Here is a 72,089-nt window from a genome sequence, read left to right on the forward strand (position 1 = left end):
TGAAATTGGGATGATGGTAGGCCAGCACTGCTATATCTAACTAGTGAACATAAGACAAAAACTTTCTGAGAATGGGAAATGCTGTGAAATTTGAAAAGAATGTCAAAATCATAAGATAAGCAAATTCCACAAGAGTGTGTTTGAGCATCAGAATAAAATTAAGCCTGAATCCAGTCTCTCCTGAATTTTTTAGTTATGTGAACCATGTTTTCCACCATCTAAGTTAGCTTTTGCTGGGTTTTCTGCCATTTACCATGAATAAGTAATGATTCTTATCAGTTCCCTACCACACAAATATGATTTATTTTTCTTTAGTGTCTTCTTTCTACATGTTAGACTTAAGAACGTCCAATATTTGTGAGAGTTAATTCTCACTATTGATTTTTAGCTTATTTAGCAAATAGCTTTGAAGGGGAAGTTTGGATCATTAGGAACAAAATTCAAAACTGTTTCTTTAATATTTGAACCTTTCTTCTGGTGATGGTAAGATGTTTTTTTAGAATTCACCACAGATTTACCAGCAGTCCACTTAGCACTGTTTTTTGCACTCGTGTTACATAAAAAGAAATTAGTAAAATAAAAGATGATAATAATGTTTTACATAACATTTTATTAACTCTTTATATGTTAATGTGTTAATAATGAGAAAACTGGATTCTTTAGATTTTTATGTTTCATCATTATAGAAAAAGAGATATTTCCTTCCCACTAAATTCTTACCAACATTTTTTTTTAATGATAATGTACTTCAATAGCAGTACCATGACTTCAGTATATTCAACAAATTTCTCCTATGTTTTTTTCTTAGTAATGGCTACCACCAACTGGATTGGCATATTTAACTCATATTTCTGATTTATGTATGCATAAAATCAGAAAATATATATAGGGACTTCCCTGGCAGTCCAGTGGTTAAGACAGCATTTCCACTGCAGAAGGTTCAGGGTCAATCCCTGGTCAGAAACTAAGCTCCCACATGCAGAACAGTGTGGCCAGAAAACCTATTTTTTTGTTGTTGTTGTTTTAAGTTAAAACAAACGGAAGAAAAAAAGAAAGCATATAATTTAATGGTGTGCATTTTTTTTTTCCATTTCTTTAAAGCAAGAAAGTGAGATAAATTAGCTAAAGTACTTTTTCTCAACCATGTGTATTTTGCTAAAATTGTCTTTAGTTTTCTTAAGAATGAGAGTAATTAGACTATTTGATGATAGAATGAGAAATATATTCTAGTTGGAAATATCAAAAAAAATGATACATTATTAATACTCTATTGCCAACAAAGTGAAAGTCACTCATCTGTGTCTGACTCTTTGGGACCCTGTGGACTATACAGTCCATGGAATTCTCTAGGCCAGAATACTAGAGTGGGTAGCCTTTCCCTTCTCCAGGGGATCTTCCTAACAATGGGATCAAGGCCAGATCTCCCACACTGCAGGAGGATTCTTTTCCAGCTGAGCCACAAGGGAGCCCAAGAATACTGGAGTAGGTAGCCTATCCCTTCTACAGAGGATCTTCCCAACCCAGGAATTGAACCAGGATCTCCTGTATTACAGGCGGATTCTTTACCAACTGAGCTATCAGGGAAGCCCTCTATTACCAACAAAGGCCCTATTTATATATTTTTCTACTTTTCTGTTAATTCATATGTCAGTTAGTCATACATATTTTTAAGGAATCATTTTTGTGAACAGTGCTGCCAAATGTTAAATTCAGCTTTATATATATCAACCCCTCCCTATAAACTGAGTGGAGCTATCTACTGGTTAAAAATGATAACAATCAAATGATGTCCTGATACAATTAAATGATGTCTTGATACAGAAAAATAACAACTGATTAATTATATACAATGAAATCATGCTATGCCAATAATGAGAAAGAGGGGTAATGAAGAAAGATATGGGATTAAAAGAGCTTATTTCTAATTGACTTTACACTTCCATTTTGAATCACCCAATGTGGTCTGATCATAGTCACTAATGTACATCAGCTAATAGAATATTCATTACCTAGATCATGACCAACAGCTAAGCATGGGGAAAGAGATTACTACAATGTAACATATGTAGTTAAGACACTTCCATCCAGAACACATTGGCCACACTATTGCTATTCAGCCCTTTGCAACTACTAGGGACTAAAGAATATTTTGCAAGCAGTACAAATGAGCACTTCATAATTTGAAGAAAATTTACAGGTCCTGGTAACTTTTAAAGAATCTAACTTTTTAAAACAAAAAAGTTAGATTTTAAAAAGTGTGAATAAATAAGTTGAGCTCATTTTTCATAGAAATATATGTTTTTCTTATTAAATATTAATTTTAAAATGCAATATTTTTAATATTATATTGTAGTATCATAGCAAAATGTTGGTCTCCTTGCAACCCAGTTAACAGAAATTACGTATTCCTGATGTGACCTCATCAAAGACCATAAAGTGGGAAAAATAAAGAATAATCAAATGCAGTGCAACTCTTAAACAAAAGGGCCTCTGATTTTATTTAGAAAGAGTCTGTATATGGCAAACAAAGATTAAGTTGTTTAAAAACATATGGGGTCCAAGCCTGGGGATCTGGAACTTGGTGCTGGGGAGGCTGCTCTGTATCCTTCAACATTCCTGCTCATGAGCAACATCTTCAGCCCCCAGGAATTCTCCTCCACTTGTGTTCAACCTCCTCTGGCAGGTGAGTGCTGATTGAAGCCAGGATAAGCATGCGCCCATGTGTCTGATGACACTGCTTCTGAATACAAGGAAGATTTGAGTGGTGGAAATTCTTTGAAAAGAAAAAAGACAAATGATCTTTTCTTTATGTTTTAATTTCTGGTTCCAGAAATACAATTTATTTCAATATTTAAGGCAGTTGCACATAGAATATGAGGAGCATTTTGTAGAGTCAAACAATTCTGTAGAGTCAAACAATTCAGTCTTTAATTTGAATGTGTGTATGTGTTGGCAAACCATACATGAAGCCTAATACCCTTTCTTTTATTACTATATGGACCCATGTATTATTTTTAAGACAGTGAAAATTGTGATGCAAATGGTAAGTTTTGTGTGATGAAATTAAATTATTGGGTTGGCCATAATATCTTACAGAAAAACACAAATTAACTTTTTGGCCAACCCAATATTTGAGATATTTACAGACTCCTTTCCAATGTTTGCCCAGTCTCTAAGTCTTCTCCAACTTTTTTATGACCTTATGGACTGTAACCTGCCAGGTTCCTCTGTCCATGGGATTTCCCAGAAAAAAATACTGGAGTGGGTTGCCATTTCTTTCTCCATTCCAATGTTTGAAGACAATAAATAACACATTGCTTACAATACTTTCTAATTTACAAGTTCATTATTTTCCTCAGAGAGCAGATTATCCACAATGATTCATAACGGTCATAGTGCCACACTGTGCTTAGCCGCTCAGTAGTGTCTGACTCTTGTGACCCCATGGACTGTAGCCCACCAGGTTCCTCTGCCCATGGGGATTCCCAGGCAAGGATACTGGAGTGGGTTGCCAAGCCCTCCTCCAAGGGGATCTTCGCAACCCAGGAATTGAAACCAGGTCTCCCACATTGCAGCTGGGTTCTTTACCATTGAGCCACCAGGGAAGCCCAAGAATACTGGAGTGGGTAACCTATCCCTTCTCCAGGGGAATTTCCCAAACCAAGAATCAAACCAAGGTCTCCTGAATAGAAGGTGGATTTTTTTTACCAGCTAAGCTACCCGGGAAGACCAAAGGTCATAGTACTTGCCATTATTTTCAATAAACCATATCTAAAGTATTGGTTATAACATTTGAAATTTTGCTAAAAAGAATGTAAAGAAGCCAATTTATATGATAGCAGAATGTACTAGTTTTCTTATATTTTTACTTAACTCATAGCTCAGTTGGTAAAGAATCCACCTGGAATGCAGGAGACTCCAGTTTGATTCCTGGGTCGGGAAAATCCGCTGGAGAATTAGGCTACCCACTCCAGTGTTCTTGGACTTCCCTTATGGCTCAGCTGGTAAAAATACACCTGCAATGTGGAAGATCTGGGTTTGATCTCTGGGTTTGGAAGATTCCCCTGGAGAAGGGAAAGGCTACCCACCCCAGTGTTCTGGCCTGGAGAATTCCATGGACTGTATAGTCCATGACGTCGCAAAGAGTCGGACACAACTGAGAAACTTTCACTTTATTAGGTTACTAATCCAAACTTTAACAGTATTCAGGATAAACACATACAGATATATTCAAAAAGACTTAAAAATAATTAAATGTTTTGTCTTTGAGATTTGCTTATTTTACTCATAAAACTAAAGCTTTACACGCATTTTTCAATTGTGCCAATGTGAAAATAGTTTTGAAATAGGACACCAGAATATAGTACATTTAATGATTTCTGAGCTAAATTTATGTCTTTAAACATTTAGATTTACGATGTAAATTCAGATGTACATCTTCATGTATTCCTTCCTGGACTCCACAACGTTTAATGACAGGCCTAAAGGAAGTGTAATATTCTATTATGTTAATTTTTTAAGAAAGGAGAAATTATTATATATCAAGATGAGAGTTGTGCAAAGGAAATGTGATTCAAATGGGATTTAGACAATAGTTTAGAAGACAGAGATAACTTAGGAAAAAGAAATAACAAAATCATGGAATTAGAAGCAACCAGAAATATCCACAGGATTTAAAGAAGTCACCTAGCTTAGGAATTCCTTGTTGATGAACAGTGGAACAGAAAGGTACAACCTTTCAAAGGAGTTTTTAAAAGACAGGCAGTGGAGTTTAGAATTGAGGTAGTGGTATTATGTGCAGAAATACAAATATTAACTTGGAACCTTGAAAGCATGGATTTCTATACACATCCTATTATAAGATGTTTTTGCAAAGACTGGTTTCACTCTTTTTCTTCCCCAAAAAAACTGGAAAAAAAAAATAATCCACCTTATCTACTATCTTTTAAACTCCTTTGAAATCAAGGATGTTTGCCTTACTCAGATTTTATCCTCTAGTTTGTTTCTCAGTGCTCTCCATTTGGTAATTACTAAATGAATTGTCATTAAATAATAATCATAGGGACTTCTCAGGTGGTGCTAGTGGTAAAGAATCTGCCTCCGATGAGGGAAACATAAGACAGGCAAGTTCAATCCCTTGATTGGGAAGATCCCCTGGAGTAGGAAGTAATCACTCCAGTATTCTTGCCTGGAAAATTCTGTGGACAGAGGAGCCTGGTGGCTTACAGTCCATGGGGCTGCAAAAGTTGACACAATTGAACATGCACACACACATGATAATCATAGTTGTTGAAAGACAATTTTAATATTAATCCTGCCTGGGATTTCTTAGAAGTGAAGAGCAATTCTTTCAGTATGCAGAGCAGATTTATTCAATCTCCAATTGAAGAAAATTTGAGTTGTTCCCAATTTTGAATGATTATAAATAGAACTTTCATATGTTGAATAGTGTCCTCCAAAAATTCATGTTCACTGAGAAACTGTAAATGTGACCTTATTTGGAAAGAGGGCCTTTGTATTATGTAATCAAGATAAATGAGGTCATGCTGGATTATGGTAGAGTTCTACATCTAATGAATGGTTTCTATGTCGGGGTGGGGGATTTATGTATGCAGAGACACAAAAGACTGAAGGGACACAAGGTCATGTGACAACAGATACAAAAGTTAGAGTGACACAGCTACAAGCCAAGGAAAGCAAAGGACTGTTGGCAACCAGCAGAAGCTAGGAGACAGGAAGGATTCTTTCCTAGAACCTACAAAGAAGGACTTCTAGTCTATTGAACAATGAGAAAGCACATTTCTGCTGTTTTAATCCACCTAGTTTATAGTAATTTATTACAGGAACCCTAGAAATCTGCAACATAGCTTCTGCCTTAGGTCATATAATTATGTATTTAACTTTTGTAGAAATTGTCAAATCACTTCTTATTTAGCATTTGCACACACACACACACACAAAAATTGAAAGTTTTTCTTTATCCTGTGCAACTCTTAGTTTCATCAGCTTTTCAATTTTAGCAATTGTTATGGATATGTCAATGCCTATAATTGTGGTCTCAATTTTGCAGTTCCTTAATGACTAATGAGTCAGGTGGCACTGGTGGTAGAGAACACACATGCCAATGCAGGAGACTTAAGAGACAGGAGTTCAATCCCTGGGTTGGGAAGGTCCCCTGGAGAAGGAAATGACACTCATTCCAGTATTTTTGTCTGAAGAATTCCATGGGCAGAGGAGCCTGGTGGGCCACAGTCCATGAGGTTGCAAAGAGTCAGACACAACTGAAGCGACTTAGCATGCAATAACTAATGATGTTGAGCATTTTTTATGCTAATCATTTTTAATATTGTTATCTAAACCTCTGGGTTATATCTTTTTATTCTTATTTTTCTTTTCCCCATTTCCTAAATTGTATTTTTCTTGTCCCCTCCTCTTCACTTAGTGAATTTATGTCATTTAATGCTTTTTAATATTGTGATAATGGAGTTTTGGGAAAGGCTTCATTTTTATTAAAAAAGTTTAAAAAATAAAAATGCATTCTCTTTGAAATTAGCTTTCTGTCTTTATAACAATATAGAAAATGCATATATATTGACTGCATACCCATGACATATCATTAATCATATGATATATCATATGATATCATGACAGTAAGGTATAAACTTACATGTAAGTATGAATAAAATTTCATTCCCCGAGTCATGATAGATTTCATCATTCTCAGTCATTGTTCTTGAAATACTTAACCTCTGTGATGATTTTGAAACACATCTAAATTTTTTTCACACTCCTTTTTCAAGAGATGGGGGTAAACTTTTATTCCTTTGGGTACAGAGTATACTGAATGACTTGTTATTAATGAAAATATTGAGCATCCTTTAGCTTCTCTTTCTAGCCAGCAAAAAGATGTTGTGATTCAGCACTCACTACTATACTTACTTCATACAGGGTCTTGTCTATCCAAGGGAAATGCAGAGTAAACCAAGAAAACAAAATAAACTCCATTGTCTAGTTTCCCTACTTAATTTTCCCTTATCCTGTTCAAAATAATCTGGATTTTTAAAAACTTTATCTTGAGGTTTTGTCCACTGAATTATAATAATGATAATGATAGAGTCCTCTGGTCTGCCATTTGACCTATGAAAGGGAAAAACAGAGAATTCATATAATTTTTTATCTCTCAATAAAGCCTTGTGAAAACTGAAACCAACATATTTTCCTATCCCTGAGACTAGGCAACCTTTCCTGTCTCTATGCTAAACAGCACAGAAGATTAAAAAAAAAAAAAAAGGTTGCCACAGTTAAGTAAGTTTAACACTTGCTCCTGAAAGATAAGAATATGAAGTATCTAAATTCCTGATGTGCTAAGATGAACAGCTTAATAATCCACAAGCTTCAAGACATTAGCCGCCCTGGGCTCACAATCCAAAAGTATTGTTTTACAAATTCCCCTCTATCCTAACTTAAACTCTAATAATACCCTCTCCTGATTTTCTCCTTCTAGGAAGAATTCTACTAATTCTCTACTAAGGGATTTTTCTCCTGTACTGCAGTAAGGCTTAACAGCTTAACTTTGTTTGATCAATAGATTCTCTCCTTCTCTTTTGAGGATCAACCTTCGTTATCAAGATAGTTGTCTTTCTAGGAACAGGTATTTTAAAAATATCAAATGCTTTGACATCTACAGCTAAGTTATGCTTTGATTCTAACTTGTATGTGTCCTTCTATATCTTTAATAAATTGGGAAATATGAGGAGAAAATAAAGGATTTACAGGATGTAAAAATAAAGCTGAAATACTCTAAAATTATACTGGAATCATCTCAGTTTATCACTAAAATCAAATTATTTCTGAAGGGTTCAGGCACTTTATTTTCCTATTAAGTATCTTAAATAAAATGTATATAATGAGTAATACTTGAAACAACAGTAAGAAGTAATCAGAAATTCTACACAGGTTGGCATTATTTAGCTCTTTTTTGTTTATATTTCTGTGCAAATTAATTTCAGATTCTCTATTGAGAGTATAATCTGACAATTCCAGTAGTGCTATGTGGAATAGGGAAGGTAGAATGCCAAGGAATTTATGCTTTTGAACTGTGATGCTGGAGTAGACTCCTGAATTTCCTTGGACAGCAAGGATATCAAACCTGTCAATGTTAAGGGAGATCAACCCTGAATATTCACTGGAAGGACTGATGCTTAAGTGAAGCTCCAGTATTTTGGTCATCTGATGTTAACAGATGACACATTGGAAAAGTCCCTGATATTGGGAACCATCGAGGGCAGAAGGAGGAGAGGGCATTAGAGGATGAGATGGCTGGACAGCATGGCCTTTCAAAGGCATCAATTCCTTGGCGTTCTGCCACCCTATTCCACATAGTACTACTGGAATTGTCAGATTATACTCTCAGTAGAGAATCTGAAATTAATTTGCACTGAAATATAAATAAAAAAGAGCTAAAGAATGCCCTTAATATTTCCTTTTTTTGTTGTTGCTGTTTGTTTGTTTCTTTTAAAGCAGCTTTTGTGGTGCTAAACTCTTTTATCTTTTGCCTGTCAAAATTTTTGATCTTTTCAACAATTCTGAATGAAAGCCTCATCAGGTAGAGAACTCTTGCTTGTAGGTTATATTTTCTTTCATCATTTTAAATATACCATGTCACTCCCTTTTGGTCTGCAAAGTTTCTGCTGAAAAGTCAGCTGATAGCCTTAAGGAAATCCCCTTGTACGTGTTGTGTTTTTCCCTTGCTGCTTTTAATAGTCTATCTTTATCTTTATTTTTTGTCATGTTAACTAGAATATGTCTTGGTGTTTTTTGTTTTTGTTTTTTCTTTAAGATGATACAATTTAGACTCTGTGCTTCTTCCCAGGTTAGGGAGGTTTCAAGCTATTATATATTCAAATATTCTTTCTCTCTTCTCTTTGTGGGACTCATAAAGCAATGGTTAGTATTGATGTTGTCTTCAGTTCAGTTCAGTTCAGTTTAGTCGTGCAGTCGTGTCTGACTCTTTGAGACTCAATGAATCGCAGCATGCCAGGCCTTCCTGTCCATCACCATCTCCCAGAATTCACTCAGACTCACTTCCATTGAGTCAGTGATGCCATCCAGCCATCTCATCCTCTGTCGTCCCCTTCTCCTCCTGCCCTCAATCCCTCCCAGCATCAGAGTCTTTTCCAATGAGTCAACTCTTCGCATGAGGTGGCCAAAGTACTGGAGTTTCAGCTTTACCATCATTCCTTCCAAAGAAATCCCAGGGCTGATCTCCTTCAGAATGGACTGGTTGGATCTCCTTGCAGTCCAAGGGACTCTCAAGAGTCTTCTCCAGCCCCACAGTTCAAAAGCATCAATTCTTTGGCACTCAGGTTTCTTCACAGTCCAACTCTCACATCCATACATAACCACTGGAAAAACCATAACCCTGACTAGATGGACCTTTGTTGGCAAAGTAATGTCTCTGCTTTTCAATATACTATCTAGGTTGGTCATAACTTTTCTTCCAAGGAGTAAGCGTCTTTTAATTTCATGGCTGCAGTCACCATCTGCAGTGATTTTGGAGCCCCCAAAAATAAAGTCTGACACTGTTTCCACTGTTTCCCCATCTATTTCCCATGAAGTGATGGGACCAGATGCCATGATCTTCATTTTCTGAATGTTGAGCTTTAAGCCAACTTGTTTATTCTCCTCTTTCACTTTCATCAAGAGGCTCTTTAGTTCCTCTTCACTTTCTGCCATAAGGGTGGTGTCATCTGCATATCTGAGGTGATCGGTATTTCTCCCTGCAACCTTGATTCCAGCTTGTGCTTCTTCCAGCCCAGGGTTTCTCACGATGTACTCTGCATGTAAGTTAAATAAGCAGGGTGATAATATACAGCCTTGACATACTCCTTTTTCTATTTGGAACCAGTCTATTGTTCCATGTCCAGTTCTAACTGTTGCTTCCTGACCTGCATATAGGTTTCTCAAGAGGCAGGTCAGGTGTTCTGGTATTCCCATCTCTTTCAGAATTTTCCACAGTTTATTGTGATGTTGTCTTAGAGGTCTCTTAAACTGCCCTCATCGTATTCTTTTTCATTTTAGTGAACTACTTTAGTGAACTACTAAATTACTACTCTGTCTTCCTGTTCACTGCTCTGGTCCTCTCTATCTGTTAATTTGCTGTTATTTTTTCTAACATATTTTTAATTTTGGTAATTGTATTCTTCAGTTCTATTTGGTTGTTCTTTATATTTTCTGTTTGTTAAAAACTTTCATCTTCTCATTCTGTTTATCCATAATTTTCCTAAGTTTTTAAAGCATCTTTAGGATAATTACCTTAAAAGTTGTTATTGGGTGGATTGCCTATCTCTAGTTCACTTAGTTCTTCTTCTGGAGCCTTATTTATTCTTTCTTTTGGAATGTGTATTCCTCTGTCACCTCGATTGGCCTATATACTGTTTTCATTTGGAAAATTGTTAATTTCCTGACCCTGCAGAAAGACTCTTCTGTAGGAAATGTCCGATGGGGCCCAATAACACACTCCTTTTTTGTTACAAGGTTATATTCCTGCTTTAGAGGCTGCATGTTTGTTTTGGTGGGCTGACTACTATGGGTATACTAACAGATGTAACTGGGCCCTGGTCTGGTTGATTGCCAGAGATTGTGCAGCAAATGCAGACCACTGATGGGTAAGGCACCTTCTGTAGTTGGCTGTACTTCCAGGGGAGTCCTGATCCTGATGCCAGTCCACAGGTGAACACTGTCAGGTCACAAGGCAACTGGCTATGAAGGCTGAAGTTCCCAGAGCTAGTGTCAGCCTGCTGTTGTGTGGGATCCTGTCCTGAGGATCCCAGGCCTTAAACCAACTTTTTGCTAGATAGAGCCAATTCTTGACAAGGTTGGCTATGGTGTCTGGCATCACCTACAGCTGGTTATGGCTTCCAGTAGGCAGGGCCAAATTCTGACAAGACTAACAAACCCAAACTGTATTTTTCCTGTTGTTGAGCAGACTGGGATCCAGGGTACCTGCTAGGTTGCTTCTGGCCAGTGGTTGACCAGGGCTTGACATGGCTGGTCATAGGACTGAGTTTGAGGCTGGTGGCAGTCTACTGGCAGGCATGGTCAGAATCCAGGAAGTGCCAGGGTAGTGTACACACAGTAGTAGGTGAAGCTGAGTCCTGGGACTAGTGTCAGCTCACTGATGGGGTGCGCTGTGCCTAAGTTCTTTGGCTATAGAGAAGGCTAGAGGGTCTTGGAGCTAATGTCTACCTATTGGTAGGCAGTGCTGAGGCCTAGAAGGACTCAGGGCTAGTGTTGGTACAGAGCGAGGCCCAGGATATTTTACTGTAGGGCCCTGGGGTTCCTGGAGTCAGTGCTGGTCTGCAGATAGGTGAGGCCAGGGCCCAGCAACTCACAGCCCCTGGTGTATGAAGCCAGTGATTGGGCTAGTGCCAGCCTGCTGGTGGGCTGGATTGCGTCTGATGTCCAGCTTCAGGAGGTCTGGGGGTCTCAGGGTTACTGACTGCCCTCTGGTGTGTGGACATGAATTTCCCAACAGTTGGGAATTCAGGGGTACCCAGGCGAGATGGTCTGCTGGTAGGTGGTGCTATTTGCCTAACCAGCTAATTGTCTAGCCTGGGGTATTCCAGGACTGGTGCTGACTGACTTATGATTGGGCCAGGACCTGGCACTGATAAGTTGGGAATAAAATGCTAAAATGGCACTCACCAGCAACAATGTACTCACATGGGATGAGCTGTCCCAAAAGGATATTGTCAGCATCTGTGTTCTGCAGGGTGAGGCTCAGGTGTCTCTGGCTTCTCCCTGAGATTCTCAAAGGTCAGCAGGTGAGGATGGGACTCTTCCAGAGTCCATTCTAGTAACTATTTCCGCCCTGGGTCTTGGAACATGTGAGATTTTGTCTGTACCTTTAAAACTGAAGTCACTATTTCCCCCAGCCATCTGACTCTCCCAAGATTAAATCAGTTGACTTTCCAAGCTAAACATTCTGGGGGCTCATCTTCCTGATGTAGGACCTGTGGGATGGGAAGCCCGATGTGGGGCCTGGAACCCTTGCTCCTTGGGGAGAACCTCTGCCCTTGAAATTACCCTCTCATTTGTGGATCTTTACTGCATTCGTCTCTGACCCTCTCACTCATCTAATCATGATTGCTTCTTTATATCTGGCTGCAGAAAATATTTTTGCTACTCTCTAGGTTGCTCTTGTAAATGTTATCCTGTAAATAGTTGTAATTTTTGTGTGTCCCTGGGAGGAGATAAGCTCAAGGTCTTCTTGGCCACTCTCTTTGTCTTTTCCCTTTTGAATTGGTCAGGTTTCCTGGTTGTTGGTACACTAAGTAAATTTGAATTGTATACTAGATAACATATTATCTAGCTTTGAAACTATGTTTTGATTTTTCATTTTGTAATAATTAATCTGGAGAATCTTGAATTCTTTTGTTTATTTTAACAAGGAATCAGACCTAACTTCAAACAGTCACTTGTGTCTCATCTACTATGGGTGATGGATTACAATGTCAGTTCAGTTTCCAAATCTTTTGCTATGATCTTTGCAGTTGTCCCTCTTATGTGTCACTTCTGTGTTCATTCTTAAATTTGAATAGCTGTTTAAATTCTATTATCAGAGGCTTTAGGAAACTCTTTTATGTATATAATGCTAAGGAAAAGCTTAAATAAATTGTGTTTTTCGCATATACTGTTTAGGGATTGATTTCTCAAGTGGCTTCCTTTCTGTTTCCACAGTACCTTTTCCTGAGTCATCTAGCTACAGTTATGAGGTTCTTTCAGTTTTAACCATGAACAGACTGTATACTGAATAGCTCTCAGGTTAATGGTGCTAAAATAAAGAAATAAATATAGGCATTTTCCTGGCATTCATCATATGACTTTCTTTCTTCCTTTCCCCCCGCCCCCCAATCCACATATATATGTTTTCTCTTAGATTTTTAAGTGTCTTTCTCACTATGACAGCAATGTTTTTATGTTTTGTGTAACTGGGGCAGGAACATGAGAAAAAAAAACTAAAAAACAAACAAACAAAAAGTACACACAAAAATGATGATATTTTTCAAACCCTTGGGTTTACAGATGTTCAGTTTTCATTTGCTAAAAATATAGTTTAATTTTTTGAGATTTTAACACCCTTGCTTGATACACAAATGCTCACTCTACCCAATCATGAGTGAAGGTGGAAGAAAAGAAGAAAGAAAGGAAAGAAAAAATCACCACCACTGTATTGGTAGTTTTCGAGTTTTGACTTAACTCATTCACAAATCGTCTGTTACTATTTACTTTTTAGGGTCCTATGGTGATTTGTTTTGTAATCTTTCTACATATTTTAATAATAATCATTTAGAAAGAAAAATTGAAGTGGAATTGATCCACTTACAGAATATGGTCCGCTGGAGAAGGGAATGGCAAACCACTTTAGTATTCTTGCCTTGAGAACCCCATGAACAGTATGAAAAGGCAAAAAGATAGGGCACTGAAACATGAACTGCCCAGGCCAGAAGGTGCCCAATATGCTACAGGAGATCAGTGGAGAAATAAATCCAGAAAGAATGAAGGGATAGAGCCAAAGCAAAAACAATACCCAGTTGTGGATGTGACTGGTGATAGGAGCAAGGTCCGATGTTGTAAAGAGCAATATTGCATAGGAACCTGGAATGTTAAGTCTATGAATCAAGGCAAATTGGAATTGGTCAAATAGGAGATGACAAGAGTGAACATCGACATTCTAGGAATCAGTGAACTAAGATGGACTGGAGTGGGTGAATTTAACTCAAATGACCATTATATCTATCACTGAGGGCAGGAATCCCCTAGAAGAAATGGAGTAGCCATCATGGTCAACAAGAGTCAGAAATGCAGTACTTGGATGCAATCTCAAAAATGACAGAATGATCTCTGTTTGTTTCCAAGGCAAACCATTCAATATCACAGTAATCCAAGTCTATGCCCCCACCAGTAATGCTAAAGAAGCTGGTGTTTAAAAAAAGTTCTATGAAGACCTACAAGACTTTCTAGAACTAACACCAAAAACAGATGTCCCTTTCATTATAGGGGACTGGAATGCAAATGTAGGAAGTCAAGAAACACCTGGAGTAACAGGCAAATTTGGCCTTGGAGTACAGAATGAAGCAGGGCAAAGTCTAATAGAGTTCTGCCAAAAGAAGGCACTGGTCATAGCAAACACCCTCTTCCAACAAAACAAGAGAAGACTCTAAACATGGACATCACCAGATAGTTGACACCGAAATCAGATCAATTATATTCTTTGCAGTCAAAGATGGAGAAGCTCTATACAGTCAGCAAAAACAAGACTGGGAGCTGACTGTGGCTCAGATCATGAAATCTTTATTCCCAAATACAGACTGAAATTGAAGAAAGTAGGGAAAACCACTAGACCATTCAGGTATGTGCTAAATCAAATCCTTTATGACTATACAGTGGAAGTGAGAAATAGATTTAAGGGACTAGATCTGATAGACAGAGTGCCTGAAGAACTATGGATGGAGGTTCATAATATTGTACAGGAGACAGGAATCAAGACCATCCCCAAGAAAAAGAAAAGCAAAAAAGCAAAATGCCTGTCTGAGGAGGTCTTAAAAAATACCTGTGAAAAGAAGGTAAGTGAAAAGCAAAGGAGAAAAGGAAAGATATACTCATTTTAATGCAGAGTTCCAAAGAATAGCAAGCAGAGATAAGAAAGCCTTCCTCAACGATCAATGCAAAGAAATAGAAGAAAACAGTAGAATGGGAAAGACTAGAGATCTCTTCAAGAAAATTAGAGATATCAAGGAAACATTTCATGCAGAGATGGTCTCAATAAAGGACAGAAATTGTAGGGACCTAACAGAAGCAGAAGATATTAAGAAGAGATGGCAAGAATACACAGAAGAACCGTACAAAAAAGATCTTCATGACCCAGATAATCACGATGGTGTGATCACTCACCTAGACCCAGACATCCTGGAATGTGAAGTCAAATGGGCCTTAGGAAGTATCACTATGAACAAAGCTAGTGGAGGTGATGGAATTCCAGTTGAGCTCTTTCAAATCCTGAAAGATGACGCTGTGAAAGTGCTGCACTCAATAAGTCAGCAAATTTGGAAAACTCAGCAGTGGCCACAGGACTAGAAAAGGTCACTTTTCATTCCAATTCCAAAGAAAGGCAATGCCAAAGAATGCTCAAACTAACACACAATTGCACTCATCTCATACACTAGTAAAGTAATGTTTAAAATTCTCCAAACCAGGCTTGAGCAATACATGAACTGTGAACTTCCAGATGTTCAAGCTCTCTTTTTATATATATATATTTTATTTTTAAACTTTACATAATTGTATTAGTTTTGCCAAATATCAAAATGAATCCATCACAGGTATACATGTGCTCCCCATCCTGAACCCTCCTCCCCCCCCCTCCCCCATACCATCCCTCTGGGTCGTCCCAGTGCACTAGCCCCAAGCATCCAGTATCATGCATTGAACCTGGACTGGCATCTCATTTCATACATGATATTTTACATGTTTCAATGCCATTCTCCCAAATCTTCCCACCCTCTCCCTCTCCCACAGAGTCCATGACTGTTCCATACATCAGTGTCTCTTTTGCTGTCTCGTACACAGGGTTATTGTTATCATCTTTCTAAATTCCATATATATGCGTTAGTATACTGTATTGGTGTTTTTCCTTCTGGCTTACTTCACTCTGTATAATAGGCTCCAGTTTCATCCAACTCATTAGAACTGATTCAAATGAATTCTTTTTAATGGCTGAGTAATACTCCATTGTGTATATGTACCACAGCTTTCTTATCCATTCATCTGCTGATGGACATCTAGGTTGCTTCCATGTCCTGGCTAAAGGCGGAGGAACCAGACAGCAAATTGCCAACACCCACTGGATCATCAAAAAAGCAAAAGAGTTCCGGAAAAACATCCATTTCTGCTTTATTTACCATGCCAAAGCCTTTGACTGTGTGGATCACAATAAACTGTGGAAAATTCTGAAAGAGATGGGAATACCAGAACACCTGACCTGCCTCTTAAGGAAGCTTTATGCAGGTCAGGAAGCAACAGTTAGAACTGGACATGGAACAACAGACTGGTTCCAAATAGGGAAAGGAGTACGTCCAGGCTGCATATTGTCACCCTGCTTGTTTAACTTTTATGCAGAGTACATCATGAGAAACGCTGGGCTGGAGGAAGCACAAGCTGGAATCAAGATTTCCAGGAGAAATATCGATAACCTCAGATATGCAGATGACACCACCCTTATGGCAGAAAGTGAAAAAGAATTTAAAAATCTCTTGATGAAAGTGAAAGTGGAGAGTGAAAATGTTGGCTTAAATCTCAACATTCAGAAAACTAAGATCATGGCATTCAGTCCCATCACTTCATGGCAAATAGATGGGGAAACAGTGGACACAGTGGCTGACTTTATTTTGGGGGGCTCTAAAATCACTGCAGAGGGCAATTGCAGCATGAAATTTAAAAATGCTTACTCCTTGGAAGGAAAGTTATGACCAACCTGGAAAGCATATTAAAAAGCAGAGACATTACTTTGTCAACAAAGGTCTGTCTAGTCAAAGCTATGGTTTTTGCAGTGGTCATGTATGGTTGTGAGAGTTGGACTAAAAAGAAGGCTGAGCACTGAAGAATTGATGCTTTTGAAGTGTGATGTTGGAGAAGACTCTTGAGAGTCCCTTGGACTGTAAGGAGATCCAACCAGTCCATCCTAAAGGAGAGTAGTGTTGTGTGTTCATTGAAGGGACTGATGTTGAAGCTGAAACTCTAATACTTTGCCCATCTGATGCAAAGAGCTGAATCATTTGAAAAGACCTTGATGCTGGGAAAGATTGAGGGCAGGAGAACAAGGTGATGACAGAGAATGAGATGGTTGGATGGCATCACCGACTCGATGGACATGGGTTTGGGTGGACTCCAGGAGTTGGTGATGGACAGGGAGGCCTGGCATGCTGTGGTTCATGGGGTGGCAAAGAGTCCGACACGACTGAGCAACTGAACTGAACTGCTGGTGATTTGTTTTGTAATCTTTCTACAGATTTTAATAATAATCATTTAGAAAGAAAACTTGAAGTAGAATTATTCCATTTTGACTGGCATTTGAATCTTCTTTAATTTTATCTAATTTCTCTGTTTAAGGCAATTGACTAAATCACAAATATATATATATATATACATGCTAGCAAACAGCACATATGCTCACACATATACATACATTTTATTTACTTCTAGTTACAGGGGTTGGTGCTAATGTTGGAAATTTTCAGTTATATCTATGAGAGGGAATGAAGAATTTATGATATTAAATAAAATTTTATTATATTTCAAAGCATTTTATATATCCTATATTATTTAATACTTGATTTATTGAATCAAATTTTTATTAAAGTTAAGGTGAACTCAGCAGAACTATAATATAAAGATTTTGCAACTATTCTGCCTTTCTCTACTTTCTGTTGTTCACTTTACTGGTGTCCTCTGAGATCCACATTTCTTTAAATTTGTCATTCCTTTAGCTTGGAATTATTAAAACATTCTTTTTTAATAAAACATAGAGATGTATATCTACTATTTTATTCTCTTTACTATGACATAGGTATATTATATCTAGAAGGACTTGCTGATAATATTTTATATCAACAAATAAAGCTTGAAAAATAAAATTGTTTTTCCATTATGGGTATATATTATTACACTAAGGTGATTGGAGTGGTTGCTAAATATGTTACATAGTTAGGAAGTATTTAATAATTTCATAAAATAGAATTCTCAGAAAAAGTTCTTTTGCTGGATAAGTGAAAAGCTATTTATCCCAACTTGGGTCATCTCCAAAATCTTTCATTCTTAAGATTCTAAAGAGAACTCCAAGAGAAGGCTTATTATTTGCCTTTAAAATTCATAGAATTATGTTTGAAAATAGAGTATATAGATAGAATTGGATTCTTTGCACACCTTTCTTTAGAAGGTACATGTTTAATAATTCAGGATCATATCTTTTCTCTACAGAACCAATTTAACCAATCATTTTGAGTGACTACAATTTTATAGTCATATTATTAATGATATTTATAGCCATTTTATATATTTAAAATAATATGGAATGCAGAAAATACCAAAAATAAGCCATGCGTGTGCTAATATTTCATTGACTCTCATTTTATATCTCAGAATATCAGTTTTAAGTTCATACATCAAGAAATAGGAATATAAGTGCCACATTTGGTATTATTAGAGAACTACAAATAGAATAAAGCTGGAAATATGGTTTCATCATTTCACCATCCTCAGATAATGTGACTAAAGTTTGAAGAAACAAAAAAGTATTATTATATTTTGTATTATTTTGTACTTATTTAAAATATCTTGGCATGCTCATATATTCCTTTAAATGAACAAGTTAAACATTTGTGTATGTCTCCAAATAGAAAGCACTAATTAAGATAAAAACTTGTGTAACAGAAGGATAAAAATGTTTTTCTTTTTATTATTTTTCCTGGAGTCTTATAAGAAGTCTTAGCATGACATCTTGTAACAAAAATCAGTCATTATTAGTCACAGTTTGGATAATTAAATACAGAGGTTTTTCAAGTTTCGTATAAGTTCTTGGTGAAATGATTAGTATGAGACTTTTGTTAGAGAAGTTAACAGATTATTATTGTGATTATTTAAGATTAATTTAAGCCAGGTAACATTTATGAAATGCATCTTAAAAGCCAATCATTGTTCTAGCTAATAAAAACCCCATGATGAAAGAAACTACTGTCTTTGCTTTTGATAAGTACTTTAGAAATAAGGGGAGAGAGAGTTGAGTTTTTTAAAAGTGATATTCTATGCTAAAAAGAAAAGTAACCTGTGTTATGTTATCCAAAAAGAAACTTATAACTAGACCAAGAATATTAAAATAGCTTAAAAAGGAAGACCTTGAAGGAAAAGCGATACCTCAAAATTAAAAAGAAAGTCTAAGACATGGATAGCAAAATTCAAATATCAGGGCATGTGTGTAATATTTCATGATATCCATTAATGGCCAGAGAAAAAAAAAATAGTAAAGTGAACAGAGGATGGTTGGCTCGTGAAAAACAAACAAACAAAAAGAAATAAACTAAGCCAGAAAAGAGGTTTGGCTTTATCCTAACTCTAAGAATGTACTAATTTATTTTAACAATAGAATATTGAAGATGGATTAAATAGAAGGACACCAGAGCAAAGATGAAATTTAATAAACTATTGCATTATTTCTATCAAGTGGATAGAATCTTGAAAAGCTAAGACTTTAAAGGCATAAATTTTGTTTCATCAGTTGACTGCATTGTTTTTGCTTTTATCTTTTGCACCTTTTTTAGGGAGGAAAAGAAGAAGAATGGTACATATTTTCACAAGTAGAAGCTAATGCTAAGTCAGTTCAGTCACTCAGTTATGTCCGACTCTGCAACTCCATGGACAGCAGCACACCAGGCTTCCCTGTCCATCACCAACTCTCAGAGCTTGCTCAGACTCATGTCCATTGAGTCGGTGATGCCATCCAACCACCTCATCCCCTTCTCCTCCTGCCTTGAGCCTTTCCAAGCATCAGGGTCTTTTCAACTGTCAGTTCTTCTCATCAGGTGGCCAAAGTATTGCAGTTTCAGCTTCAGTCTTTCCAATGATTTCCTTTAGGACTGACTGGTTTGATCTCCTTGCAGTCCAGGGACTCTCAAGAGTCTTTTCCAATACCACAGTTCGAAAGCATGAATTCTTTGGCACTCAGCTTTCTTTATAGTCCAACTCTCACATCTATACATGATTCTGCAAAAACCAGAGCTTTGACTAGAGGAGACTTGTTGGCAAAGTAATATCTCTGCTTTTTAATATGCTGTCTAGGTTGGTCATAGCTTTTCTTCCAAGGAATAAGTGTATTAATTTCATGACTGCCATCACCATCTGCAGTGATTTTGGAGCCCCAAAAAATAAAGTCTGTCACTGTTTGCGTTTTTTCCCCATCTATTTGCCATGAAGTGTTGGGACAAGATGTCATGGTCTTTGTTTTTTGAATGATGAGTTTTAAGCAAGCTTTTTCACTCTCCTCTTTCATTTTAAGAGGCTCTTTAATTCCTCTTCAGTTTCGGCCATAAGAAATAATTTGCATATATAATAGATATGTTATTGTATTCAATGCTTATTTCAGTTAGTAGCACTGATATTTTAATCCCCACCCTAAAATTTTTTTCGAAACATATATAAAACTATTATATTTATGATACTTGAATTTCATATCTCAGATTTGTGATCTTGTAATTTTTTAAAAATTTATAAACTCTATATCCAAATATATAAAAATTATCTACTTTTAAAAAATTGTATTAAGTAAGTCATGCTAATAAAATATTTTTATATCAAGCAGCTTCAAAATATCTCAGTTTCATAGATTTTTATAATATACATAGAGTTGGATCATCAAAAAAGCAAGAGAGTTCCAGAAAAACATCTATTTCTGCTTTACTGACTATGCCAAAGCCTTTGACTGTGTGGATCACAATAAACTGTGGGAAATTCTGAAAGAGATGGGAATACCAGACCACCTGACCTGCTTCTTGCGAAAGCTGTATGCAGGTCAGGAAGCAACAGTTAGAACTGGACATGGAACAACAGACTGGTTGCAAATAGGAAAAGGAGTACGTCAAGGCTATATATTGTCACCCTGCTTATTTAACTTATATGCAGAGTACATCACAAGAAACACTGGGCTGGAAGAAGCACAAGCTGGAATCAAGATTGCCGGGAGACATATCAATCACCTCAGATATACAGATGACACCACCCTTATGGCAGAAGCAAAACTAATACAATTATGTAAAGTTTAAAAATAAAATAAATTAAAAAAAAAAAAAAAGCCTCTTGAGCAAAGTGAAAGAGGAGAGTGAAAAAGTTGGCTTAAAGCTCAACATTCAGAAAGTGAAGATCATGGCATCTGGTCCCATCACTTCATGGGAAAGAGATGGGGAAACAGTGGAAACAGTGTCAGACTTTATTTTTGGGGGCTCCAAAATCACTGCAGATGGTAATTGCAGCCATGAAATTAAAAGACACTTACTCCTTGGAAGAAAAGTTTTGACCAACCTAGATAGCATATTAAAAAGCACAGACATTACTTTGCCAACAAAGGTCTGTCTAGTCAAGGCTTTGGTTTTTCCTGTGGTCATGTATGGATGTGAGATTTGGACTGTGAAGAAGTCTGAGCGCCAAAGAATTGTTGCTTTTGAACTGTGGTGTTGGGGAAGACTCTTGAGAGTCCCTTGGACTGCAAAGAGATCCAACCAGTCCATTCTAAAGGAGATCAGCCCTGGGTGTTCTTTGGAAGGAATGATGCTAAAGCTGAAGCTCCAGTACTTTGGCCACCTCATGCGAAGAGTTGACTCATTGGAAAAGACTCTGATGCTGGGAGGGATTGAGGGCAGGAGGAGAAGGGGACGACAGAGATGAGATGGCTGGATGGCATCACTGACTCGATGGACGTGAGTCTGAGTGAATTCCGGTAGCTGGTGATGGACAGGGAGGCCTGGCATGCTGCAATTCATGGGGTCGCAAAGAGGCAGACACGACTGAGTGACTGAACTGAACTGAGCCAATAATACTGAAAGAACATGGATTTATTTACTGTACATGTCTTTGGATAAATAATACCGTGTTTTTTTCCGCAATACTTTTCTGTAAATTATGCCTGTAAATTACAGGGCGCCTTCATTAGCATGCCCTGTAAGGCTTCTGAAGATCAGCGACGGTTTTATACCCTGTGTCGTGTTCAGCAGGTGGCTGTTGTCTGCCGTCTCTCACGCAACATGTCATACCATTCCCGTCTTCTAGCTCCTGGGACCACCTTGAACTCTGCCCCAATCATCAGCCGCTTTTGAACATTTGCATCACAGTTACTTCATTGAAAAGTGCCTCTCAGTTGATCTGCAGTCTTTTTTTTTTTTAACTAGTTAAAAGCCTCCATTAGATTTTTTTTTTCTCTTCTATTTTGAAAAAGTAAAAAATATATGCTAAGTCACTTCACCCCTGTCTGACTCTTTGTGAACCTATGGACCGTAGCCTGCCAGGCTCCTGGGTCCATGGGATTCTCCAGGCAAGAATACTGAAGTGGGTTGCCACGCCCTCCTCCAGGGGATCTTCCTGACCCAGGGATTGAACTCGTGTCTCTCATGTCTCCTGCATTGGCAGGTGGGTTCTTGACCACTAGTACCACCTGGAAAGCCTGTAAACATACACATGGTTTATTTTTAAAAAGTCGGATACATTATCCTGTCACATTAAAAAGTTAATTCATTCCTGAAAAAAACTCCTGTAGGGTGAATTCTTGCAGGTTGAAATCATAATTAAAACACCAGATGACAATGAAATGGGTGCAATTATTTAAGTAGCTCACATTCTTCATAGCACAGTGTAACAAGGCCATCTCCCTTTGCTCACAACACAGTTCTGCTGCCTCTCAGCTCCTGCTGCAAAGGCATACCGTAATACTCGACTGAACCCTTGCTCACCTCCTCCCTCTGAAAAGAAAAAGAACAAAAGATACCAAGGAAAATAATGCAAAAATATAATGTCTGAGGCTATTGTTATTTTAAATTATCAAGTGCATGCTCCCTAAAAAGAGCTTACCTCGACAGAGGCCAACCATTCAACTCAGAAAATAATTTCTTGGGGACACTCAAATGAGGACTTAACCTAGATAAATCCAAACCAGGCTTCTTAAATGGAAAGAACTGTCATATGCCAACGGCACGGTAAGAAAAGAAATGGTTATCCCTCGATGATTCTATATCACAGTATAATTGTAGGATAAATGAGATAAACTGAAAGTAAGTCTCTCCTTCTGATCCTTAGTTGACCTCCCCAGAAGCAACAACTATTTGGTTTCTTGAATGACTTAAAGACAGTCTGTGTCTATATGTATTGGATCTTAAAGAACATTTTGGCCACCCTTTTACTTTCCTCTTTAAATATGGAAACTTCATTCATTCTTCAGGGCCATACTTTTTCCACCTAAAATATCCAAGATTGTTGTTTGTCAGCACACAAATCTCATCCTTTTTAACTGCTGCATAATGGTTCATAGTATAATTGTGCTGTATTTTTATTAAACTAGCTCCTCATTGATGGGCATTTAGTCTGCTTCCAGTATTTTACAGCCCTAAAACTGATGTGATGACTATGCTGTGAATAAATGTCTGTATGTATAAAAAAAAAAATACCGTGTTATCCTTAATACATGTGTGTGTTATACACTCTGTTATTTGTGTCAAGCAATATGCCAACCATTTTCTTCCATTAATTGATATTCCCATCCTTCATAATCATATACAGAAGATGTACAATTTCCATACATAAGATCAGTTGACTCATATCTCATCTTGACTGATGCAATTATCATCTTATTTTTGATAATTTTTTTTAATCTAAAAGATACCAGTTTCATACTCACTTGGTACTATCAAATTAATTTATACTTGTGAAACTCAAAACAGAAAATAAGAAATGTGCAGATTTTGATTCTTCATCTACTATATTAATTTTCTACTTCAAATGTCTCTGAAATCAGGAAAGATATTGAATATGAAACTGTCTAGGCTTCATTGAAAAACAATTTGAATTGCCATATTTATCATATATCATTCTGAAAGTGAAAGTGTTAGTTACTTGTTGTGTCTGACTCTTTGTGCCACCATGGATTGTAGCCTGCCAGGCTCCTCTGCCCATGGAATTCTCCAGGCAAGAATACTGGAGTGGGTTGACATTCCCTACTCCAGGGGATCTGCCTGACCCAGGGATCGAATCTGGGTCTCCTACATTGCAGGTGGATTCTTTCCCCTCTGAACCACAAGGGAAGCATCTCTAAGTAGGAAATTTTCTATCAGTTGTGACACCATCACATTTGAGGTCACTGGGTTTTTTCTAAATAAAATATAACCTTTCATTCTAAGATGATATTACATGCTTCTGGATTTTCACTCAACTGAGTGTTAACTTATAATTTTAAACTGAATGAGTAAAACACTTTATGCTTTTTTTCTAATGAAGTTCATAGTTAACTATCATAATAACCTTCTTCAACATATTATTAAAAACAAATCTTTCACTATTTTGATGATGTTGTTCAGTTGCCAAGTAATGTCTGACTCTTCTTGACCCCATGGACTGCAGCACACTAGGCTTTCCTGTCCTTCACCATCTCCCAGAGTTTGTGCAAACTCATGCCCATTAAATTTGTGATGCCAACCAACCATCTCATTCTCTGTTGCTTTCTTCTCCTTCTGCCTTCAATCTTCCCCAGTATTAGGGTCTTTTCCAATGAGCTGTTTGCAGCAGATGGCCAAAGTAATAAGCTTCAGTTTCAGCAACAGTCCTTCCAAAGAGTATTCAGGGTTGATCTTCTTTAAGATTGACTAGTTTGATCCCCTTGCTTTCCAGGGGACTCTCTAGAGTCTTCTCCAGCACCACAGTTGGAAAGCATCAATTAATCAGTGCACTGCCTTCTTTATCATCCAGTTCTCACATCTGTACATGACTACTGGAAAAACCATAGCCTTAACTATTTGAACCTTTGTAGGCACAGTGATGTCCTTGTTTTTTTAACATACTATCCAGGTTTTTCATAACTTTCTTGCCAAGAAGCAATTGTCTTCTAATTTCATAACTGCAACCACCATCAACAGTGATTTTAGAGTCCAAGAAGAGGAAATCTGACACTGCTTTCATCTTTTCCCCTTCTGTTTGCCATGCAGTGGATGGGACCAGATGCCATGATATTAGTATTTTTTTTAATATAGAGTTTTAAGCTGGCTCTTTCACTCTTCTCCTTTACCCTCATCAAGAGGCTCTTTAGTTCCTCTTTGCTTTCTGCCATCATACTAGTATTATCTGCATATCTGAGATTGTTGATATTTCTCCCAGCAATCTTGATTTCATCTTGTAACACTTCCGGCCCAGTGTTTCACATGATGTGATCTGTGAATAAGTTAAAAATCAGGATGATAATCAAATGTTGTACTCATATTATGGTGAGAACTTAGGGTACCTCTGAACAGAGTCTATTGCTAGATTAGTTAACTCAGATGTTCACTGAAGCTAATGTAAATTTAAGTTTCTGGGAACTGGATAACTTTGTTCTCTTTTACAGTCTCAAATTAGCTATCAAGTCCATCTTTAAAAGTAACCACCACTCTTTTATGGGCTTCCCATGTTGTCAACTTCCCAGATGGTAAAGACTCACCTGCCAGTGCAGGAGACTTAAGAGATATAGGTATGATCCTTGGGTCAGGAAGATCCCCTTGAGGAGGGCATGGCAATCCACCCCAGTACAATTGCCTGGAAAATCTCATCAACAGAGGAGCCTGGCAGGCTACAGTCCAGAGGGTCGCAAAGAGTCAGACAGACAGCAGCGACTTAGCATGCAAAGCACACACGCCACTTTTTAAAGCACTGTCACTAGAGGTTTTATAGATTTATCTTCATCTTTTTAAACTCAGACTCCTAAATTCCAAAAGGAAGACTCCCTAAGTGGAGGTCTATAATCTAATTTAAATGATATTCCATAGAAGAAAACACACTCTGAATAGAAAATAATTTTTTCACGCTACCCTGTAAGTGGAAAAATAATTTATTTTACTTGTTAGTAGAGAGCCAGGCCACTTTTCTGAATTTAGAGATCTAGTTACTTATTAATAACTAATTTTGGAGATGTCTCAATTTCCATATGCCTATCTTCCTCAAGAAGATTTATATGAAACATTCTGGAAGCTTCACTTTTGTTTCATTCATATCTCAAATTATGTGTTATTCATAAATATGAATTAAAGGTAACACTAGGCCAATAAAAATGAGAGAGAACAAAAAATAAAACTTAGGGTAAAAATTGTGAACTAACATTTGAAAAATGGGATAAAAACAAGACAAAATATCAGAATTAGATCAAAAAGAGATATATTGGCAAAACTTATAATGCAGTTCCCTTTTACTCTCATTAGCAAGGACAATCTAGAAGTTTTGCTGTCGCTGAAATTTGATTGTTTCAAACAAATCCTATTAAGTATAATGATTCATTTTATCTTCCTATTGAATGATTTTGTGGTTTGTCACATTGTCCTTATCACAAGTGGACAATTGTTGACTTTTGGTTTTGTTGACTTGAAGTTTCTTGGAGGCATATAAACCTTGAAAGAAAGCTATTAAAAATGAAATTTAGAGACAAGAATAAAATAATTCCCTTTACACTCCAGCCCATTGAGTTCAGACCTGAGTGAGATCCCCAAAGGACTTTGATGCTCAGGCCACTGTCTAAATACTCATGAATGGTTTATCCTTACATAGAGATGATAGAAATATTCTAATATCATTTGAAGGTATCCAAAATAACTCTAAATCCCAATGCAATCATGAGCATAAGGCTTAAAAGTGTGGGATGATTTCATTGCTTAAGTTCAAATTCCAGTTTAACCACTCAGTAATTTTGCTGCATATGTTACGTGATATTCTTTTGGAGCCTCAGTTTTCCATCTATAATTTAACTATGCCTATTACAAAGTAAATTTTGTATATAGCAAATGATAGAAGATGTATGAACTTGACTATAAGAAGAACCATACTATCACTCATATTAATATCATCAGTAATAAAAATCAAGATTTTTGCTCAAGGATAAGGTTTGCTTAACCTAATGTTGTCAGTTTAATATCTCTTGATCTAATTTAACCTAGGATTTCCATCATTTTAATGACTTCAGATAACCTCTGAACACAATCAGTTTAACTCCATTTTCTTTACCTTATAGCTTAATCTTGGCACTGATGCTTTTCTCTTGTAATTTTCCTCCTGGAAGATTTGCCTCTTCTCCAGACAACTGACAGAACTAGCCTGCATTTTTCTGAGTTACTAAATAATTCTTCTTGTCTCTCACTCTAGAAATTTAAAAGCCTTTTTTAGTATTTTCTGTGTTCTCATTCACTGCAGGGAGCCAGTTAATATTTTACATTTCTAACTCATTAAGTCCATAGTTCTGTGTCTCCTACAAGAGCTTGACTTTTTCCTCATGCTCATCCCTGGTTTTATGGACCAATTTTTTTATATTATGATGTTATTACCACCACCTCACCTCTTTACTTCATATTCTTCAATTCCAAAATAGTTTTTTCTAAAATTCAGATGTATTTACACCCTCTGAAAAATTTTCTTTCCTGAATATACTCTTAATTCAAATATATTTTAATTGTCTTCAGTTTTGCTATCATTGTTATTATTGTTTCAAATTCAATTCAAGCGTATTTAAACACATAACACACTCAAGTAAAGAAAAAACGTCCTTCTCACAATTTGCTTTGCTGGTCAAATCCCCTAGAGGTAATCACTTTTGAGAGTTTCCTGTGACTCTCTCTAAAGATATTTTAAACTCACACACACACACACACACAAACACACAGTTTATGCACAGTTGCATAGGTATTTATGCCTATGCATATGAAGATGCATATGAGATTACAAAAAAGGGTTAGATTGTCAAGTAAAATTCAATTTTACAACAATCTGACATCTTATCCAATATAAAGCTTTTCAAATAGCGTCAAGAATCCTAGTAATCCTAAGGCACAGATAAAGTGTGAAGTAGCTGGAGCTGCCAATGTTGTTCCCAGGTTGTGTTTTTAAATCTTATTTCTTGTGTTCTGGCTCAAATATATGTAGGCACATCATTACCTAGAAGGAATCTGTTTTTCCTTAGTTTATGAAATGTCACAATTTTATGCCATGACATTTATATAAAGCAAACTTCATTTTTCAATGGTAATGCTATTTCTGAATTTGCATTTTTTGTTAAAAATTACTATGAACAGTTTTATTTGTAGCTATCGTTATTTGTAATGTTTTCCCAATATTTAAAAATATACTCTAATTTATCTTTCTTTACCCACACAGATGAATAGTTGTATTTTGATACTACAATGTTACTTCAATTTGTAGAATTTTTATATCTTTTCTCTCATTTGTACAAATATAACTGAAGAAATATTCTTAAGAGGGTTATATATTTTAATTTTGACAGAGAAAGTTCAACTCCAAAGTAGATATTTCAGCTTAAACTCACATTAATTGTATGAGTACATAGTTTATTTTAATAGTTGACATCATTATCATTATTTTTAATTTTTATCAATATTATGAGTAAAAGATGTTTTAATTTCTGTATGGATTTTATTCACCAACAAACATTTTTGGTATGTTTATCAATTGATAGGCACAATTTTTGCAGTTATGATGCAGTGGTAAGCAAAATAATACAGTTCTCACTGAGCTTCAAGGAGGAGAAAGACTGAACAAATAATGATGAAATGGAATGAGTAATTTAGTGATAAGTTCTGTATAAAACTTCAAAGAAAAAATAAAATAATTTAAAAGGATGGGAGGTTGTGGTTTTCTACTTTCACATGGATTGAGTAGAATCACTCTGAAAAGGTACAATGTAAGCAAAAACCTTAGAAAGTGTGATTTTGAGATTTATTTAATGACTAGTCAGATTTTGTATTTCTATAATTATGTTTAAAATTTAGTAACTTACAAGGTGTCTGTGTTTGATTTTCTGGGAATGCTTGCTTACCAAACTGATTATTCTTCTCAGATGCATTTGCTTTATTGTATTTTTTTTTAATTGAATTATAGGGTGGCTTGGGCTTTCCTGGTGGACCAGATGTGTAAAGAATCTGCCTGTAATGTAGGAGACATGGATTCGATCCCTGGGTCAAGAAGATCCCACAGAGAAAGGGATGGCTACTCACTTCACCATTCTTGCCTAGAAACTTCCATGGACAGAGGAGCCTGGCAGGCTACAATTCACGGGGTCACAAAGAGGCAGACACAACTGAGCAACTAGCATTGAATTTGAATTGTTGACATAAAACATTAAGTCAGTTTCAGGTGTGAGTTATATGTTTTATTATACATTCTAAAATTTCTCATGTAAATAGTTTAAATTACATATTTTTGAACTCCAGGGTTTTCTCTCATCCACGTCAAATTCTATCCCATGTATTATATACAAGTTACACGAACTTCTAACTCTATTACAATTTAACTTCTAACTCATATGTGAATCTTTGTGACCCCATGGACTGCAGCATGCCAGGCTTCCCTGTCCTTCACTATCTTTTATAGTTTGCTCAAACTCATGTCCATTGAGTCAGTGATGCCATTCAACCATCTCTGTCATCCCCTTCTCCTGCCTTCTATCTTTCCCAGCATCAGGCAGGGTCTTTTCCTATGAGTCAGCTCTTTGTATCAGGTGGCCAAAGTATTGGAGCTTCAGCTTCAGCATCAGTCCTTTCAGTGAATATTCAGGGTTGATTTCCTTTAGAACCGACTGATTTGATCTTCTTACAGTCCAAGTGACTCTTCTCCAGTACCACAGTTCAAAAGCAACAATTCTTTAGCACTCGGCCTTCTTCATGGCCCAACTCTCACATCGTACATGACTACTGGAAAAATCATAGCTTTGACTATATGGACCTTTGTCAGCAAAGTGATGCCTCTTCTTTTTAATATGCTGTCTAGCTTTGTCATAGCTTTTGTTCCAGTAGTGAGCATCTTTTAATTTCATGACTGTAATCACTGTCTGCAGTGACTTTGAAGACCAAGAAAATAAATTCTGTCACTGTTTCCATTTTTTGCCCATCTATTTGCAATGAAGTGATAGAACCAGATGCCATGGTCTTTTTTTTTTTTTTTCTTTGAGATTTAAGCCAGCCTTTTCACTCTTCTCTTTCACCTTCATCCAGAATCTCCTTTTTTTTTTAATTTAAATGTATTTATTCTATTTAGAGGCTAATTATTTACAATATTGTATTGTTTTGCCTTGCCAGTCCAGGTTCGATTCAGGATACAGGAAGCTTGGGGCTGGTGCACTGGGATGACCCAGAGGGATGGTATGTGGAGAGAGGTAGGAGGGGGTTCAGGATTGGGAACACGTGTACACCCATGGCGCATCCAGAGGCTCTTTAATTTCCCTTTGTTTTCTGGCATTAGGGTGGTATCATCTGCATATCTGAGGTGTTGATATTTCACCTGAAAATCTTGATCCCAGCTTGTGATTCATCCTGCCCAGCATTTCACATGATGTACTTTGCATATAAGTTCAGTAAGCAAGGTGACAATATGTAGCCTTGATGGACTGCTGCTGCTGCTGCTAAGTTCCTTCAGTCATGTCTGACTTTGTGCGACCCCATAGATGGAAGCCCACCAGGCTCACCCGTCCCTGGGATCCTCCAGGCAAGAACACTGGAGTGGGTTGCCATTTTCTTCTCCAATGCATGAAAGTGAAAAGTTAAAGAGAAGTCACTCAGTCATGTCCAACTCTTGACGACCCCATGGACTGCAGCCTACCAGGCTCCTCCATCCATGGGATTTCCAGGCAAGAGTCCTGGAGTGGGTTGCCATTGCCTTCTCCCTTGATGGACTACTCTCCCAATTTTGAACCAGTCCATTGTTTTGTTGGTTCTTGACCTTACATAGAAGTTTCTCAGGAGACAGATAAGGTGGTCTGGTATTCCCATCACTTTAAGAATTTTCCACAATTTGTTGTGTTCCAACATAGTTAAAGGTTTTAGTGTAGTTAATGAAGCAGGAGTAGATTTTTTTTTTTTCTGGAATTCTCTTGCTTTTTCTATGATCCAATGGATGTCTGCAATTTCTAACTCTACATCTTTATCATGTGTTTTCTCCATACAGAATGCACGTGTATAGTCATTAAGACACAGCCTATTTATCTCCTCAGCTGCAAAACCATCCTTGACTTGTCAAAAAACATTTAGCTCTTTTCTTCTCTGATTTCCCAATATTTTATCTTTATTGTATTTATCTCACTCTATTGTAAACATGTGCTTATTTCTGATATAAAAAACTTGATTGTGGCCTCTTAATCATTTGCTTTCCAAGACTGATCACAACGTCTAATGCTTGGTAAGTTTTCAAAGAATATGTTCAAGAAAATAAATAAGTAATTGAATGAATGCAACATTCATGTCCAGAAGACAGATAGACAATAGCTAAAATCTCATTTGCAGATTGTAAACTCATCACTTTCTGTCTTCCCATATAAGAAACATACTCTAGCCAGCTGTAGGGAACAACTTTCCATCTTTTTCCATTTGCATTGACCTTTTGCCTACTAAGCAAAATGATTCACATTTACCTGATTGTGTTTATTCAAGCCATTTATTTCTTTGTGAGTTTTATTCCTTACCTCATACTTCCATTCCTTCCTCCAGACTTTTATATTTTTCAAGAGGTCTGATTGGTATTAGTTAGAAACTCAATTAGAAACATCTCTATTATGTTTGCACATTGTTCCTGAATTCAGTAAGAGGAAAGGAAGTTGGAAGAACTCCCTGAGGTCTTTGACTAGATAATACCTAATGACTAGCTCCTAAAAGTTCCTTAAATATTCCTTTGCTTGTGCCCTTGAGTTATGTCTAAGTATGATATCTTTGTTATGTTTTCAACCCAAGATGATAAACTTGCAGCATAAGAATAAACAGAGTATACAATGAGGCTGCAGCTTGTGGCACATTTTCTAAGGCATTATTTTCTATTGATTTGTGCCCTGGGATTAGAATCTGATTTGTTGTTGTTCAATCTCTCAGTAGTGTTAGACTCTTTGCAAGCCCACGAGCTACAGCATGCCACACTTCCCTGTCCTTCACCAAGGACTGGTTTGATCTCCTTGCAGTCCAAGGAACTCTCAAGAGTCTTCTCCAACACCACAGTTCAAAGCATAAATTCTTTGGTGCTGTCTTCTTTATGGTCCAGATCTCACATCCATACCTGACTACTAGAAAAATCATATATAACTCTACGGACCTTTGTCAGCAAAGTGATGTCTCTTCTTTTTAATAAACCTGCTGTCTAGGTTGGTCACAGCTTGTTTTCTAAGAAACAAGAATCTTTTAATTTTGTGGTTGCAGTCACTGTCCACAGTGATTTTGGATCCCAAGAAAATAAAGTCTGTCCTGTTTCCATATTTTTCCCCATTTGCCATAAAGTGATGGGACAGTATGTCATAATTTAGTTTTTGAATATTGAGTTAAATCTGACTTGAATTGCAACCAAAATCTTGAAGATTTAGATGTGAAAACATAAGATGTCCTCCAGCTGAAACAGGAGGGAAGAGGGCAGGGTACAACATTTATTTAAATGAATGACAAAGGTTGAGGACATAATATAAACTGATTAGCAACAAATAAGCTCAAGATGGTTGATGATTCTACTTTCACTTGACCCTGAGCCTCAGTATATGCCCTTAGTGCCATATAAGTAAGGTAAGTGGCAGATCCACCAGTGCCATGACAGTTCTGAGGCCAAGCATCAAAGACCAAATTCCCAGTTCCTGGAAATCTTCCCTTCACCTGAAATAGTTGAAGTAATCCTCTCACTCTTTAGCTTATGAAATTACTCAGTCCATAAAAACTGTACTGTGCTGTGCTTCATTTCTCTGTCATGTCCAACTGTTTGTGACCCCGTGGACTGTGGCCTGCCAGGCTCCTCTGTCTGCAGGAATTCTCCATTGAAGAATACTAGAATGGGTTGTCATGCCCTCCTCTAGGGGACTTTCCCAACCCAGAGATTGAACCCAGGTCCTTTGCATTGCAGGCAGGCTCTTTACCATCTGAGCCACCAGGGAAGCCCAGGAATACTGGAGTGTGTAGCCTATTCCTTCTCCAGGGGAACTTTCCAACCTAGGAATTGAATCAGGGTCTTGCATCACCGACTCAATGGACATGAGTTTGCATAAACTCCAGTAGTTGGTGAGGGACAGGAAGGTCTGGCATGCTGCAGGCTATGGGTCACAAAGAATTGGATATGATTGAGTGACTGAACTGACTGAACTCTTGCATTGCAAGCAATTCTTTACCAGCTGAGCTATCCAGGAATAGTTTTTTTTTTTTTTTTTTTTAATTCCCACATAAAAACTAACCATGCCATATTTACAGTCTGCTCTCATTCTCTGAAATGGCCCACACTCCATCTATGGAGTGTGTTTCTATCTAAATAAATCCACTTCTTACCTGTCACTTTGTCTCTCACTGAATTCTCCCTGCCATGAGACATCAAAAACCCAAGTTTCATTAAGTCCTGGAACTAGGTGTGTGGTCTCAGTTAAAAGATCATTGGTTTAATTCCCAATCTGGGTTTTGGCCAGTCTGAGCCCTGACTGCATGGGTTCCAGTCCCAGTCTGAGTTACGTGGTTTCACATCTATGCAGGGGCAAGGAAATTGGGCATGTCCATGCCCAGGAAGTGGCTGGTATTCCAGTCACAGATGGAAACCTTGTCAAGCAAATGCTGGTGCCTAGAAATCTAGTTAGAAAAATCACTCTTCACTTGGTGTATCATTTGTAATGATAGACAACAACCCATCACAAATACACTTTTGGTTCAGAGTTTTCCAAAGGTATGTGTTGATTAAACAAATAACTGGACACCATGAGCATGGAGGATAGAACACACTGGGGAATCCAGGAATTGAAGCAATAAGAGACCCTGAAGTAGACCTCTGCTTCCCTGGTGGCTCAGCAGTAAAGAATCTTCCTGAAATGCAGGAGATGCAGGTTTGATCCCTAGGTTGGGAAGATCCCCTGGAGCAGGGCATGACAACCCACTCCAGTATTCTTGCCTGGAAAATACCATGGACAGGAGCCTGGCGGGCTACAGTCCATGGGGTTGCAAAAAGTTGGGCACAATTGAAGCAGCTTAGCATGCACTCATGAAGTAAGCCCACTCCTGATTATAGCTCAGTCAGTGAAATGGAGATGACAAAGCCAGAACAAGTGACTGGGATATTCAAAAGTCCAGACCAAACAGAGATTAAAATCTAATTGCTGTGACACAATCAATCAACTCCAGTTACAACTCAGAGGTCTGACCTTTAGGTGAGGAATCAAGCATGTGACCACCAAAACAAAAAATATCAAAATGCAAAATTTTATTGGAGAAAAGGGAAAACTTCTCTTAGCTGCCAGAATATACTGGTGGAAATAGGCAAATATTTAGGCAAATTAGGCAAACTCTAGGTTTAGAAGAAAGGTAGATAAAGAGAGCACATATTTTTTATTTCATTATTTTCATTATATTTTATTTTATTATTGACTGTGCACAGCAGTAAATGTAGTGTCAGTAGTAGAATTATAGCTAAGAGAAATGTAAGGTCTCCAAGGAACATTCGTTTTAATATATGCTTCTGAAAGAGAAAGCACTTTGAAATATTTGATAATTTCAGAAATGTTAAAACTGGGTCAAAAGCATGTTAGTAAATATTTAAACTTCAAATCATTATAAATGGTACTTTGCAATTCATGTAAATCAGTAACTATCTCAGTCAGATAAAATTTGAAATTTTGTTTTCAGTTCTTCAGAAACATTTTTGTGACAGGGGATCATTCACATGTCAGATCACTTCAACTCTCCCTCTGCCTTTAGAATAAATAATATATACAGGAAATTTATGTAAAATTATTGAAGTTTTCCATGTGCAAAGAAAAACTCATTACAATAATGTTAAGTAAGATGCAGATGGTAGCTGTAGATGTAAGTCAATTGTTTATGTAGAAAGTTATTGCTAATAAAGTTAAAGGTAATTGTTACACAATTTATTATTTAACAGTGCTTTGGCATAGAAATTAAGGCCAGAAACAAGGAAATAAAAGTTCTTATACATTTTTAAAAAGGTTTTTGCATTTCTGACTTAAAGGTTAGATCAATTTTTAAATATATTGAATGCCAAATAATTCTGCTTTCAAAAATCTTATTTCCTGAAAATTCATACTAACAAAAGAATTTTTAAAAAGGAGGGGATCAAATCTATAGGCAATAATTCTTTCCAAAATGATTTATTTTAAAGAAAATTCTAATCCTGTTTCTATAGTTCTTGCAGGAAGGGGGACCCCTTACAGGGCTCAAGAGTGGGCTCCTGTCTAACACTTAAAAATGAATTATTCAAAGAAACAGATTTGCTGATTGAGCAAATGATTTTATTGGGAAGGGGTGCCTAGACAGAGAGCAGCAGGAGGAGGGAGCTCAGGATAATTGCTCTGCCATATGGCTTGCAGTCTTTGGTTTTATGGTAATTAAATTGCTTTCTAGGTTGTCTCTGGCTAATTACTATGAGTCAGAGTGCTTCCTGGTAGTGTTTGCATTGCTCTGCCAAGATGGACTCCAGTGAGAAGGATTCTGGGAGTTTGATAGGACATATGGACTGAAGTTTCTTCTCTCCTTTTGACTTTTCTTGAATTCTGGTTGATAGAAGCTTGGTGGTTCCACATTCCGTACCAAGACCTCTACTTAAGATGACTCATACAAGTGGTTACATTGGGACCTGGTCAGGTTGGGCGGTTTTAGTCAGTGGTTTCACTAACACACTCAGTATAAATTCTGAGTAGTGGGAAAGGCTGATCAGTTTCAGTATCTTTCAATGCAAGAAAATAAAGAGTGAGATATAAGAAGGAAAGGAGAGGGGGCAATACATATAGGAAAATTGAACAAAGTGGAAAATTTAGCAATGTCACAGCATGTATAAAGCCAGACATTTTGGTTATTATTAGTGTAGGATACAAATTAATCAGTAGAGCCTAAACTTCATATTGCCAACAACACTCCATCCAGTCAAGGCTATGGTTTTTCCAGTAGTCATGTATGGATGTGAGAGTTGGACTATAAGGAAAGATGAGTGCCAAAGAATTTATGCTTTTGAACTGTGGTGTTGGAGAAGACTCTTGAGAGTCCCTTGGACTGCAAGGAGATGCAATCAGTCCATCCTAAAGGAGATGAATCCTGAGTATTCATTGAAAAGACTGATGTAGAAGCTGAAACACCAATACTTTGGCCACCTGATGTAAAGAGCTGACTCATTTGAAAAGACCATAATGCTGGGAAAGATCGAAGGCAGGAGGAGAAGTGAACTGAACTGATTGAAACTTTATATCCCCTGACTTTTAAGCACTGTTTTTAAATTTAGATTTAGATTTGTTTTAAGTATTAAGGTTTTTAGGGGTAGGTTTCTAAGGCTTTAAAGGTCTGGTATGCTTTTATCTCTTTTTCTATTTGTTTCTCATTTGATTTGTAATGCTTCTACATTAAGAAAGTAAATAAGTTATCTGAACATGTCAGAGATGAGAATGAAGTCCAGAATTGATGATATAAAACATATGTTCATTATTCAGTTCAGTTCAGTCGCTCAGTCATGTCCGACTCTTTGTGACCCCATGAATCCCAGCACGCCAGGCCTTCCTGTCTATCACCAAATTCCAGAGTTCATTCAAATTCACGTCCATCGAGTCAGTGATGCCATCCAGCCATCTCATCCTCTGTTGTCTCCTTCTCCTCCTGCCCCCAATCCCTCCCAGCATCAGAGTCTTTTCCAATGAGTCAACACTTCGCATGAGGTGGCCAAAGTACTGGAGTTTCAGTTTTAGCATCAATCCTTCCAAAGAAATCTCAGGGCTGATCTCCTTCAGAATGAACTGGTTGGATCTTCTTGCAGTCCAAGGGACTCTCAAGAGTTTACTCCAACACCACAGTTCAAAAGCATCAATTCTTTGGTGCTCAGCCTTCTTCACAGTCCAACTCTCACATCCATACATGACCACAGGAAAAACCATAGCCTTGACTAGCCGGACCTTTGTTGGGAAAGTAATGTCTCTGCTTTTGAATATGCTATTTAGGTTGGACATAACTTTGCTTCCAAGGAGTAAGCGTCTTTTAATTTCATGGCTGCAGTCACCATCTACAGTGATTTTGGAGCCCCAAAAAATAAAGTCTGACACTGTTTCCACTGTTTCCCCATCTATTTCCCATGAACTGATAGAACCGGATGCCATGATCTTTGTTTTCTGACTGTTGAGCTTTAAGCCAACTTTTTCACTCTCCTCTTTCACTTTGCTCAAGAGGCTTTTTAGTTCCTCTTCACTTTCTGCCATATCATCTGCATGTGGTGTCATCTGCATATCTGCGGTTATTGATATTTCTCCCAGCAATCTTGATTTCAGCTTGTGCTTCTTCCAGGCCAGCGTTTCTCATGATGTACTCTGCATAAAAGTTAAATAAGCACGGTGACACTATACAGCCTTGAACTCCTTTTCCTATTTGGAACCAGTCTGTTGTTCCATGTCCAGTTCTAACTGTTGCATCCTGACCTGCATATAGGTTTCTCAGAGGCAGGTCAGGTGGTCTGGTATTCCTATCTCTTTCAGAATTTCCCACAGTTTATTGTGATCCACACAGTTTGACATAGTCAGTAAAGCAGAAATAGATGTTTTTCTGGAACTCTCTTGCTTTTTTGATGATCCAGCAGATGTTGGCAATTTGACCTCTGGTTCCTCTGCCTTTTCTAAAACCAGCTTGAACATCAGGAAGTTCACGGTTCACATATTGCTGAAGCCTGGCTTGGAGAATTTTGAGCATTACTTTAGTAGCGTGTGAGATGAGTGCAATTGTGGGGTAGTTTGAGCATTCTTTGGCACTGCCTTTCTTTGGGATTGGAATGAAAAGTGACCTTTTCCAGTCCTGTGGTCACTGCTGAGTTTTCCAAATTTGCTGGCATATTGAGTGCAGCACTTTCCCAGCATCATCTTTCAGGATTTGAAAGAGCTCAACTGGAATTCCATCACCTCCACTAGCTTTGTTCGTAGTGATGCTTTCTAAGGCCCACTTGACTTCACATTCCAGGATGTCTGGCTCTAGGTCAGTGATCACACCATCGTGATTATCTGGGACATGAAGATCTTTTTTGTACAGTTCCTCTGTATATTCTTGCCACCTCTTCTTGATATCTTCTGCTTCTGTTAGGTCCATAAGATTTCTGTCCTTTTGGAGCCCATCTTTGCATGAAATGTCCCCTTGGTATCCCTAATTTTCTTGAAGAGCTCTCTAGTCTTTCCCATTCTGTTGTTTTCCTCTATTTCTTTGCATTGATCGCTGAGGAAGGCTTTCTTATCCGTTCTTGCTATTCTTTGGAACTCTGCATTCAGACGTTTATATCTTTCCTTTTCTCCTTTGCTTTTCACTTCTCTTCTTTTCACAGCTATTTGTAAGGCCTTCCCAGACAGCCATTTTGCTTTTTTGCATTTCTTCTCCATGGGGATGGTCTTGATCCCTGTCTTCTGAACCTCATTCCGTAGTTCATCAGGCACTCTGTCTATCAGATCTAGGCCCTTAAATCTATTTCTCACTTCCACTGTATAATCATAAAGGGTTTGATTTAAGTCATACCTGAATGGTCTAGTGGTTTTCCCTACTTTCTTCAGTTTCAGTCTGAATTTGATAATAAGGAGTTCATGATCTGAGCCACAGTCAGCTCCTGGTCTTGCTTTTGTCGACTGTACAGAGCTTTTCCATCTTTGACCGCAAATAATATAATCAATCTGATTTCAGTGTTGACCATCTGGTGATGTCCATGTGTAGAGTCTTTTCTTGTGTTGTTGGAAGAGGGTTTTTGCTATGACCAGTGCATTTTCTTGGCAAAACTCTATGAGTCTTTTCCCTGCTTCATTCCATATTCCTAGGCCAAATTTGCCTATTACTCCAGGTGTTTCTTGACTTCGTACTTTTGCATTCCAGTCCCCTATAATGAAAAGGACATCTTTTCTGGGTGTTAGTTCTAAAAGGTCTTGTAGGTCTTCATAGAACCGTTCAACTTCAGCTTCTTCAGCATTACTGAAGGGGCATAGACTTGGATTACTGTGATATTGAATGGTTTGCCTTGGAATGAACAGAGATCATTCTGTCGTTTTTGAGATTGCATCCAAGTACTGCATTTCGGACTCTTTTGTTGACCATAATGGCTACTCCATTTCTTCTGAGGGATTCCTGCCCACAGTAGTAGATATAATGGTCATCTGAGTTAATTCTCCCATTCCAATCTATTTTAGTTCGCTGATTTCTAGAATGTTGACATTCACTCTTGCCATCTCCTCTTTGACCACTTCCAATTTGCCTTGATTCATGGACCTGACATTCCAGGTTCCTATGCAATATTGCTCTTTACAGCATCAGACCATGCTTCTATCACCAGTCACATCCACAGCTGGGTAATGTTTTTGCTTTGGCTCCATCCATTCATTCTTTCTGGAGTTATTTCTCCACTGATCTCCAGTAGCATACTGGGCACCTACTGACCTGGGGAGTTCTTATTTCAGTATCCTATCATTTTGCTTTTTCATACTGTTCATGGGGTTCTCAAGGCAAGAATACTGAAGTGGTTTGCCATTCCCTTCTCCAGTTGACCACATTCTGTCAGATCTCTCCACCATGACCTGCCCATCTTGGGTTGCCCCACGGGCATGGCTTAGTTTCATTGAGTTAGACAAGGCTGTAGTCCTAGTGTGATTAGATTGACTAGTTTTTTTGTGAGTATGGTTTCAGTGTGTCTGCCCTTAGTATGATCTAATTGTTTCCAACACAGAGGAGACTTTAAACCTAAGTTACCATAGCCTGGTGTTATCTATATAAATCCATCCCATAATTGTGGGAGATTTTTTCCTCCTTTGCTGAAACATTTCTTGTTGCTCTGATTGAGCTTGAGTAATAGAAAAAAGCTCAAATTTATGGCCAGAGTCAGAGCAGGCATAATTAATTGGCCCAGTGAGGGGATCACATCTAGTGATATCACAGTAACCTGAATATGACTATAATTTTTTTTTTAAGTAAATTTTCTCAGGGCCAACCAGTTAGAGTCTTTTAGTAGAGAAATTTAACAAGGTAACCCAGAACTAGACACAGGTAATTGGCCACAAACCCAAAAACTGAATTGATTTCTAAAACTAGCATAGAATCAGGCCTATGATAGAACAGCTTTTGATTTATATGCAGAGGTCTAAGAAGTCAAGAAAACATAAATGATCATACAAATCAGGTCCAGCATCTTGAGCAAACTGTCTACCTCTGATCTCGTCATCTTCTCATCCTGGTGTAGTATAGTTTCTCCTGCTTGAGCATCATTTTAAGGTGAGATCAGGTCAGCTGTCTTCTCTATAGACCAATCCACTGTAGGGGCCGGTCAGGGCACTCTGGCCAGTTGTCCGTGTTAGGAGGAGATCAGGGACAAAAGGGTCCAAGTTGTGGCCGCTGGGTCTGGTCCATTGGCAGGCAAGCTGGCCCCTGAGTACCCCGGGTGGTCAGGATGTCAATCTCAGCGAAGAAGAGTCCCCACCAGAGTCTCCATTTGTTGCAGGAAGGCGGACCCCTCCAGGGCCCGAAACTGGGCTCTTGTCTAACACTCGGAAATGAATTGTCCGAGGAGACACATGTGCTGACAAAGCAAGAGACTTTATGGTTGAAACCAAATCCTAGGTTTGGAAGAAAAGTAGATAAAGAGTGCACATATTTTTATTTCATTAGATTTTTTTCATGGAGTTTAGCAAACAACAACAACAAATCATGGAAGAACCTTATAGAATAAAGACATTACTTTTGACTCTGCTACTGCTGCTACTGTTGTTGCTGCTGCTAAGTCGCTGTAGTCATGTCTGACTCTGTGACTCCACAGACAGCAGCCCACCAGGCTCCCCTGTCCCTTGGATTCTCCAGGCAGGAACACTGGAGTTGGATTGCCATTTTCTTCTCCAGTGCTTGAAAGTGAAAAGTGAAAGTGAACTTGATCAGTCATGTCCAACTCTTCATGACCCCATAGACTGCAGCCTACCATCCATGGGATTTTCCAGGCAAGAGTACTGGAGTGGGGTGCCATTGCCTTCTCCACTTTTGACTCTAAAAATTCAAATTTTTCTGGAGCCAATTATACAGAGTGAAGTAAGCCAGAAAGAAAAACACCAATACACTATACTAATGCATATATATGGAATTTAGAAAGATGGTAACGATAACCCTGTATGTGAGACAGCAAAAGAGATACAGATCTATAGAACAGTCTTTTGGACTCTGTGTGAGAGGGACAGAGGGGATGATTTGGGAGAATGGCATTGAAACATGTATAATATCATATAAGAAACGAATCACCAGTCCAGGTTCGATGCAGGATACAGGATGCTTGGGGCTGGTGCACTGGGATGACCCAGAGGGATGGTATGAGGAGGGAGGTGGGAGGGGGATTCAGGATTGGGAACACGTGTACACCCATGGCAGATTCATGGCAAAACCAATACAATATTGTAAAGCAATTAGCCTCTAATTAAAATAAATAAATTTAAATTAAATAAATAAATATTTATTTATTTATTTAAAAACCTTTGAATGCAAATCACTTTTTACTATGTTTAATTGTTTTACATTTTATTTTAAATGTAAGCTTGCTTCATATCAGTGATTGATTACAAGTACAACTGGCATACCTCTGCCATAATATGGAATCACAAGTTCTTGCCACCAAATTACAATTATCTTGTCAATATAAAATGATATTTGTAAAAGGTATTGGGTTAAAAATAAAATGTACTTACATATATACAATCACATTTGTTCCTGTGTGACTCTAAATATCAGTATATAATATTTCATATATGAATAAACAGCTTTTGAGAATTGTTTTGTGTAAAAGTTTGTGTGTGTTTTAGCAATTTTCCTGAAAGTCAATAAAAATGATGAATTGTTCTTGGCCTTAAAACCCTGACTGTGTGATGCATGTTCAGTCACTAAGTCAAGTCTGACTCTTAGCGACCCCATGCACTGTAGCCAATTAGGCACCTCTGTCCATCAGATTTCCCAGTCAAGAATATGGGAGTGGGTTACCAATTCCTTTTCCAGGGGATCTTTCCAAACTAGGGATTGAACTGAGGTCTCTTGCATATCCTGCATTGGCAGGCAGGTTCTTTAACACTGAGCCACCTGGGATGCCAAAATCCAGCTCTAAATCTTCTCTGAGACTTACCCTGTGATAAAGCATCTGATACTTCTGGTAAATAATGTTTCACAAAACATACTTTTTACTTGGACATGAAGAATCACAAAGTCTAAAATAAAGCTATAAAAAATATGTAAGGTTTAACAACAGCAGCTGCTACATGCCACAGAAATTTTAATCAAGAGAGTCAGACAAGATTTGACAATTGCAGTCAATATAAAAATAGTTTTAGAGAACAAAAATTTTGGTGTCTTTTTCCCTGATTGCCAGAGGCAGAGTACTTGAGACACTACACAGTGAAATTAATCCTGTTTTCTTTACTGAGTACTTTAGTTGAAATTTCTTCAAATATATTTCAAAATAACATTGAAAACATTGAGCAGACATTGTTAATAAAACATTCGTTACTTTATCCTAATTTTGTCTCTCACTTTCTTTCTGTGGCAGTATTTACTCTGATAGAAATAAATGAACTTATGATGTAAAAGAATAAAGATTTGTTACAATTAGGAATAGGAAGGGGAGACCACTTTCTCCCCCCAAAATTAATCAAAAGATCATTTGGATGCTGAGGCTCAGCAACTTCCACAAAACAACTTCTGAATGCTGGTGGAGGACACCAGGCACTGAGAAAGGCAGCCCATTCTCTTCTAAAGGAGGGGTGCAATTACTGGCTTGATTGCTCTCTCACCTCTTGACTCTCCCTTTTCTCCGCCAGGTCACCTCTATCTCCTCCCTCCCCCTTCTTCTTCTCTACTTAAATCTGTGAATCTCTCTGGGTGTTCTGGACTGTGGAGAACACTTAGGGAACTGATTACCAGCTAGAGTGGTCTCTCCCCTTTTGATTGCCCTTCTTTTCCTCCTGGTCACCTCTATCTCCCTCCTTCCTCTTCTCTTCTCCATGTAACTCTGTGAACCTCTTTGGTTCCTTCACTGTAGAGAGTTTTTTCACCATTAACAAAGATGTTTCATCATCTGTGCTATATGGATAGAGAAGTCTTGAGGCTACTGTAAGAAAAATATTGAAAGCCAGAGTCAGGAGGCTTAAACCCAAAACTTGAGAACACCAGAGAATTCATGATTCCAGGGAACATTAATCGACAAGAGCTCATCCAAATGCCTCCAATACCTACACTGAAACCAAGCTCCACCCAGGAGCCAACAAGTTTCAGAGCAAGACATACCACACTAATTCTCCAGCAATGCAGGAACACAGCACTGAGCCTTAAAATACAGGCTGCCCAAAACCATGCCAAAACCATAGTCACCCAAAACTCATTACTGGACACTTCATTGCACTCCAGAGAGAAGGGACCCAGCTCCACCCACCAGAATACAAACAGAAGTTTCCCTAGCAAGGAAACCTTGACAAACCACTAGTCCAACCCCACCCACAGGGAGGAACATCCACAATAAAGAGGGGCCACAAACTTCCAGCCTACAAAAAGGCCACCCCAAACACAACGATATAAACAAAATGAAAAGGCATAGAAATATTCAGCAGGTAAAGGAACATGATAAATGCCCTCCAAACCAAACAAAAGAGGAGGAGATAGGGAGTCTACCTGAAAAAGAATTCAGAATAATGATAGTAAAGATGATCTAAAATCTTGAAAACAAAATGGAGTTACAGATAAACAGACTAGAAACAAGGACTGAGAAGATGCAATGTTTAGCAAAGACCTAGAAGAAATAAAAAATAGTCAGTCAATAATGAATAATGCAATGCTGCTGCTGCTGCTGCATTACTTCAGTCGTGTCCGACTCTGTGCAACCCCATAGATGGCAGCCCACCAGGCTTCCCATCCCTGGGATTCTCCAGGCAAGAACACTGGAGTGGGTTGCCATTTCCGTCACCAATGCGTGAAAGTGAAGTTGCTCAGTCATGTCCAACACTAGCGACCCCATGAACTGCAGCCTACCAGGCTTCTCCGTCCATGGGATTTTCTAGACAAAAGTACTGGAGTTGGGTGCCATTGCCTTCTCAGGAATAATGCAATAACTGAGATCAAAAGCAATCTGGAGGGAACCAACAGTAGAATCACTAATGCAGAAGGTAGTATAAGTGAGGTGGAAGATAGAATGGTGGAAATAAATGAAGCAGAGAGGAAAAAAGAATGAAAAGAAATGAGGACAACCTCAAGGACCTCTGGGACTGTCAAATGCCCCAACATTTGAATCATAGGAGTCCCAGAAGAAGACAAAAAGAAAGGCCATGAGAAAATACTTGAGGAGATAATAGTTGAAAACTTCCCTAAAATGGGAAAGGAAATAGCCACACTAGTCCAGGAAGCCCAGGGAGTCCCAAACAGGATAAACCAAGGCAAAAAAACCCAAGACACATATTAATCAAATTAACAAAGATCAAACACAAAGAGCAAATATTAAAAGCAGCAAGGGAAAAGCAAAAAATAACACACAAGGGGATACCCATAATGATAACAGCTGATCTATCAATAAAAACTCTTCAGGCTGGAAGGGAAGAGGATATACTTAAAGTAATGAAAGAGAAAAACCTACAACCCAGATTACTATACCCAGCAAGGATCTCATTCAAATATGAAAGAGAAATCAAAAGCTTTCCAGACAAGCAAAAGCTGAGAAAATTCAGTACCAGGAAACCAGTTCTTCAACAAATGCTAAAGGATCTTCTATAGACAGGAAACACAGAAAAGGTTTATACACTTGAATCCAAAACAACAAAGTATGTGGCAAAGTGATCACACTTATCAATCAGTTCAGTTCACTTCATTTGCTCAGTTTTGTCTGACTCTTTGCAACCACAAGGACTGCAGCATGTCAGACATCCCTGTCCATCACGAACTTCCACAGTTTACTCAAATTCGTATTCATTGAGTCAGTCTTGCCATCCAACCACCTCATTCTCTGTTGTCCCTTTCTCCTCCCTTCATCAATATCTCCCAGCATCAAGGTCTTTTCAAATGACTAAACTCTTTGCATCAGATAGGCAAAGTACTGGAGTTTCAGCTTCAATGTCAGTTCTTCCAATGAATATTCAGGACGGATTTACTTCAGGATGAACAGGTTGGATCTCCTTGCAGTCCAAGGGACTTTCAAGAGTCTTCTCCAACACCACAGTTCAAAGGCATCAATTCTTTGGTGCTCAGCTTTCTTTAATGTCCAACTCTCCCATCCATACATGACTACTGGAAAAACCATAGCTTTGACTAGTTTGACATTTGTTGGCAAATAAATGTCTCTGCTTTTTAATGTGCTGTATAGGATGGTTCTAGCTTTTCTTCCAAGGAGTAAGTGTCTTTTTATTTCATGGCTCTAGTCACCAGCTACAGTGATTTTGGAGCCCCCCAAAATAAAGTCTATCATTGTTTCCATGTTTCCCCACCTATTTGCCATGAAGTGATAAGACCAGATGCCATGATCTTAGTTTTCTGAATGTTGGGCTTTAAGCTGACTTTTCACTCTCCTCTCTCACTTTCATCAAGAGGCTTTTTAGTTCCTCTTCACTTTCTGTCATAAGGGTGGTGTCATCTGCATGTCTGAAGTTACTGATATTTCTCCCAGCAATCTTGATTCCAGCTTGTGCTTCATCCAGCCCAGTGTTTCTCATGATGTACTCTGCATATAAGTTAAATAATAAAGGTGACAACAAACAGCCTGACATACTCCTTTCCCTATTTGGAATCAGTGTTGTTTCATGTCCAATTCTAACTGTTGCTTCCTGACCTGCATACAGGTTTCCAGGACAGATAAGATGGTCTGATATCCCCATCTCTAAGAATTTTCCAGTTTGTTGAGATCCACACAGTCAAAGGTTTTGGCAAAGTCAATAAAGCAGAAATAGATATATTTCTGGGTCTCTTTTGCTTTTTTGATGATGCAATAGATGTTAGCAATTTGATCTCTGGTTCCTCTGCCTTTTCTCAGTCCAGCTTGAACATTTGGAAGTTCATGATGCAGGTCCTGTTGAAGCCTGGCTTGGAGAATTTTGAACATTACTTTACTAGCATGTGAGATGAGGGCAATTGTGCAGTAGTTTGAGCATTCTTTCGTATTGCCTTTCTTTGGGATTGGAATGAAAACTGACCTTTTCCAGGCCTGTGGCCACTGCTGAGTTTTCCAAATTTGCTGGCATATTGAGTGCAGAATTTTCACAGCATCATCTTTCAGGATTTGAAATAGATCAACTGGAATTCCATCACCTGCACTAGCTTTATTCATAGTGATGCTTCCTAAGGTCCACTTGACTTCACATTCCAGGATGTCTGGCTCTAGGTAAGTGATCATACCATCGTGATTATCTGGGTTGTGAAGATTTTTTTTTTTTTGTACAGTTCTTCTGTGTATTCTTGCCACCTCTTCTTAATATCTTCTGCTTCTCTTAGGTCCATACAATTTCTGCCCTTTATTGAGACCATCTTTGCGTGAAATGTTCCCTTGATATCTCTAATTTTCTTGAAGAGATCTCTAGTATTTTGCATTCTACTGTTTTCTTCTATTTCTTTACATTGATTACTGAGGAAGGCTTTCTTATCTCTCCTTGTTATTCTTTGGAACTCTGCATTCAAATGAATATATCTTTCCTTTTTTCCTTTGCTTTTCACGTCTCTCCACAGCCATTTGCAAGGCTTCCACATATAGCCATTTTGCTTTTTTGCATTTCTTTTTCTTGTGGATGGTCTTGATCACTGCAACCTGTACAATGTCATGACCCTCTGTCCATAGTTCTTCAGGCACTCTGTCTATCAGATCTAATCCATTCAATCTGGTACTCACTTCCACTGTATAATCATAAGGGTTTTTATTTAGGTCATATTGAATGGTCCATTGGTTTTTCCTACTTTCTTCAATTTAAGTCTGAATTCGGCAAAGGGAGTTCATGATCTGAACCATAGTCAGCTCTCTGTCTTGTTTTTGCTGACTGTATAGAGCTTCTCCATCTTTGGCTGCAAAAAATATAATCAATCTGATTTTGGTTTTGACCATCTGGTGATGGCTATGTGTAGAGTCTTCTCTTGTGTTGTTGGAAGAGGGTGTTTGCTATGACCAGTGTGTTCTCTTGCCAGAACTCTATGAGCCTTTGCCCTGCTTCATTCTGTACTCCAAGGCCACATTTGCCTATTACTCCAGGTGTTTCTTGACTTCCTACTTTTTCATTCTAGTCCCCTCTAATGAAAAGGTCATCTTTTGGGGTGCTAGTTCTAGAAGGTCTTGTAGGTCTTCATAGAATCATTTAACTTCAGCTTCTTCAGGATTACTAGTCGTGGCATAGACTTGGATTACCCTAATATTGAATGGTTTGTCTTGGAAATGAACAGGGATTATTCCGTTATTTTTGAGATTGCATCCAAGAACTGCAATGTCTGGCTCTAGGACTCTTTTGTTGACTGTGATGGCTATTCCATTTCTTCTAAGGGATTCCTGCCCACAGTAGTAGATATAATGGTCATCTGAGTTAAATTCACCCATTCCAGCCCATATTAGTTTGCTGATTCCTAAAATGTCAATATTCACTATTGCCATCTCCTTTTTGACCACTTCCAATATGCCTTGATTTATGGACCTAACATTCCAGGTCCTTTACATATAAATGAATTGAATGCCCCAATCAAAGGACAAAGACTGGATGGATGGATACAAAAACAAACCCCTACATATGCTGCCTACAAGAGACCCACCTCAAACCAAGGGACACATACAGACTGAAAAGCAAGGGCTGGAAAAATATATTTCATGCAAATGGAGACCAAAAGAAAGAAGGAGTAGCAATACTCAGATAAAATGGACTTTGAAATAAAGGCTGTGTAAAGAGATAAAGAAGGACACTACATAAAGATCAAATGATCAATCCAAGAAGAAAATATAACAATTATAAATATATATGCACCCAACATAGGAGCACCGCAATATATAAGGCAAATGCTAACAAGTATGAAAAGGGAGTTAACAGTAACACGGTAATAGTGGGAAACTTTAATGCCCCATTCACACCTGTGGCTAGCTCAACCAAGCAAAATCAGCAAGGAACCACAAACTTTAAATGATACAATGGACCAGTTAGACCTAACTGATATCTATAGGACATTTCACCACAAAACAATGAATTTCATCTTTTTCTCAATTGCACATGGAATATTCTCCTGGATAGATCACATTCTGGGCCATAAATATAGCTTTGGTAAATTCAAAAAATATTGAAATCATTCCAATCATCTTTTCTGACCATAATGTGGTAAGATTAGATGTCAACTACAGGGGAAAAAAAAAAAAGCTATTAAAAATAAAAATATATGGAAGCTAAACAACACGCTTGTGAGTAACCAACAAATCACAGAAGAAATAAAAAAAGAAATCAAAATATGCACAGAAACGAATGAAAATCAAAACACAACAACCCAAAACCAATGGGATTCAGTAAAGGCAGTGCTTAGGGAACGGTTCATAGCAGTACAAGCTTACCTCAAAGAACAAGAGAAAAATCAAACAAAAGCCTAACTTTACACCTAAAACAACTAGAAAAAGAAGAAATGAAGAACCCCGGGTTTAGTGGAGGGAAAGAAATCCTAAAAACTAGGGCAGAAATAAATGAAAAAGAAATTAGTCTAGAGCAAAATCAGCAAAACTAAAAGCTGATTTTGTGACAGATAAAATAGACAGACTCATCGAGAAAAAAGGGATCAAATCAATAAAATTAGACATGAAAATGGAGAAATCACAACAGACAACAGAGAAATACAAAGGATCATAATAAACTACTATCAGCAACTATATGCCAATTAAATGGGCAACTTGGAAAAGATGGATGTATTCTTAAGAAAGTATTACCTTCCAAAAGTGAACCAAGAAGAAATAGAAAATCTTAACACACTCATCACAAGCATGGAAATCAAAACCATAATCAAAAATCTTTGAACAAACAAAAGCCCAGGACCAGATGACTTCACAGCTGAATTCTACCAAAAATTGAGAGAAGAGCTAACACCTATCCTACTCAAACTCTTCCAGAAAATTGCAGAGGAAAGTAAACGTCCAAACGCATTCTATGAGCCCACCATCACGCTAATACCAGAACCAGACAAAGATGCTATAATAAAAGAAAACTAGAAACCAATGTCACTGATTAACATAGATGCAAAAATCCTTAACAAAATTCTAGCAAATAGAATCCAACAGCATATTAAAAAGATCATACATTCATGACCAAGTGGGCTTTATCCCAGGGATGCAAGGATTCTTCAATATTCGCTAACAAACACGTGAAATGATACTCAATATCACTCATTATCAGAGAAATATAAATCAAAACCACAATGAGGTTTTGAAAAAACATGATCTCTTTAACAGAAAAGACAATCTCTTTAAAAGTGGGAAAACTGGTTAATCACTTGTAAAAGAATGAAACTAAAACACTTTGTAACACCATACACAAAAATGAGCTCAAAATGGATTAAAGATCTAAACATAAGACCAGAAACTATAAAACTCCTAGAAGAAAACATAATAGAGAAACACTCATAGAGCAAAACACTCTCTGACATAAATCACAGCAGGATCTTCTATGACCCACCTCCCAGTGTATTGAAAATAAAAGCGAAAATAAACAAATGGGACCTAATTAAATTTAAAAGCTTTTGCACAAAAAAGGAAACTATAAACAAGGTGAAAAGACAGGCTTCAGAATGGGAGAAAATAATAGCAAACGAAGCAACTGACAAAGAATTAATCTCAAAAATATACAAGCAACTCCTGCAGCTCAATTCCAGAAAAATAAATGACCCAATCAAAAAATGGGCCTGAGAACTAAACAGACATTTCTCCAAAGAAGACATACAGATGGCTAACAAACACATGAAAAGATGCTCAACATCACTCATTATCAGAGGAATATAAATCAAAGCCACAATGAGGTACCATCTCACACCAGTCAGAATGGTTGCTATCAAAGTCTATAAGCAATAATTGCCTGAGAGGGTCCGAGAAAAGGGAACCCTCTTACACTGTTGTTAGGAATGCAAACTAGTAGAGCCACTATGGAGAACAATGTGGACATTCCTTAAAAAACTGGAAATAGAACTATCATACGACCCAGCAATCCCACTGCTGGGCATACACACCATGGAAAAAAGAATTGAAAGAGACATGTGTATCCCAATGTGCATCAAAGCACTGTTTAAAATAGCTAGGAAATGGAAACATCCTATGCCGGGAGCCGGCATATTGCATATTGAGTGCATATTGCATATTGAGTGCAGCACTTTCACAGCATATTCTTTCAGGATCTGGAATAGCTTAACTGGAAGTCTATAACTGCCAGGAGCCAGCATGAGGAACTCCGCCCGTGGCAAATATCATGAGGAAGGAGGCTTGGCATACGCAAAGGCAGGATCGAGCCTCAGGAGTCCCCTGGAAATTCTCCAGCATCTACCCCCCAAACCAGAGTCTGCCTACCTTCTGCTTTGTGCTTTCACCTACACCTCTGACTTTACGGGGGGCTGTCCACCACTACCTCTGTCTGAAAAAAAAGAGTTAACTTACAGCTCCAGTTAATAATTCCTGGGTGTGACAGTGTTTCAACCTACAAACTCCTTTGGAAATCCTCTGGCCTGCCTGAATAGGTTTTTCCGACCACATGTGATTGTTCAGAGCCTCCCAACTGTGAGAGGCAAGAGATGTTCTAAACTGTCTAAACATAGATTCCTTTGAGTAGTTAAAAGATTGATTAGAAATTGTATTGGTGAAGGGTTTTTCACTTGTTGGGCCAATGTTTGCTGCTAAGTCTCCATATCCCTTACCTACTGTGTCCTTGGCAGTGTATTTATTGATATAATGGGTGTATAGAAATGTAAGTAGTAGCCTCAATGCTTGTAACCTTGAGTTAATTCTTTTCTTGATTGAGCCCACCTTTGCCCTGTAGGAATGTGACTTTATCCAGTGCTTTTTGGAGGCTGGCGCCTGACTTTAGAATAATCACCTTTAGAGAAAAATAAGTTTCTTAAAATGTTAACAGGCCTCCTGGCCAGAAGATGATGTAAATCACCTAAACTTTTGCATATGATAAGTTTGAAAGCCTGGCTTCAATTAGGATCTGGAACTGCTGTCCTTGCATGACCCTACCCCTTTCCCCAGTATCCTCTATGCACAACTTAAGGTATAAAACTACTTTGGAAAATAACGTACTCCCTTTTGTTCACCAAATTTGGTCTCCCCATGTCGTTCGTTCTTTCACCTTCTGGCTGAACTTTTCCTCTGAGGCGGGGAAGCTCGTCAAGCCTACTAATTTTGCCTGGGCTTCTAAGATCTGACCGGGGAGGCCTTAGTGTCTCCTCTCCTTCGGGAGAATGGGAGGACGCCTGCGGCCTTCATAGGTGACGTAAATTCCCTGCTTTGGAATTTTATTCAGCCTCTTTTCTTCTCTGAATTTCTTTGCTGAGCTATCCTTATTTCACCACTCTTTATATCCTTAATAAACGTTTAATTAAGCAGTTGTTTCCTGATCCTTGCTGACGCCGTCCCCGCTTCGAATTCCCTGGTTCCACCGGGGCTGGACCCCTGCAATCCTAGATGTCCACCATCAGATGAATGTATAAGAAAGCTGGGATACAGATATACAATGGAATATTACTCAGCTATTAAAAAGAATGCATTTGAGTCAGTTCTAATGAGGTGGATGAAACTGGAGCCTATTATACACAGTGAAGTAAGTCAGAAAAATAAAAACGCCAATACAATGTATTAATGCATATATATGGAATTTAGAAAGATGGTAATGATGATCTTATATGCGAGAAAGCAAAAGAGATGTAAAGAACAGACTTTTGGACTTTGTGGAAGAAGGCAAGGGTGGGATGATTCGAGACAATAGCATTGAAACATGTATATTACCATATGTGAAATAGATCACCAGTTCAAGTTCGATGCATGAACAGACCACTCAAAACCAGTTCACTGGGACAACTCTGGGGAATGGGATGAAGAGCGAGGTGGGAGGGGCGCTGAGGATGGGGGAAACATGTACAGTTATGGTTGATTCATGTCAATGTATGGCAGAAACCACTACAATGTTGTAAAGTAATTAGCCTACAATTAAAATAAATTAATTAATTTTAAAAAACACAAAAAGTTGTATTATAAAGTTGATTTTGAACTCTTTTAAGAAAAGAAGCATTTCTTCATTTGATGATAAAAGTTTCCAGGTCAGAACTTTAAATAATAATCATTTTTGTTCTGTTAGTAGATTGGTAAACACACATTTATTTTTAGTTAATGAATATTTAATGATCTAATTTGGGTTAAATAATTGGATATTGAGATGAGATAAATTTTCCTTGTATCCAGATAAAGACATTTTTTTATGATCAATGTTGAACTAATTTTTTTAAAAGAGAATTTTCTCATATAGAATAAACCCAGAACTTCCATCTCTAGTGTAGTATCTAAGTGGATGTTATTACTGACGTTTTGGCAGTATTAAACAATTATTCTATTAAAATAGCTTTCAAAGAGTTAAACTATGGTTTTAATTAAATATAAAAACCACATGTGTCAATAATGCTATTCAACATAGTAATTAATGAGGAAATCTGTGAGAAAATAAAGCTAGTTAGATAAGAATTTGAGGAAAGAGAAATTTATATATACAATCATAAAGTGCTGAAATAACATTGCTAATAGACACAACAGAAGTTTATTATTCTAGAGCCAAAACTTTATGGTTATCTTTTCTATCTATAGAGACCTACCAATTAATGGGGTTCCCTGGTGGCCCAGAGGATAAAGAATTTGCAATGCAGGAGATCTGTTTTCAATCCCTGGATTGGGACTACCCTGTGGAGAACGGAATGGCTACCCACTCCAGTATTCTTGCCTGGAAAATTTCAAGGACAGAGGAGCCTGGCAGACTACAGTCCATGGGGGTCACAAAAAAATTGGACATGACTGACTAACACTAATGAACTAGAGATAGCTAAAATACATACACACAAATTCATACAATTATGTTTGTGAGACAAATAATTTAAAAATCACAATTAAAATAAATAAATTTACATTAAAAAAATAAAACTGAAAGATTTAAGTATTAAAACAAATCACAACAAAATGGCTTTCAGGAAAAGACCTACTCTTGCATTATTCTTAGTCTTGGTTTAAAAAAATAATTTGGCATACACCAGATTTGATATTTTAATTCCTTGGTAACTTAAGGATGGCTTGCATGAAATTTTTACTCTACCAATAACAGAGAAGGAAATAATAAATGTAAAGGGCATTTCACAGATTATAATCATATACACTTCTTAGTTTCTCATTAAAGTTATCCGGAATAACTTGATAAAAAGGAAATTATTCAGATATTTTTTTTTAAACTATTTTTATTTTAGGTAAAGCATTGAGAGATTTGAGGAAAGCTAGTAATCACACACAGTTCAGCTCAAGTGCGTAAATTGTTCATAGTCTACACAGCAGGAGTATTTTTGTATTCATAGCATCTAAAGGGAGAATAGTCCAGTTATTAGGAGTCTTACTTCATAAAGCCTTTTCAAAAATACAGTTTTGATCTGGACACTTAGATTGACTTCTACACACAGCCTGTACAAATGCCTCTTGTTTAAGGTTGCTCTCATTTTTGTAAAACTGCAACCACTTTTGGGATTTTGCTGAAAATCCATTTCACAGTACAGAATAGAGTTTTACAAACTTTTCTGCTAAAGAAAATAATTATATTTAGTTCCTGTGTTATTGTTTTTTTTTTCCCCCAAATACAAAATGCTTGTATGTGTTCATTTAACACATGCAAAAAGATAACAATAGGAAGAAAACATACTAACAAGAATTTATTGTTACTAATCCCTATACATAGGGATTAGTATAATAGCTATTTGCAAGTTAAAGCTTGACAATTACTGAGCTAAAAGTCAAATTCTTTCTGGAGACACATTCTATAGCTTAAAATTATAATCCTTAAAGTTTCAAAGATTATACATCATAATGAAATACTTTAAAAAGTCAACACAGTGAGGAAAAAGTGATTAGGGTGTTACATATATCTGTAATTATTTGTATGAGAAGGATATCAATAAAATTTACTGTGCCATTTGGTTGAATGGCACTCAATAAACTGTATCATATGTGTATAAAATAAATTGTGGTTGGTCAGTTGCTACGTCGTGTCCAGCTCTTTGAACCACATGAAATTCAGTATGCCAATCTTCCCTGTTTTTCACTATTACCCTGAGTTTGCCCAAACTCATGTCCATTGAGTCAGTGATGCCATCCAAAGATCTTATCCTCTACTGCCCTTTTCTTCTCTTGCCCTCAATCTTTCCCAGCATCAGGAAAGATTCCAGTGAGTCAACTCTTTGCATCAGGTGGCCAAAGTATCAGAGCTTCAGCACCAGTTCTTCCAAAGAATATCCAGGGTTGGTTTCCTTTAGAATTGACTAGTTTGATCTCTTTGCAGTCCAAGGGACTCTCAAGCGTCTTCTCCAGCACCACAATTTGAAAGCATCTGTTCTTTGGCACTCAGCCTTCTTTATGGTCCAACTCTCACATCCATATATGACGACTGGAAAAATCATAACTTTGATTACACAGACCTTTGTTGGCAAAGTGATGTCACTGCTTTTTAATACACTGTCTAGGTTTGTCATATATTTTCTTTTTTTTTTTTTTTTTTTTTTTTAGCCCTGCCGGCCTGCCCAGCGCCAGCCGCGCGCTCGCGGCCCGCCCCGCCCCGCCGTGCGCGCGGGCGGATTCCATATATTTTCTTTGAAGGAGTAAACATCTTTTAATTTCATGGCTGCCATCATCATCTGCAGTGATTTTAGAGCCCAAGAAAAGAAAATCTCTCAACTGCTTCCACTTCTTTCCCTTCTATTTTCCATGAAGTGATAGGACTGGATTCCACTGCAGATATCTTTTCTTAAAAAAAAAAAAAAGTTACAAGAGATTGTGTGTCAACAGAAGTTTGAGACTTTAATTAGTCTCTACTCTCTGTAACTAGAGACAATTCCTCTCTAGTTCCCTGGAACAGCACTACTCTCCTGGCATTTTTTATACCACATGTTTTCCAATACTATCCTATACACTAAACAATCAAATGACTCACAATTCCTTAGACTAGCTGTGAATTAAAGCTATTACTCTTCTTTGATTATGGTTTCTCAATACATAAGCAGCATTCTTTTTTTCCCACCAAAATCCTCCTCTACTATATTTATTCTAAATACTATGTCTTCTCATCTTCTCATTATAATCAATAATTTTTCCACATTTCAACAGGGTCAGCATGTTATTTTGCCTCCTAATTCAAATGCGTGTATGTGTTAGTTGCTCGGTCATGTTTGATTCTTTACAACCCCATGGACTGTAGCCAACTAGGCTCCTCTGTCCATGGTATTCTCCAGGCAAGAATATCAGAGTGGGAGCCATTCCTTTCTCCAGGGGATCTTTGCAACACAGGGATCAAACCCAGGTCTCCTGCATTGCAAGCAGATTCTTTTTTTTTTTTTAACCACTTTTTTTCTGGAGTAAATTATTTATGACCTTTATTTGTAATTGAAACTTATTTTTTTTTTTTTTTTTTTTAATGTCATAAAGTTTTTTTGGCTGCAGATTCTTTACCATCTGAGCCACCAGGGAAGTCCAAACGCTTGCATATCCTCTCACAATAATTAGAATCTATGTGGCTTGAGATATGTACCTACTGTTTTGTTTAAAAGAATGTTGAGTAAATCCAGCATTCTATAAATTCTTATTGAATAATGACATGAAGAAATAAATGCTATGAAAAACTAATAAAGAAGGTCAGCAATGAATAAACAAATAGTGGATGAACACTTCAGAAATGTAGATAATTCAGAAATGATTGAAGCTCTGACCTAGATGATGCACTCCTTCTTGTCCCTTGGAATGTAATGCCTACTCTTCACAGAGTTGATCTGTTTAACGTTCCTTTATCCCTAAACATCTAGATAGAGACAGGTTTTCATTTTAAGTTTGACTTTTCTCTTGTGTGTACATGTTTGTGTGTTAGTTGCTCAGTTTTGTTGAACTCTGTGCAACCCCATGGACTGTAGCCCACCACCAAGTTACTCTGTCCATGGAATTCTCAAGGCAAGAATACTGGAGTACATTGCCATTGTATGCCAACACTGGATTCCATTGCCATCCAGGAGATCTTCCTAACCCAGGTATTGAACCCAGGTCTCTTGCATTGCAGGCAGACTCTTAACCATCTGAGCCACCAGGGCAGGTCATTTAAATATATGTTATTTTTTTTTAATAATAGAAAAAGCTACTTTAAACCAATAGGTACTGTATTAGTCAGTCTATACCAGATTAATACCTCTCACTTCTAAGTCTTACAAGAACCAAGGTCCATTATTCCTGCCAAACATCAGACTATTCTGTGCTGCCTTGAAATTATTATCACACATTATCATCCTCACTTCAGGGACCCTGATTGACAGAACATTATTATGACTATGGCAAAGAAAAAAAGATATGGAGAAGCACAGACTTGCTCTTGCAGACTACAATTGAAAGGCACAAATATCTCTTCTACTCATCCTTATACTCAGGCCCGAGAAGTCACATAGGTGCCCACTTCAATGGAGTGAGAAAGGGAATCAAATATTCTCAAAAGCTAACATAGGTAAATTTTTTTTTAAAAAACCTGCATGCTTTTTATTTTTAAAAAAGTAAACCAAATAAAGGATTTCCTCAAGAGGCTGTTTGCACATCAAAAACAAATAAATATAAATGCCTGTGTTAAAATGATACAACAGCTGGACCTCAAATTAAATTTTCTCAGTTCTTTTTCAGTTCAGTTCAATTCAGTCATTCAGTCATATTCAACTCTTTGCAACCCCATGAACCTTAGCACGCCAGGCTTCCCTGTCCATCACTGACTCCCAGAGTCTAGCCAAACCATGTCCATTGCGTCGGTGATGCCATCCAACCATCTCATCCTCTGTCATCCCCTTTTCCTCCTGCCCTCAATCTTTCCCAGCATCAGGGTATTTTCAAATGAGTCAGCACTTCCCAACAGGTGGTCAAAGTATTGGAATTTCAGCTTCAACATCAGTCCTTCCAATGAACACCCAGGATTGATCTCCTTTAGGATGGACTGGTTGGATCTCCTTGCAGTCCAAGGGACTCTCAAGAGTCTTCTCCAACACCACAGTTCAAAAGTATTAATTCTCCAGCACTCAGCTTTCTTTATAGTCCAACTCTCATATCCATACATGACCACTGGAAAAACCAGAGCCTTGACTAGATGGACCTTTGTTGACAAAGTAATGTCTCTGCTCTTGAATATGCTATCTATGTTGGTCACAACTTTCCTTCCAAGGAGTAAGTGTCTTTTAATTCATTGCTGCAATCACCATCTGCAGTGATTTTGGAGCCCAGAAAAATAAAGTCAGCCACTGTTTCCACTATTTCCCCATCTATTTGCCATGAAGTGATGGACCAGATGCCATGATCTTAGTTTTCTGAATGTTGAGCTTTAAACCAACTTTTTCACTCTCCTCTTTCACTTTCATCAAGAGGCTCTTTAGTTCTTCTTTATTTTCTGCCATAAGGGTGGTGTCATCTGCATATCTGAGGTTATTGATATTTCTCCTGGCAATCTTCATTCCAGCTTGTGCTTCCTCCAGCCCAGCGTTTAAGGAGCCTTGATGTACTCCTTTTCCTATTTGGAACCAGGCTGTTGTTCCATGTCCAGTTCTAACTGTTGCTTCCTGACCTGCATACAGGTTTCTCAAGAGGCAGGTCAGGTGATCTGGTATTCCCATCTCTTTCAGAATTTTCCACAGTTTATTGTGATCTATGCAGTCAAAGGCTTTGGCATAGTCAATAAAGCAGAAATAGCAGGTAAGTGGAAAAATGTTAGTTGTTTTTATTTTTGCAAATAGAATGGTGTTTTGGAAAATCACATTCAAATTATATAATAGATAGTTTCTGATAGAAAGCTCCTTTTTGCTATTAGGATGGGGAATGGAATGTAGAAAAATAAAGTTTTGCAGTGTAATCTAGTTTATTTGCCCTGTGTAGTGCCAAACCAATGTACAGAGTGGCATTTTACTTGCTTTTACATCTGATTAGTTGTAACAGCAAATCTCATCTAAGACACAGAACTGTTTCTGTTTGCCTATAAATTGCAAAACAAATGCATTTTAACCAATGGAAATATTAGTCACTAGACTTCAATGATTTTATGTTTTTTATTAAAGACCTTCTTAAATTTGTGACACATGAAAAAATGTCTATTGAAGAAAGTGGGACACAAATTTGAATATCAGAACCCAAGGCCATCTGAATTGCTACCTTCTTGCCTTATCTCTTGTACTTGTTTTTATTTCCTTCTTATTTACCCTTACTTGATACACAAGAAAAACTATTGCACACCATATTTGTTTAACAAATTATACTGGTTTTTTCATTCTGCCCAATCACAGAATTTCAATCCTGACTTCACTGTTCCCTGCCAACCACATGGTCTCTCCTACCTATTCACAGCCTTCCAATTCAGCTCTCATTAGATCTCAGTACAATTGTCTCTCAGCCAAATAGCATAGTTGGTGACCACTGCAAAACATTATCAGATTTTTGCTTTTTTTGCCCATGTTACCAGAATCATGTCCCTTGTAAGTCCATCAAGTTTCTTGAAATTTCTATCACCAGTCTTCTTTAGATTAAGAAAAGTAGTCTTTATCTACCAAGTTTTTAAATAAAGATACTGTGTGCTAATATGTGGACCTCTCAAGACTTACCAGTCATAAAAGAGGGGTTTATATTTATTTTATTTTTTATTAATTTATAAAAGCAAGCTCTTAGATAAAGGAGCCAAGATCCACCCCTGTCAATAAGATGAGTGATAATAAATGTCTTGAACATAGCATGTTTCCAAAAAGAACTGATCAGATGGTACCTAAAGTTTCTGGTGAGGAAATGTAAAAGTTGGGATTATGTGTACCCCAACACTGCTTGAGTACAAAAACTGTGCCTTGATTATCTTTATATTCTCAATGCCTGTAACAAAACAAGTATATAATAAATGCTTGCCTAGGTTAACTATTTTATCTTTAGAAACTCAACTTTTTCATATGTGAGCATATTCTGTTCTTACAGACAAAATTTTAATACTCATTTTATGTTATTGTTATTAGAAGAAATGGGGGAAAATAGTGGAGAGATAAGGGAGTTAATAGCTAATACAATGAAATGGATCAACTCTATGTGTTTGTGTGCTCAGTTGTGTCTGAATCTGCAGCCCCATGGACCCACTAGGCTCCTCTGTCCATGGAATTTTTCAGGCAATAATACTAGAGTGAGTTGCAATTTCCTCCTCCAGGGAATCTTCCTGATGCAGGAATTGAACCCGTGTCTCTTCTGTCTCCTGCATTGGAGGGTGGATCCTTTACCACTGGCACCACTGTTGAAATGGATCAACTCTAACTGGGCAACAAATATTTATGTTAAATAGATGCATAGACTACACAATTGGAGGAATCTCAAAGTCTTGTTTTACAGTAGAAAAATGTCAGATCAAAACAATATTCCAGACAAATGGTGAAAGCTTTATATAAACATCTCTATTTAGAGAAGTTAGAAGTGCATAAGACTAATAAACTAAGCATGCATGCATTGGAAAATTCTTTTTTTCCCCCAAATAATTCATTCACATGTTAAAAATAGAATACTCTTTGTTTTAAAATGTAGATTTTATTTCTGTTTAGGCATGATGAGGTCAATTGGTCAAGGTAGGACTGCTAAACAAATAACAAACAAAAAATGTTTTATTTATTACTCACAGCTACCAAGAAGAGAGCCACATATAGGCAAAGTCATGCAAGAGAACTCTTTGACAAGGGAGCTATAGGAATTAGGAAGTTATTATTGTGGTTTTCATAAACAGGCCAAGCAGGTTTAGAACTGGTTAGTTTGAACAATTTCAGTGAGTTCAATGTACAGGAGTTGCCCCTAGTTTTCTAGTGCAAGGCCCAAGGTGGTTTGGACATGAAATACTTTTCTGAATGGCAGAGTATCCCCACTTCCCATCCCCACCCCCCCACACAAAAAAAAAAAAAAAAAAAACGGCAGGTGTGGGAAATGGAGATCTTGGATAGATTAGCTTGCCTATCAAAGTCTCATGATCCCTGCAGAGGCAGAACATCCCTGGTCAGTAGGACCCCATATTTCAAACATCAGATTCAGAAACTAGAAAATGTGGTCAAAATGCTTCTACAAACATAAATTGAATATATAGCAACATTTTTACTCAATGTATTATTGAATGAGGGAACCAGTAGAATGGTAAAGTTGGTTCCAAAAACATTTATGCAATCTTCAAAGAAGGAATAAAAATAAGAATATGCAAATGAGTGTTCTAAGTTAGAAATAAAATTCGCCAGTGTTCTAAAAGCAATAAAGCAAAATTTTTAGAATTATTTATTCTAGGAAGAAATATACAAGTTATATAGATCAACATATCTAAACATATATATACATATATATATATATATATATATATACACTGCTGCTGCTGCTAAGTCACTTCAGTCGTGTCCGACTCTGTGTGACCCCATAGACGGAAGCCCACCAGGCTCCCCTGTCCCTGGGATTCTCCAGGCAAGAACACTGGAGTGGGTTGCCATTTCCTTCTCCAATGCGTGCAAGTGAAAAGTGAAAGTGAAGTCGCTCAGTCATGTCCAACCATCAGCGACCCCATGGACTGCAGCCTACCAGGCTCCTCCATCCATGGGATTTTCCAGGTAGGAGTACTGGAGTGGGGTGCGTGCTCAGTCGCTTCAGCCATATCTGACTCTTTGCAACCCTATGGACCATAGCCCACCAGGCTCCTCTGTCCATGGGATTTTCCAGGCAAGAATACTGGAGTGGGTTGCCGTTTCCTCCCCCAATTTATATATGGGCTTCCCAGGAGGCACTAGTGGTAAAGAACCAACCTGCTAATACAGGAGACATAAGAGACGCAGGCTCGATCCCTGGATCAGGAAGATCTAGTGCTTCCTGGGAAGCCCATATATATGGTAACCCACTCCAATATTCTTGCCTTCAGAATTCCATGGACATAGGAGTCTGACAGGCTGCAGTCCGTGGGGTTGTAAAGAGTCAGACACAACTGAGTGACTAAGCATATATCTAAACATAGATTTATAATTGTATAAATTATATATAGAACTTCTATATTTTATAATTAAATTATATATATATATATAAAACTTTGTATTGACAAGTCAAAGACTAAATAGTAAAGTTCAACTCAGTTTTGTTCTTCTAGATAACTATTCTTAGGTGATTCTTAAAAAATGTCAAAGCTTTCCTTTAAAGGACACCACATTTTTCAAATTTTGAATGTTTTCTTAACATTCCATTTCTTTATTATCCTAGCGTGCTTATATAGGTTTTCGAGCTCCTCTGATGGCTCAGTGGTAAGGAATCCGTCTGCAATGCAAGAGACACAGGCAACACAGGTTCAATCCTTGGGTCAAGAAGATCCCCTGGAAGAAGGCATGTCAACCCACTCCAATATTCTTGTCTGAAAAAATCCCATGAACAGAGGAGCTTGGTGGGCCAGAGTACAAAGTGTCGCAAAGAGTCAAATACGACTAACTGATGAAGCACACGTGTGTAGGCTTTACTGTATAAGGATAGAAATTTTAAAGTCTTTATTGATTCATTTACTTTCCTTCAATTTTATTTATTTATTTATTTTTATTACTATTATTATTTTTTATTTTATAATATTGTATTGGTTTTGCCATACATCAACATGAATCTGCCATGGGTGTACACGTGCTCCCCATCCTGAACCCCTTCCCACCTCCCTCCCCATACCATCCCTCCAGGTCATCCCAGTGCACCAGCCTCAAGCATCCTGTATCCTGCATCGAACCTTCAACTTTAAATATATCAGTAAATTCTCTTTCTCGTGTTCATTAGTTTAAGCATGGTTCTCATCCTTTTTGCTCTGCCATCAATGCCGTTATTCCATATCAGGCTGTTTCCATGTCAGGGTTTTATACTAAGTAGAATCCTTTTTTTTTTGTATACTTCTTCTGTGTATTCCTGCCACCTCTTCTTAATATCTTCTGCTTCTGCTATGGTTTTTCCAGTGATCATGTATGGATGTGAGAGTTGGACTGTGAAAAGAGCTGAGCACTGAACAATTGATTCTTTTGAACTGTGGTGTTGGAGAAGAGACTCTTGAGAGTCCCTTGGACTTCAAGGATATCCAGCCAGTCCATTCTGAAGATCAGCCCTGGGATTTCTTTGGAAGGAATGATGCTAAAGCTGAAACTCCTATACTTTGGCCACCTCATGCAAAGAGTTGACTCATTGGAAAAGACTCTGATGCTGGGAGGGACTGGGGGCAGGAGGAGAAGGGGACGGCAGAGGATGAGATGGCTGGATGGCATAACTGACTCGATGGACGTGAGTCTGAGTGAACTCAGACTTGGTGATAGACAAGGAGGCCTGGTGTGCTACAATTCATGGGGTTGCAAAGAGTCAGACTCGACTGAGCGACTGAAAGGAACTAAACTGAGAAAGCTACTTTGCTTGTTCTGTCCTCCCATTTTCTCTCATTTCTAGAATACCATGTGTGTTATTTTCTAACCAAGCTTTTCCCTTGAGATGGTACACTGATGGAGTATTGGCTGGAAATAAAAAATAATTTAAGACAGCTTTTTATTGTTAACCACTTCACATACCACATTTTGTTTTACATTCTTAAATTCTCTATCACTTAACCATTCTTACTTAACAAAAGCATTTTTTTTCTTATCATCTGCCTTTGCTTTCAAGAATGGTGCTTCTTGGTAACTAGGAAGTTTTAGTCTATGGAATAAAACAAAAGAAATTTAAAAATTACAAAATGGTGACTTTTTTTTTTAATTGGAGGAAAATCACTTTACAATGTTGTGGTTTCTGTCATACATCCAGGCATTGTTATACTTACGTCCCCTCCCTCTTGAACCTCCCTCCCTCCTCCCATCCCATTCCCCCCACTCTAGGATGTCACAGGGCATCTGATTTGAGCTCCTTGCCTCATACAGCAATTTTTCATAGGCTATTTTACATATGGTAATGTATGTTTCCATGTTAGTCTCTCAATTTGTCCCAACTTCTCCTGCCCCCAATGTGTCCATAAGTCTGTTCTCTGTGTCTGCATCTCCATTGCTGCCCAGCAAAATAGGTTCATCAATACCATTTTTCTAGATTCCATATATATGCATTAATACACAATACTTGTTTTGTTTTTTTTTATTCTTTCTGACTTACTTTACTTTGTATAACAGGCATTAGTGTAATAATTTGCATAGTTAGACACATCTTTAGAGTCATGTGATATAGATTTACTATGCTTTTTGACACTCTTCCTGTTGAAACCTTGGGTTTAGGTCCTTTCCATCTTGAGTCTGGGAAAGGTTATAACTGCTTCAACAAACAGAATATGTCAGAAGAGAGGCTATACAACGTCTGAGACTAAATCAGAAGTCTTCTCTGCTTTGTTCCTCTAGAATGCTCACTCCCTTGAGACAGTCTGTCTTGAAACTCAGCCTCCTTATTTTATTTTTTTTAAATTGGAGTTTGATTGCTTTACAATGTTGTGTAAGTTTCTGTTGTACAGCAAGGTGAATCAGCTAATGTATACATATACCCACTCCATCTGGAGCCTCCCTTTCAACCACCCGCTAATCTCACCCTTCTAGGTCATCACAGAGCACTGAGCTGAGTTCTCTGTGCTATACAGTAGCTTCCCACTAGCTAGCTATTTTACATGTGGCAGTGTATATATGTCAATGCTACTCTCTGAATTATTCCCACCCTTCCCTTCTCCAGCTTCATGTGTTCACAAGTCCATTCTCTATGTCTGTGTCTCTATTCCTGCTCTGAAAATAAGTTCATCAGTATCATTTTTTCTAGATTCCATATATATCTATGTTAATATATGATATTTGATTTCCTCTTTCTGAATTAGTTTACTTTGTATGCTAGACTCTAGGCTCATCTGAATGTGGATGACCAGTCGCTCATTCATGACTGACTTTTTGCAACCCTCTGGGCTGTAACCCTCCAGGCTCCTCTGTCCATGGGATTCCCCAAGAAAGAATACTGGAGTGGGTTGCTATTCCCTTCTCCAATAGATTCATCCAACTCACAAAAATGACCCACTTTTGTTCCTTTTTATGGCTGAGTACCATTCCATTGTATATTTGTAGTACATGTTCTTTATCCATTCATCTGTAAATGGACATTTACTTCCATGCCCTGGCTATTGTAAATAGTGCTACAGTGCACATTGGGGTACACATATTTTGTTAAATTACAGTTTTCTCAGAGTACATGCCCAGTAGTGAGATTGCTGGATCATATGCACTGATAAGCACAAGCTATTGAGAATCCAAGTGCATTTGCTCAAGCAGGCAATGTCATGAGCCCAAATTATGTGTCATTCCAACTCAGATATCAAGCATATGAGTGGAGAAGCATCCAACTGATTCAAATGATTAGCCATTTTAGAAGCATTGTAGCCAGATGAGTTCTTGAACATTGAAGTACATAGTCCTTTTTGAATTCATGAATATAAATTATGGCATTTTTTTTTCACCAGAAATTTTAGAGTGATTTGTTTTATCACAACAGATCAATAGAAGTTCTGTGCTTAGATGTTCAGTCGGGTCCGATTCTTTATGATGTCATGGACTGCAGCTCTACAGGCTCCTCTGTCCATGGATTCTCCTGGCAAGAATACTGGAGTACGTTGCCATGACCTCTTCCAGGGGATCTTCCCAACCCAGGAATTGAACCCAGGCCTCCTACATTGCAAGTGGATTCTTAGAAGTAGGTCATACTTATTGTGTGGCTGAGGCAGAACTACATCATATGAAAAAGGAGAAAGAAAGACAAAATTGGTAATCTGAGGGCATTATGAAACTGGAAGGAAAAAAGAGCCAATGATACTGGGTAATGAAGAAAGAAAGTACAAAGTAAATGGATCCTCCACTGGTGAAGGACACAGCTAGAGAATTTTGGAAGATAAGTCATTTTGAGGATGGTTCATATAGCTCTGTGCTTTAGAGCAAACATTGCAAAGCCAATTTTAGACTACTTACAAAATATTTTTCTTTTTTTCTGACAGAATGGGTCTTGTGAGTAGGAGAATAATTTGAGACAAATAGGCTTAAATGCTGGTCTCAAATAATGGTATCTCCTACTTCCTATAAAGGGCTTCCCAGGTGGCATTAGGGGTAAAGAAACTGCTTGCCAATGCAGGAGACCAGGAGACATAAGAGATGTAGATTCAATTCCTGGATTGGGAAGATACCTTGGTGAAGGGAATAACAACCCACTCCAGTATTCTTGCCTGGAGAATCCCATGAACAGAGGAGCCTGGCTCCTCTGCAGTCCAAAGGATTGCAGAGTCTGACAGGACTGAGTGACTGAGCAAGCACATACTTCTGTCAAGACTTAAGGTTCCTAAGTAATTTTTACAGAACAAAGAGCTGCAATCTTTGGACCTAAGCTCTTTGTTAGTGTCTGAGAAAATTGTGATAAAACTGAAACATTAAGCCATCCTTTTCCAGGAACTGGAAACCACTGACTCATCTTTGAGTTGTCCTGCACTTCCTATTTCTGTTTTTCCTCCCCTGTGTCATGGACACCTTAAGAACCTAAGCCTCTGCTAACTACCAAAAAGCAGGGCCAGTCTCATTTTCAGACTGAACTTCCTGCCAGCAGTAGACAAAGTTATTTCCCCCACCACTCTTCAGGATTTTCTTGAGATCCTACTTTAGAATCAATGATATCTAACTATGAATCCACTTATCTCTCTGTCAGTCATGATACTCATGTTTTTCAAATGCTACAGAGTTCTAAACTCCCTGAATGTCAGTTAGTTGACTTTATAGGAAATATATGGAAATTTTTTTGCCTAAGTTTGTTACCTACCATCACAGTGGATAGACAAAGAATATAATTCATGCTTACCAAGGTACCTAAAACTATAGAAATTAATAGTCATGTTTTATCACAGATAAAACTCTCAGAAATCTAGGAAAGAAGTGATATTCCAGTCTTGGTGTTTATCATCTCTGGCTTTTGTGGATACTATGCCATCTGTCTCTTATTCCCACTTTAGTCTTCTGTGGCCTTTGCTACTTTAAAAAAAAAAAAAAAAAGGGATTTCCCTTCCTATGACTTGCTGAATTGCATTTGCTCATAGTCATGTCATGTTCCTTTGCCTCTTTGGCAACTGCCCGCATGAAAAAACTAGAGGGGGAGGGGTGGATTTGGTAATTGCTATATATTTCATTTAAGTCTTAAGAATTCCCATTGGATAACTTTATCAACTAAATAGAGAAAGAACAAAAGGCAAGATAGTATTTAACAAGCTCATTTGAGCTTTATTTCCCAAGTCATGATGCTGTTGCTAAAGACAGTCAAGAAACCCTCTAAGGATTTTAGTAAATACATGTGAGAAAACTTCTACTTCCCCATAAGGAAATGAGACATTTTGCTTGTAAAATCAGAATTATAATACTTTGTAATGAACTATTACAGATGCAATTCCTTACGACAACAAAATTATAATTATAGACAAACAGCTGGGTGCATTTTTACTTAGTTAATTGTTTTCATCTAAGAAAAGTTTTAAGGAATAAAGGGGAAAACAACAGGAAGTTCTTTTTCCTTTAGCATCATGCTGTGGCTTTTTTTTTTTTCTTTTAATCTCTTTATTGTATTTTATTTATTCTCATGTTCTTGTCTTTGTTTAGTTGCTAAGTCCTGTCTGTCTCTTTTGAGCCCCATGAACTGTACCCACCAGGCTCCTCTGTCCATGGGATTTCCCAGGCAAGAGTAGGTTGCCATTTCCTTCTCCAGGTGATCTCCTCAAAGGAGAGCTGGAACCCACATCTCCTGCATTGACAGGTGTGTTCTTTACCACTGAGCCACCAGGTGAACTATCTCTATATATTTTCTATATACTATATACTTTCAATTCTAAAATATTTGAAGAACATACCACAATGGACAGTTTTGCTAATAATAATAATAATAATTGAGCTAGAAAAACTACAAGCTTGACCAAATCAATTAGCAAAGAAAAAACCATAACTCATCACCTTATTTAAAGCCAAATTGTTAAACTTGTTAAATGCAGAAAGGAATATGAAGCTATATTTTATCAAATTATTTTTGAGGCAAAACAATTTAATTTGATTATCTAACATGGTTTTATGACTAAATGAAAATTCTGATTTTTATGAGTAACTTTGTTGGTTCCATTGATGGAATTTTGCCACTCCTGTCCCTCCCACTCCCCAGGGAGGGGGAAATCTATGTGATTTTGTAGCCTCTATCCCCCATGTGAACTTCTCAGGTGGTGCTAGTGGTGAAGAACATGCCTGCCAATGCAGGAGACATAAGAGATGTGGGTTTGATCCCTGGGTCAGGCAGATCTCCTGGAAAAGGGAATGGCAACTCATTCTAGTATTCTTGCCTGGAGAACCCCATGGACAGAGGAATCTGCTGCGCTATAGTCCATAGGGTTGCAAAAAGTCTGACCGGGCTGAAACAACTTAGCATGCACCCTCCATTCCAGAGAATTGGCAGCCTGATAGCAGAAGAAAGAGATTTTTTTTTTTTTCCCTCCCTAATGTGCATGCAACTGGGCTTCCCAGGTGGCTCAGTGGGTAAAGAAACTACCTTCATTGCATTAGATGCAAGAGATGCATGTTTGATCCCTTGGTTGGGAAAAATTCCCTGGAGGAGGGCGTGGAAACCTACTCCAGTATCCTTGCCTCTGTCCATAGTGGACAAAGGGCTACAGTGTATGGGGTCACAAAGTGTCGGACAGAACTGAAGCAACTGAGCATGCACACATGTGCATGTGACTAGGAAAGACCATATGAGGACACAGAAAACAACTGTCTGAAAGCCAGAAAACAAGCTCTCACCAGAATCCAACTGTGCTGTCACTCTGATTGTGCACTTCTAGCCTCCAGGACTGTAAGAAAAGTGGTATCTATTTTTTAAACTATGCTGTCTGCAGTATTTTGTAATGGCAGCTTCAGCTGACTGGTACAATCAGATTAATCAAAGTTTATGGGATTATTGGAATACTTGACCTGTTTACATTTCATGTATGGTTGATGGATATGACCTTATTTCTTACCATTTCAGAGAAGATTATTGCTGGGGTCCAGCCCTGGTGGATCCAGGGAATTCAAAGAGGGGACGGCGTCAACGAGGATCAGGAAACAATTGCTTAATTAAACCTTAATTAAGAATATAAAGAGTGGTTAAATAAGGATAGCTCAGTGAGGAAATTCAGTGGAAAAAAGAGGCTGAATAATTCAGCCAGAAGGTGAGAGAAAGAACCACATGGGGAGGCCAAGCTTCAGTGAACAAGGCCCGCGCTTTATTTTCCAAAGTAGTGTTTATACCTTAAGTTGTGCATAGAGGATAGTGGGGGAAGGGGTAGAATTAGCAGTAAGCCAGGCTTTCTTTCTGCAAACTTATTATATGCAAAAGTTTAGGTGAATTACATCATCTTCTGGCCAAGAGGCCTGTTAACATTTTAGGATCTTTTTTTCAGAAAACTTATTTTTCTCTAAAGGTGATTAGTCAGGCGCCACCCTCCAAAAGCATTAGATAAAGTTGCATTCCTGTAGGGCAAAGGTGTGGTGGGCTACAACAAGAAAAAGAATTAACTCAAGGGTCCAAGGTTACAAACATTAAAGCTACTACTTATACCAATTATATTAATCAATACACTGCCAGGGACACAGCAGGTAGGGGATATGGAAACTTAGCAACAAACATTAGCCCAACAAGTGAAAAACCCTTCACCAATACAATTTCTAATCAATCTTTTAACTGCTCAAAAGAATCTGTATTTAGACAGTTTAGAACATCTCATGCCTCTCACAGCTGGGAGGCTCTGAGCAATCACATGTGGCTGGAAAAACCTATTCAGGCAGGCTAGAGAGCACTTCCAAAGGAGTTTGTAGGTTGAAACACTATCACACCCAGGAACTTTATTAACTGGAGCTGTAAGTTAACTCTTTTTTCAGAGAGAGGTAGTGGAGGACAGCCCCTATAAAGTCAGAGGTGTAGGTGAGAGCACAACGCAGAAAGTAGGCAGACTCTGTTCTTGGGGGTAGATGTGCGAGAATTTCCAGGTGGACTCCTGAGGCTCGATCCTGCCTTTGCGTACACCGAGCCTCCTTCCTCATGACCTTTGCCACGGGCAGATTTCCTCACGCTGGCTCCCAGAAGATTATGTCTCAGGACATACTCTTTTTCCAGGATAAAACTGTCTAAAAAGAAATTTTAGCAATAGCCCTTTTCCTACATTACAAAAACATGTCATACTGTTCTTCCCTGAAAAGTTTCACCATGATAATTTGCCTGAGAATTAAAACACACACACACACACACACACACACAAGGCTACCAAACACAGGAAAGCTTTTTTTTTTTTTTTTTACATTCAATGAGTTCATGACAATCAGAATTTATATCCTGGGTTTCCCTACTTTATGCATATTCTGTTGGTGTTAAAGTCATCTGTGAATTTTTCAATCTGATCAGTTACAGACATGGGGGTGGGGGGCAAGAAACAGCTAAGGGTACCCTTCTTATAGGTAGGCTTCCTAGAGAATTTTCTCAAATTTGAATGTGAATACAAACTACCTAGGGATCTTGTTAAAATAGAAATTCTGATTTAATAGATCTGACCTGAAATTCCATATTTTTATCAAGTTCCCAAAGGATATATATATATATATATATAGCTAGTCTATGGAGCAAACTTTGGACAAAATGAAATTAGGATGCTTTGTTTATCACAAGGAGCTAAACATAAGGCATATTTCCCTCTGGGAAACCAGAGAAAGTTGTTTTTGTTAAAAGTTACATGCTCCAAATCACCCAAAGTGGAAATGTAGACCAACTAGCTTCCTCAGATAATTAATAGTACTCTTTTGTTCTCTAATTTGGGTAAAGATTTGTTAAATGCTTAAAACTGCTTAGGAATCCTGAGTCATAAAATTAAGGTAAAACTGGAAAAGGGGATTGGCTTCTCTGGATCACTGGATAGCTAGGTAGATTAATCCCCATGATAGGTTTAGAAAGACCCAGTCATGACCTAGGAGTCATAGGAAAAACCTAGCTTCTACCTTCCCCTAGAAGGTGTCTGCTAATATCCAACTAGATTGGCTGTGTGCTATTCTAAGGGACAGCCAGAGTGTTTAAGCCTCTAGGTCAGGGCAGCAATGCCAGGATGTAGCTTTCACAATGCTCTGTGAGAATGTGGGCAAACAATGAATGTGGCTTGATTTGCAACATTTAACTTTTGAGACAAATGCTATGTGATCCTCCACTTGAATTTTTGTTCTAACCCACTCAAATTTTAGCATCAGGTCTATTGGGAGTTTTCAGCTAGATACTTACTAAAAGTATTGGAAAATCAAACCTAAGTTTGTTCGAATTACAGCAGCATGGGAAAGCCAACTTCAGGAGAGGACATTTATATGAAATTAGGGTGTAGTTGGGATGGGCTTCTCTGGTGGCTCAGAGGTTAAAGCATCTCCCTGCAATGCGGGAGACCTGGATTTGATCCCTGGGTTGGGAAGATCCCCTGGAGAAGGAAATGGCAACCCACTCCAGTATTCTTGCCTGGAGAATCCCATGGAGAGAGAAGTCTGGTAGGCTACAGTCCACGGGGTTGCAAAAAGTCGGACACGACTGAGCTGCTTCACTTTCACTTGGGGTGATTTTAAGGTAGATACTGGGACTTCCCTGGTGGTCTAATGGTTAAGAATCTGTCTTCCAGTGCAGGCGACATAACTTCAATGCTTGGTCAGGGAACTAAGATCACACATGCCAAAGATCAAGTACACCCTGGCACTGCAGTTACTGAGCCCACTTGCTTTGGAACCAAAGTACCACAACTAGAGAGAATCCCATGCACCACAACAAACAGTCCACATGCCACAACAAAGATCCTGTGCCCCAAACAAGACATGACACAGACAAAAATAAATAAACATAAATACATAAATAAATATTTTAGAAAAATAAAGAAGCTCCTGAGAGCCAGGAGACTTGTTGAATTTGGTGGAGTTTATGACAATATATTGTCATCCTTCTCATTTAATTTATATGCAGAGTATATCAGGCAAAATGCCAGGCTGAATGAATTGGAAGCTGATATCAAGATTGCTGAGAGAAATATCAACAACTTTAGATATGCAGATGATAGCACTGTAAAGGCAACTAGTGAAGAGGAACTAAAGAGCCTCTTGATGAGGGTGAAAAGGGAGAGTTAAAAAGCTGGCCTAAAACTCAATACTAAAAAAAAAATTAAGATCATGGCAATGGGTCCTATTACTTCATGGCAAATAAAAGGGGAAAAAGTGGAAGCAGGGACATATTTTATTTTCTTGGGTTCCAAAATCACTACAGACGGTGACTGCAGCCAGGAAACTAGAAGATGATTGCTCCTTGGAAGGAAAACTATGACAAACCTAGGCTGCATATTAAAAAACAGAGACATCACTTTGCCAACAAAGGTTTGTATAGTCAAAGCTATGCTTTTTCAAGTAGTTATGTACAGATTAGAGAGCTGGACTGTAAAGAAGGCTGAGTGCCAAAGAATTGATATTTTCAAATCATGGTGCTAGAAAAACTCTTGAGAGTCCTAAGTACTGCAAGAAAATCAAACGTATCAATCCTAAAGAAATTCATCCCTGAATATTTATTGGAAGGACAGATGCTGAAGCTGAAGTTCCAACACTTTGGCTATCTGATGTGAAGAGCTAACTCATTGGAAAAGACCCTGATGCTGGGAAAGACTGAAGGCAGGAGGAGAAGGGGACAACAGAGGATGAGATGTTTGGATGGCAACATCAACTCGATAGACATGAGTTTGAGCAAGCTCAAAGGTCAATAGTGCTAAAGCAGAAAAAACATGTCCTATACTCTTGCCTGATTATTATACTTACTCTCAGAATTGTTCACCATGGAGACAGCATTTCAGTATTATTTAGCACAGAGAGTAGAAAATATATTAGTTTCAGTTCTGGGGTCCAGATTATTAGAACATCATGTCAATGTTTTAATTTTGTTTTTTTTTTTTTGTTTGTTTGTTTTTGTTTTTTTGCTATCATGATTTGTTAAGTCATATG

This window comes from Bos mutus, chromosome 11 (assembly GCF_027580195.1).
Source record: "Bos mutus isolate GX-2022 chromosome 11, NWIPB_WYAK_1.1, whole genome shotgun sequence".
In the NCBI taxonomy this organism is placed as follows: domain Eukaryota; kingdom Metazoa; phylum Chordata; class Mammalia; order Artiodactyla; family Bovidae; genus Bos; species Bos mutus.